The sequence below is a fragment of the Camellia sinensis genome, chromosome 7 (assembly GCF_055761805.1).
Source record: "Camellia sinensis isolate YWXY chromosome 7, ASM5576180v1, whole genome shotgun sequence".
Classification (NCBI taxonomy): domain Eukaryota; kingdom Viridiplantae; phylum Streptophyta; class Magnoliopsida; order Ericales; family Theaceae; genus Camellia; species Camellia sinensis.
This window is the reverse complement of record NC_138967.1, coordinates 199,204,158-199,276,246: the sequence shown is the minus strand read 5'-3', so window position 1 is coordinate 199,276,246 and position 72,089 is coordinate 199,204,158. Positions and strand designations below refer to the sequence as shown.

The following is a 72,089-nucleotide window of genomic DNA, read 5'->3' as shown; positions in this document are numbered from 1 at the left end:
TTTTAAGCCCACTAGATAGTGGCAAAATCATGTTTTCTAAGCCCACCTGAGGGTGGCAAATCCACGTCTTAGCCTACTTGCGGGTAGCACCATTAAACCATTTTCAAACAAACAAACATGAAATGTTTTGTTCCAATTCAGGCGATCCAGTCTATACTTGTATGTTGTACGCATCACATAGTAAATCTAGGCTAATAACCGGAATAAGAACACACAATGCTTTTCAAAAATAGATGTCATGGTTAGTAGAGGCCGATCTTTGATCGGGCGAGCGGGGGTGCTCACGAAGTGACCTTCCCCAATCGTACCCAAGTTCCCGAGCCGAGGCAACTTTGGTGATGATGGACACGTGGCCTTAGGCAACGAGTCAGGGTTTCCTAAATTTCCTCTAAAATAAAATATTTAGGTGGCGATTCTGTATCTGGCAAAGCAGTCCATGTTTGGCACTTCTTTCAAAAAAAATCTGTTTTCTCAAAACGATTTGCCGGATTTGGACTCTTTGGTTCAGATTACGAACCGTGACAATTTGAGAGTCCGAGCTGTAGTGTGCCCAATATCGAACGGAACGGGGGAGCTCGTTCCTCCCGGGGCGTTCGGGGACGTCTACATAGGTGAGTTCAAAATTTTGGTCTTTTCTTCTCTTTAGGCTGAGTGTATCTCACTCTTGTTAGGTCTCTCTCTCTCTCTAAAAACCTTTTCCTCCCCCTTCTCTCTACATTTCCCTACGCCAAATTGGATCAAAATCTTGATTTCTAAAGATCCATTAGAGTTATACCATAGTTTCTTCATCAAAGTTCGTTAACTTCTCGAGGGTTTCGTTGTGTGCGGTGAAGATCGAGTTTCGACACCATTGATTTTGGGGGTTTCATCTCATTTCTTCTTCAAAGTTTGAGGTAAGGATTTTTTTAGAGTTACATATATATTTTTGCAAGATCTATATGATTTTTGAAATCATCTTTCGATAGCTTTGAAAATTGATTGTTGATTCAAGAAGTTGAGCGATTTTGAAAGTGGGTTTGTCTCTTGTTCTTTTAAAATGATCTTATGGATTTTGATCTTCGTTGATTGAAGAAAAGATGATTTTGGAAAGTTTTCTTTCAGAAGATTTGAGTTGTATAATTTTGGTGAGAAAACCTAGAATTTGGAAATTTTTTTAAAAGAGACTGAAAATCCATGAATGATATTGTTATATTTATTTTGTGTGTCAAAATAAATGGATGTTTGGAAATTTTCTTATTTATATTTATATAAATGATGAATTTTAGGGAATATGAGAATTGTTGTTCATTTTAGAAATTATTGTTCAAAATGTTGAAATAGTCTTGAAATGACTAATTGTTAAGCATGCTTGAGAAGAGGGAATTATGTTATTCCTTGGATGATGAATTGGAATAAAAGTATTTATATTTATCTTGTGTTATTGGCATAATAATTCATTTGATTACATTAAATTTTGAAAGTTGATTTGAAAACTTGCATTGAGAAAAGAATGTTAAGAAACAAGTTTTCATGAAATGGTTTTGAGGTAAATACGTTGGTAAGTCTTGATAGGTGGTGTAGATGATATTGAATAAGTTAGCCTGAGAGTCCGAGGTGAAAGATCGAAAACCGCGCGGATAGGTGTCGAGCCTTCTGGTTAATACCGATAAAAATGACAATTTGGTAGTACTTGTATAGTCTACTTGCAGACAACGACCTAGGGATTACCAGAGTCGTATTTACCGCCCTTGAAATAAATTGTTAAGTTTTAAACAATTGAAATTGCATGGCATCATTGAGCATGATGGTTTTCAAAAGATGAAAATGTGATTTATCTTTAAAAATGGCATAACATGGCATGTGCATTTCATCTCTTGAGACTTGTATAAAATGTATATACTTTGTTAAGGATTTCCTACTGGTTTTATGCTCACCCTACGGGATTTTTGTGCAGGAAAAGATGTGGTGATGCAGCCTAACTAAAGGCAAGGAAATGTATGTTGAGAGTACGAGACTCTCATTTTGCTGTGACTCTGTGGGTAAGCCAAGGGTTGTATGTGTGTGAGTTTGAATAATCGTTTTGTGTAACCAAGCTCAAGCCTTGGAAACTTGTAAACCCTTGGGGATATTTATTTGTTTATTTACTTGTTGTTGGATTAATGTATTGTTGCATGAAGAACAATTGTATCATGTAATGTAAGTTTGGAGATTTATATTTGGTTTTCCTTGAAAGAGCCATGATTGTTGTATTATCATTTGGGCTAGAAATTTGGGGTGTTACAACTTGGTATCAGAGCTACCGGGTTTGAATACTTGGAGCTTGTGGGAAATGGTTGTTTAACCACAATGGGTTCATTTAGCATGCTTAGGAAGTGTTATGCATTTTGTGACTATGTGATAACATGCTTATGTGACTAAATGGGTATGAGATTGGACTTTTGGGATGTTGTTTGCGCCTGTTAAATTCCTTGAGGTCTTATTAGAAAGGTACTTGATCAATATTCATTCTACTAAGAATTCTTGATTTTTCGTGGGACGAATCTCATCATAAGAGTATAATCTGTACGTGTTTACATGACTAAATGCTTATGTGGGATGAAATTTAATTGTTATATGGCAGAGGAATATATAGAATTATTGTGATCAAACGTGTAAGGCAAGTTGCGGGCACGTGTGGGTTAGTGTGCTAAATTAATTCTATTGTCATTTATAGGATGTCAGGAAAAGGTCAAACCCGTGGTGGTAGAGGCGGGAGGCGTGGTAGGGCTCGTCGAGGTGTGCATGAGGTACCGGTCCATGAGGTTCTGATGCAAGAGGAAGAGTCCGGCCAAGCTAATGTGGCCGAATAAGTTGGGCAGGTGGGAATCCCGGGACAAGCGGGTCAAACTGCAATAGGGGCCCTAACTTGAGAAATGGCAGGGGCTTTAAGAGAGTCTATGAACTTTTTGAGGGCGAAGAATCAAGCCCGAGAAAACACCGCGGAGTCAAGGGCGAGTTTCCTTACTAGAGAGTTCTTGCGGGCCAAACCGGATGAGTTCCATGGTGGCCTCGAGCCCAAGAAAGTGGATGAGTGGCTCGAACAAACTATGAAAACATTTGAGATGCTTCACATCGAAGATAGTGAACTAAAAGTGACTCTAGCGAGTTACTACCTTAAGGGAGAAGCGGGTCAATGGTGGAAATATGCCAAGGGTAGAGTGGAGTCGACATAGGAAGCCTTTGCGGTTGCTTTCCAAGATAAGTACATACCTCCCACTGCTAGGGAGAGATTGAGGCAAGAGTTTAAAGACCTCAAACAACTTGACATGCCCATGGCCGAGTTTGAGACGGTCTTCTATAGTTTGTTCAGATTTGCACCAGAGTTGGTGGCAACGGAAGAGCGTTGTTGCATTGAATTTGAAAAGAAATTGAAAACAAAAATTATGTTCGAGCTTGTCAGAAATATGATTCGGGAATATGACCGTCTTGTGGAGACAACGACACAAGTAAAGATTTCCATACAAGCTGAGGAGGAGAGGCTTCGGAGTTCGAGGTCTAGGGGCCAAGAGTCTCAAGGAGACTATAGGTAGAACAAGAAGAGCAGGAAGGCCTATCCATCCCAGTCCCAACCACAGCAGTCTAGATCCACTTTTCCTTTGCCTAGTGCGGGTCTGGGAAAAAGTGCATCGGGTAACTTCTCGTGTTTCAAGTGTGGCCAACTGGGTCACAAAGCCTTCTCATGCCCACAGAAAGGAGGAGGGCAGTTAATATTACCACCACCTAACCGATCTCAAAGTCAGTCTCAGTCTCAGAATAAAGGTCAAGGGTTTAATTGTTATCAGTGTAGTCAGCCAAGGCATATGAAGAGAACTTGCTCACAGTTGGGAGGCACATCTGGCGTATCAGGGTCGAGGCAAACTCAGAGCCACCAGTAGGCTCAATTAGTCCAAGCTTCGCGAGTTAATCAGGGAGCCGCTTCGGCTCAGTCAGTACAACAGGCCTATGCTTCGAGAGGGGAGCAAGTTAATCAGGGGCCACAGAGGCACGTGTATGCTGTTACCGTGCCAGAGTAGTTGCCAGAATCCTCAATTGTGAGTGGTATTTTTGTTGTGTGTAATTCCTTGGCTAATGTATTGATAGACACGGGTGCGTCTCATTCATTTATATCTACTGCATTGGGGTTAGAGGTAGCACGGTTAGTGCCTTACTCAGAGTAGAGTCACCTGTTAGGGGTACAGTTGATTTAGAACGGGGTTGTCATGATTGTGAAATAGAAGTTATCGAGCGTCGACTTCCGTTTGCTTTTGTGTTGCTAAATATGTTAAGTTTTGATGTCATTTTAGGCATGGACTGGTTGTGTTCTTATCAAACTGTGATTGATTGTTACCGTCAGAGAGTTAAGGTGTGCACTTCGGGTGGTGATCGTTTTTATTTTCTGGGGAACCGAGTTGATAGAGCCTTGTCGCCAATTGTTGACCCTCATAATAGGAGCAAGCTTAGTGGCCTTCTTGCAACTCTCTTGGATAGTAAGAGTGACGGGGCTCGTGTTGAGTTACCAAGGGCAGTTTGTGAATACCCGAATGTCTTTCCAGAAGATCTTACTAGTTTACCACCTCACCGGGAGATCGAGTTCTCCATTGAATTAGTGCCTGGCATGGCACCGATTTCCTTGTCACCGTATAGATTTGCACCCGCCGAATTGCATGAGTTGAAGATTCAACTCCAAGAACTTTTAGGCAAGGGCTTCATTTGCCCTAGTACATCGCCTTGGGAAACGTCGGCTCTCTTTGCGAAGAAGAATGATGGGTCATTGCGGTTGTGTATTGATTACCGCAAGTTGAATAGAGTTACAGTTAAGAACAAGTATCATCTACCCAGAATAGATGATTGGTTTGACCAACTTAGAGGGTCTCGTTGCTTCTCAAAAATAGATTTGAGGTCGAGGTACCATCGGTTGAGAGTCCGGGAGGAGGACATTCAAAAGATGGCCTTTCATACTCGTTATGGCCAATATGAATTCCTTGCAATGCCTTTTGGGTTGACCAATGCACCGGCTTCCTTTATGGATTTGATGAACAAAATTTTTTAGGAATATTTGGACCATTTTGTGGTCGTCTTTGTGGACGACATCTTGATTTATTCAATCTCTGAAGAGGAACACGAGACTCACTTGCGGGTAGTGCTGGGTTTACTTAGCGAGCACCAATTGTATGCCAAAATTGAAAAATGCAAGTTTTGGTTAACAGATGTGAAGATTTTGTGCATGTAGTGTCTAGAGAGGGAGTAACTGTGGACTCCTCAAAGATACATGTCGTACAGGATTGGGAACAACCCAAGAATGTTTTTGAAATTCGGAATTTCTTGGGATTAGCGGGGTATTATCGATGTTTTGTAAGGGACTTCTCTAGACTAGCTGCACCTTTGGCTAGGTTGACTAGAAAGTGTATCAAATTTGTGTGGAATGATGCGTGTGAAAAGTCATTCCAAGAGCTTAAGATTAGATTGACTACCGCACCGGTTTTAATAATTCCGGAAAGGGATTTGAATTACACTGTCCATTGTGATGCGTCCGGGGATGGACTTGGTTGTGTCTTGGTGCAAGAGGAAAAAGTTGTGGCCTACAGTTCACGACAATTGAAAACTTATGAGAAAAATTACCCCACCCATGATCTAAAATTAGCAGCGGTGATTTTTACTTTGAAAATTTGGAGGCATTACTTGTACGATGAGAAGTTTGAAATTTTCTCTGATCATAAGAGTCTAAAGTATTTGTTTTCTCAAAAAGACTTGAATTTACGACAACGGAGGTGGATGGAATTTATAGAGGATTATGACTTTAAGTTACACTATCATCCGGGGAAGGCCAATGTGGTGGCCGATGCTTTGAGTCAAAAATCTATGAGTAGTTTGGCAAGTGTGGCCATTCGAGAATGGGATATGCTAGATGTTATTGGAAAGTTTGATTTGCACTTGGGTGAGTCCGGAGAGAATGCTACCTTGTTTACTTTAAATGCTCAACCTACCTTGGTTAGTAAGGTCATAGAGGCACAACGAGGAGACCGTGATGTGGAATCAATCCGTGTTAAGATTCCCAATGGAAAGGAAGAGAAAGGTTTGAAAGTTCATTCGGATCTGCGTGTACGTTACCTAGACCGTCTGTTTGTACCAGAATCTTGTAGAGAAGAAGTATTTCGGGAGTTTCATCACTCACGCCTTGCGGTACACTCGGGAGGCACTAAAATATATCATGATCTTAGTCGTCAGTTTTGGTGGAGGGGTATGGAACGGGATGTCGCTTTATTTGTATCAAAGTGCCTTACTTGTCAACAAGTGAAGGCCGAACACCAAAGACCAGCGGGTTTGTTACATCCCTTACCGATAGCTGAGTGGAAATGGGTGCTTGTTACCATGGATTTTGTAATTGGGCTCCCTAGAACACAACGAGGCAATGACGCTGTTTGGGTGATTGTTGATAGGTTGACTAAGTCTACCCATTTCATTTCGATGTGCACCAGCGACTCAGTTGAACGCTTGGTAAAGTTGTACATTAGAGAGATAGTTCGACTTTATGGAGCCCCCGTGACTATTGTGTCGGATAGGGATCCTCGTTTTACTGCCCGGTTATAGCAAAGCCTTCAAGAGGCATTGGGAACTAATTTGACTCTTAGCACCGTTTATCATCCTCAAACCGATGGACAGTCGGAACGTACCATTCGGATTTTGGAGGACATGCTTAGAACTTGTGTCCTTGATTTTAAGGGGCCTTGGGAAAGGCACTTACCATTGATTGAGTTTGCTTACAACAATAGTTACCAAGCTAGTATTGGAATGGCACCATTTGAGGCCTTGTATGGCCGCCCTTGTAGATCACCGGTTTGTTGGGCCAAAGTGGGTGATGCACCATTACTAGGTCCGGAAATTGTTAGAGAGACAACCAAAAAAGTTGTTCTCATTCGGAAGAGGTTAGCTATGGCCCAAAGCCGACAAAAGAGTTATGCCTATAAGAGGAGACAACCTTTGTCTTTTGAAGTTGGTAACTACGTGTTCTAAAAATCTCACCAAGGTGGGGTTTGATGAGATTTGGTAAGAGTGACAAATTATCTCCAAGGTTCATTGGGCCTTTTGAGATCTTAGAGAGTATTGGCAAAGTGGCATATCGGTTAGCTTTACCACTACAACTTTCGGGAGTTCACAACGTATTTCATGTAACTATGCTTAGAAAGTATGAACCCGACCCTTCTCACGTGTTTGATTGGGTTGACTTTGAGGTAGATGAGGATGCCTCTTATGAAGAACGATCGGTTCAAATATTAGATACCCGAGAGCAAGTGCTACGGGGCAAAACTATGCCGTTGGTAAAGATATTGTGGAGACACCATGGGGTTGAAGAAGCGACGTGGGAACGGGAGGCGGAAGTCCGCTCCAAATATCCAGATTTGTTTGAAAATGCTTAAGTTGCTTTCCTTTGTAATATTCCCTCGTGTTTGAGGGAAATGTGTTAAAATTGTTGACCACATGTTGTTATGTATGTTGTTATGTTAAGCATGAAGTAGTTACAGATTGTCATTTCTTTGATTTATGTTTAGGTTAATGTGGACGGTTATTGTTAATGAGATAACCATGGTGGAAATGGCAAAAAAAAATTAGTTGAGAGTTAATATTGTGATTTTAAAATGTAATAGCGTGGTTTTGGTCGCTAGAAACCCCCTTTGTTTGGGTAATTTGATTTGAAATCTCGAGGACGAAATTCTTTAAGGGGGGGAGGTTGTAGCGATCCCAATTTTGACCCGTCTCTTGTGGTGTTCCGGGCTCGGGTTGGTATGGTTTTGAACGGTGTTACGTATCTTAGTTCCCTATATTCCCCTTATTTTGGTTATCTGGTTGTAGCAGTGTGTTTGGAACAGGTAATGTCTCATGTTTGTATCGAGTTGTAGTGTATCTTTCATGTTTTGCCACTTCACTGACTATGTCGGAGATCGAGCTGCCCAGTCAGCTTACGGGGGTCTAGGGGGCAGCGCCCCTTGGCAGGTCCGAGGTTAGCGCCCTGGCGGGGTCGAGAGGCAGCGCCCCCCGAAGCAAAAATGAAAAATGCATTCGAAGTTGCTTGAGCCGCACATGCAGAAAACAGAGGAGGGCTTATTTGGCTACTGCAATAAATGCAAGTGCGAGAGTACAAGTGCGAGAAAAGCGCCGCACGTGCGGTGGTAGGTGAGTCCGAAATTTTGGTATTTTCTTCTCTTAAGGCTGAGTGTATCTTACTCTTGTTAGGTCTCTCTCTCTCTAAAAACCCTTTCCTCCTCATTTTCTCTACATTTTTCTACGCCAAATTGGATCAAAACCTTGATTTCTCAAGATCCATTAGAGTTCTGTCATAGTTTCTTCATCAAAGTTGGTTAATTTCTCGAGGGCTTCGTTGTGTGCGGTAAAGATTGAGTTTCGACACCGTTGATTTTGGGGGTTTCATCTCATTTCTTCTTCAAAACTTGAGGTAGAGATTTTCTTAGAGATATATATATATTTTTTTTTGCAAGATCTATATGATTTTTGAAATCATCTTTCGATAGTTTTGAAAATTGATTGTTGATTCAAGAACTTGAGCGATTTTGAAAGTGTGTTTGTCTCTTGTTCTTTTAAAATGATCTTATGAGTTTTGATCTTCGTTGATTGAAGAAAAGATGATTTTGGAAAGTTTTCTTTCAAAAGATTTGAGTTGTATAGTTTTGGTGAGAAAACCTAGAATTTGGAGATTTTTGTAAAAGAGACTGAAAATCCATGAATGATATTGTTATATTTATTTTGTGTGTCAAAATAAATAGATTTTTAGAAATTTTCTTATTTATATTTATATAAATGATGAATTTTAGGGAATATGAGAATTGTTGTTCATTTTAGAAATTATTGTTCAAAATATTGAAATAGTCTTGAAATGACTAATTGTTAAGGATGCTTGAGAAAAGGGAATTATGTTATTCCTTAGATGATGAATTAGAATAAAAGTATTTATATTTATCTTGTGTTATTGGCATAATAATTCATTTGATTACATTAAATTTTGAAAGTTGATTTGAAAACTTGCATTGAGAAAAGAATGTTGAGAAATAAGTTTTCATGAAATGGTTTTGGGATAAATATATTGGTAAGTCTTGATAGGTGGTGTAGATGATATTGAATAAGTTAGCCTGAGAGTCCGGGGTGAAAGATCGAAAACCGCGCTGATAGGTGTCGAGTCTTCCGGTTAATACTAGTAAAAATGACAATTTGGTAGTACTTGTATAGTCTACTTGCAGACAACGACCTAGGGATTACCAGAGTCGTATTTACCGCCCTTGAAATAAATTGTTAAGTTTTAAACAATTAAAATTGCATGACATCATTGAGCATGATGGTTTTCAAAAGATGAAAATGTGATTTATCTTCAAAAATGGCATAGCATGGCATGTGCATTTCATCTCTTGAGACTTGGATAAAATGTATATACTTTGTTAAGGATTTCCTACTGGGCTTTATGCTCACCCTACGGGATTTCTGTATAAGAAAAGATGTGGTGATGCAGCCTAACTAAAGGCCAGGAAATGTGTGTTGGAGTACGAGACTCTCATTTTGCTGTGACTCTGTGTATAAGCCAAGGGTTGTATGTGTGTGAGTTTGAATAACTATTTTGTGTAGCCAGGCTCAAGCCTTGGAAACTTGTAAACCCTTTGGGGGTATTTATTTGTTTATTTACTTGTTGTTGGATTAATGTATTGTTGCATGAAAAACTATTGTATCATATAATATAAGTTTGGAGATTTATATTTGGTTTTCCTTAAAAGAGTCATGATTGTTGTATTATCATTTGGGCTAGAAATTTGGGGCGTTACAAAAGAACTGAGACTTACTCTCTTTGAGAATCAGTTTCTTCCTTCCTATGAACCTCCAGCTTCCCCCACTATATTTGAGCGATATCAAGCTCAGCTTTTGCTTGCAGCATTTTCTCACTTGCCCTTCAATGTTCTTGGGAGTGATGTTCCTCTTAAGAACTTTCGATGGACTTGTGACATTATGACTCGGGGTTATGTCCTCAACCCCATTGCTCAAGTAGAACTTCAGATGTTTTTGGATCAACTCTCACTGCTTCTTCATTGGTACCAAACTTCTTTGGCTACCACTCAATCTTTGGACAAAATCTCAGCCCGTCGAATTCACACCCAGTATGAAGCAGAGAACCTTATCGACGAATATAATGACTTCAAGAATAAAGACTTTGCATACCGGGATGATTTAGATATGAATGAGATGGAACAAGGATTAAAGGAAACAGAGTTTGAAATAAAAGCTGAACAACTTTTTTTATCAAATAAGAGCATATCAGCTACAGCAACCTAGTTGGAGAGGATAAAAGACAGAATAAAAAAGGAATAAAAATTCATTGACCACTGTTGGAACAAATTCTATGACCTTGTTATTTTTTCTATTCCTTATTTTTATGAAATTTAATTTGTAACCAAAAAGGCTTTCTGATGTAATTACTTTCATCTTAATAAAGCTAAGTTTTCCTTTCTTTATTCGGCATGGTCTGATTTTATTCTATTTTCCCAAAACAAACAAAATCAGATATTCGAATTCACCAATTTTGTCCTTCGAAACCTGATTTGAACATTTCCAATGGAATACTGGAAACCTAATTTGAATTTCCCCAACATATGAAGTGTAATTGACAATCTTTGCCTTAGGTCTTTTTATTCCAATCATATGGTTAACACAATCAACAGTTTCGAATTAACTATTTTTGCTTCGAATAAACAGTCTATTTTTTTCGAAGTATGAAAACTTCCCTTAAGGATTGCACTGTTTTATTCTAAAAGAGTGAGTCCCTTTGTGTCCTTCACTGCTTAACCAAATATTTGTTTTATGTCACTTCGAAGTCTAGAACAAAAAAATTCTAACTGCAGAGTATTTCAAATTTTGCTTCGAAGGATTTTACTTTCAACAAGAAACCTAAATGCAGGTCTTTAACCCCCTTGAAGTAAACAAACACTTAAGCATTCTTGTACTCTTAAGTGTGAAATGTGCTTCGAAGTCAACTTCCTGCTTTCGAAGCCCTAGCTAGATGTTTGTCATCTGACTTTGGAGCCAAAGCTTGGCTTCGAAGCCAAATATTTGATTTCGAAGCCAATATAAGTGTTTAAGATATGTTTATCTCCCAAATTATCAATATTGAAAGAAACTTTTCGCATCCGTACCTTCAGTACTTCTTTATGAATTCTACCCATTTAAAATGATTGGGTATTTTTTGGACAGATAGGTTTAAAAACCCTTTCATTTCGTGCTTTTAATTTACTTGCTCGCCCAATACACAAACCCTTTATCTCTATTGACTTCTCATTTCCTTTACCCTCTTTCTCAACTTCGTCTTTTGAAAACTTTTGTCAATGGATTCTTCGTCCTCGAAGATACGATTTGTGGAGCGTCTGAGTCCATCCGTAGCCTTAAAAATGTTCATTGCTGAAGAGTGTAAGAAATACAAGGTTGGCGAGAAAAGTGCTATTGATGAGCGCATTTTCATTCTCTGTCGCCATGAACAACAGGAATATGTGCTTGGACCTATTTTTAAAGAGGTCCCTACTCAACTTCCAGCTCTGTACCCGCGTTTGGAGGATCATTGCCTCATTTATGAAGGCGGTCTTGATTGGGGAAACTAGAGAGTGAACCGACCCCATCGCTGTTGGCCCACAGTAAGACCAGAATGGTAGGAATAGTATGATCGGGTCGTCCCTGCTAGGACATTGGATCTTCAAGAACTTTGCCTCTTCGACGCCCTTCAACTGTCCAGGTTCACCATTTCGGAGGACCCATTTTTAATACCTGCTCTTTGTTTTTGGAATTCTGCTTTCAATTTCTTCCAATTTAGATGTGGGATGATGGCTCCTACTGTCCTTGACATCTGTCATCTGTTAGGAATATCCCCTATTGGTACTCCCTTTGGTCCAGCCTACCCCGACCTCGGCATTCTTTTTTCTCTTCCCCCTCTAAACTCATCCTATAGTGACTTTGTTAAGACTGAGAACAAAAAGGAAGTCCCTATGACTGATAAGGAATTCTTCTCCTTTTTATTGTATTGGCTTTACAAATTTCTCTTATGTACTTCTTCTCAGAGGATTATGCCCAAGTTTGCCCCTCTTGCCAAAGTATTTGTTTTGCATAAATAGGTGTCCTTAGTTTCGTATGTCTTGGGCCATGTCTACAGAGGTTGTTCCCTCTTTTGTGAAAAACCTATGGATGCCAATCAAGGAGGTCTATTTTGGATACTCCAACTCTGGCTTTTTGCATACTTCAGTGATTTGCGTTCTAAGTATCTAAAGTTTGTAATACCAAACCCTACCACTTATGGCATGAAGTTAGCCAATGTTTCTCTTTATTCTTCTAACTTTGCCTTCTACTTTTCTTTCTTTCACCGACTCCCAGCTTCCCATTCTTCTCACACGTTCTTCTGCCCCTTCGAAGCCAATATTGACCCAGCCTGGTTAAGGACCTTTTCAAATGATAAGTCTTGCTCTAGGCCTCAACACAAAAGTATGTGGGCTTCTATTTTGATCCCGAGGGAACTATTCATTAGCACTATGAACTCCAGAGCTTATAAGTGTATCTCTCAGCCCTATTGCCCTGCCTAATTTGCTAGGCAATTTGGACTCTCTCAAGGGATCCCTATCTCTCTCTGCAGTCAGTCCAATTCAAACCTTGCGAACAGAGAACTGAAAGTTCCAAGATCCAGATTAGAAGAGGCAACCTCCAAGTTTATCCAAGACTTGATTGATTTTGAGTACCTACCCTTCATTCCTCAAAACAACACACTGAAAAGGTATCAGAATTGGTGGATGGCCAATATAGAGGTGTACTTGGCCATTTCTCCTCAAAATCTATTAATGGTACTAGATGTACCTCAAGCCAAGTCTAAAAGGACTAGAGTTGTTACTTCCTCCACTACTCATGCTACCCCAACTCTTACTCCTACTACTACAAAGCCTGTTTCTGCTGCCTCATCTCTTTCTAGAGTTACTCGAGCTACTTCGAAGAAAAGTATGCACTGCTACTTCTTTTCTTTGCTCCTTCTTTATGATGCTTTTGCTTTTTACTTATAATTCCTTCTTTGGTGTACGTGGTGTAGATACCTCACAAGGAGACTCTCCTCAAAGTTCTCAAGCTTTAAAGCTCCTTAAGAGCAAGCAGCAACAACAAAGGAAAAGAAAGCTCTTGCTTGATCCTGAAGATGAGGTACCTAAGGCTCACGTACAAGAAGAGGAAGCATAAAAAGAGCAAGAGACACCATTAAAAAGAAAGAAAAAAATGACGGTCTCTCTCTCTGATTTCATTGGGGATCCCATTCATGAAGCATTTGCTAAAGCAGTGGAAACGGAACACTCCAAAGAAATCATTGTATTTCAGAGGGCTGAGAAGAGGAAACAACAACAAATGCTTAGGGATGAAGCTACTGCTACTAATGCACTCCAAAGAGAAACTGCAAGGAGATAACAAACTGCTGAACATTATACCCTTTGTAGTTCTCCAACCATTGCTACCACTTCTGAAACTAGTAATTTCCTTTTGTGTCTCTAATTTCCTTTCTCAAGTTTTGATACTGAAACTTAACATTGCTTCGTGTTTCTTCTTTTGCAGCAACAACTTCTCTACCTTCTCCTTTGATAAGGACTTCTTCAGTTTCATTTGAAGTTGAAATACTATCAGAAACATCCTCAAAAAGGAAAAAGAAGACTAGCACTAAAGTGCCTCGAAGTGTAGAGCCCATTCAAGCAATACTCCTACTCTCTAGTTTTACACTTTTCATACCTTTTTTGAGGCAAAGCATTCCTATATCCTTATCCTTCGGCTTAACTCCATACCTTCATCTTCTATCCTTTAACTCAGCCCAATTTATTCTCCCTACGGTCCTTGATGCTCTTTTCCCTCCTGAGGAAATCCCAGTTATTACTCCATCTCCAGTGATAGCTGATTCTCTCAGAGAAGATACTGGTAGCTCACCAATTCTTCGTTCACTATCCTTATCCAACTCCAGTCCCTCTTCTCTTGACCTACTGGTGGCCAGGACTATGGAAACTGCTAGGGACACTTCATCTTCCTCTCCTATCCCTATACAACTATCTCTTCCTTCTACTAGAGCCCTTTCTGCACCAACAATGTCAATGGAAGAGATGAACATTTTGGAAGCTAGACTAGCTAGCCTTTTTGACATGCATTCTACCATTCTAACAACCAGTAATGAAACTGAGCCATTGGTTCTGGCTGATTCTCTCTTAGAAATTTTTTAGAGCTCTTCCACCATCAGTAGGGCTTCCTCACCTTCACTAGATTTGGGTATCTGATTGGAGTTACTGACATTGTTCTTGAGGATCCTATTTGAAGCCTTGCAAAGACCTATTATCAAGAATGGTTTCCTCCAGTGCTGCAAGGTTATTGAGCAATCCAACATGGCCATTTCAAGTCATTTGTCTCAGGTAGCAACTACCATTGACTTTTATATCAACATCTGTCATGTTGCCAAAGCTGCAGAGGAGAAATTGTTGAGAGACCAGGAATTTGTTTCCCAGATACATGCTGAGGTGTCTGAATTAAAAGAACAACATTCATCTGTCTCCCAATTTTGAGCCCAACTTTTGGGGGAAAAGGCTCAATTAGAGGAAGAGTTATCAGCAGTTAACCTGGCTTTGGATCGAATTGCCACCAAGCTGTAAATCATCAACCAAGGACTGACTGATCGAAGGCAGGAGATGACTATAGCCATCCAGTTGTTCCCATCTCTTAAGAGTAAAGAATCAATTGTAAAGGAACAACTGAAACATTGTACTGACTTTTGGGCCAATCTATGGCTGCATGTATTTAACTCATTATGAAATGAATTTTTTATTTATTATTTGAGTGTTTTCATGCTTCTCTTGTTTAGCACTTACTATACTCCTCGTATTTCCCACACAGTTGGATAATAAGGTTTCCAGTACCTGCCATTAATTTTCTTAGGGTGTACATACCTATTCAAATTTCTCAAATGGTATGCCCCCCAAGGCAAGACCCTATGAACTTGATATAGTCCTTCTCAATTAGGTGACCATTTGCCAAACTTATGGCTTTTAATTCCTATTGGGAGTATTGTCTTCCATACCAAATCACCTTCATGAAAGCTAATGTGCTTGACTTTCTTATTATAGTTTTTGGCTGCTTTCTTCTTTTGGAAAAAAATACTGTTTAATGCCAAAATTCTAGCTTCATCCACATTTTCTAATTCCAAGAACATGCTCTGATGGTACTGCCCAGGAACTAACTGATCATGGCATCTCACCCTCAAGGACTTGATGTTAATTTCTACAGGTAACACTACATCATGCCCATATACTAAGGCATAAGGAGTAACTCATGTACTTGATCTTGGAGAAGTCCTATAAGCCCATAATACATCTAACAGTAAGTTATGTCAATCCCTAAGATTGTCTTCCACAACTCTCTGTATTTCTTTTTTCAAAGACTTATTGGATGATTCTGCCTGACCATTTGCTTGTGCATAATAGGGGGTAGAATTAACAAGGCTAATTCCAAACTCTGTCACAAAAGACTTTACCATCTTCCCATCAAACACAGTCCCATTATCCACAGTTATGGTCTGTGGGATGCCAAACCTATGAATCAGATCTTTAATAAATCCAATAACATCAGTTTGGTCTACAGCCTTATATGGTTTAGCTTCGACCCACTTAGTGAAGTAGTATGTGGCCACTAAGATGAAACAATGATGATTCGAAGAGGGTGGATGTATTTTACCTATCAAATCCATAGCTCATCCTCTAAATGGCCAAGGCTTCACAACTGCATACAAATCAGTTATTGGTACATGTCTTATCGTACCATGCTTTTGGCATGCTTGGCAACCTCTAGCATACTCTATACAATCTTTAAGGATGGTTGGCCAATAGTAGGAATGTCTTCGAAGTAGCCATCTCATCTTCACACTAGGCTGATGAGTTCCACAGATGCCTTCATGAACTTCAGTCATGGCTGTCAATGCCTTCTTTGGCCCTAAACATTCCAATAACAACCCATCTGCTCCCCTTTTGTAAAGAGCATTATCATACACTATGTATTGCATAGATTATAATTTGATTTTTTTGCTGGTTTTCGAAGATGGGCCAGTTAGGTACTGCATTATTGGATACCTCCAATCTTAGTCTTGTAAGTCATTATGATTGACTTCAAACACCACATTCCTTTTAGTTAAGGGTGGTATTACTTTTTGATATGTTGCTTAACTTATGTTCATTTGAGTGTCATCGCTTCTCCTGAAATTCAAAACTTTCTGAGCCACATCATTGGCTTTGTTATTCATGAATCTTGGGATATAAGTCACATTTACTATCTAAAACTGAGAAAGCAAATGTAATGCAACAACATAGTATGGCAACATGCTTGCACTTTAACATTTGAAAATTCCTTTCACTTGGTTTACCACCAATTGAGAATCCCCAAATATATCTACTGCATGAGCTTGTAATCCAATAAGTATTTCTAGTCCCATTATTAAAGCTTCATATTCAGTTTAATTATTAGAACAAGTAATTTCAACTCTGAAACCATGTGCGGTTTCTACCCCTTGTGGTGACTTAATCATCACACCAATTCTAGTTAGATCATTAGCTTTTGATTGCCATGGCTCAATATTAACCATATCAAAATCCATTATCTCTTGGCTTTCTATCTGACATGGATGATCTGCCAAGAAATTAGTTAAAACTTGTCCTTTTACTACTTTTTGGGGGACATATTCTAGATGAAATTTTGATAAAGCTAGTATCCATTTGCCAATTCTTCCTCTCAACATAGGTCTAGATAACATATACTTAACCAAATCTGTGGTTACAATTACCAAGACAGTTGTAGGTAAAAGATAGTATCTTAGTTTCATTGTAGCAAAATACAATACAAGGCACAGCTTTTCTATAGCTGAATATTTACATTTACAAGAATTTAAGAACCTACTACGGTAATAAACTGCTTGCTCTTTGTCTTCTTCATTATCCTGGGCTAAGAAAACTCCCAATGAATCTTCTGTTGCAGCAATGTACAACTTTAAGGGCTTATCACTCTTTGGTGGCATCAGCACTGGAGGCTTGGCCAAGTAGGCTTTAATTCCTTCGAAAACAGTTTGATGCTTTGCCGCCCACACAAACTCCTCTTCATCTTTCAACCTTAATAAGGAAGAAAATACTTTAGTTTTCCCTACAGTGTTAGAAATAAATCTTCGAAGAAAATTAACCTGTCCAAGGAATTTTTGTACTTCTTTCTTTCTTGATAGAGGCTTGGCTTCAATGATGGCTTTGGCTTTATTTTGATCAATCTGTATTCCCTTCTTGTGTACTACATAGCCCAAGAAGTTTCTAGCTGATACACCAAAAGCACATTTGAGAGGATTAAGCTTCAACTTGAACTTTCTCATTCTTTCGAAAGCTGCTTCCAAGTAAAACAAATGTTCCTCCATGGATTGGAATTTTAATATAATGTCATCAATGTAACACTCTAAATACCCTCCAATGAGATCATGAAAGATAGTGTTCATAGCCCTTTAATATGTAGCCCCAGCATTCTTTAGACCAAATGGCATTTTAACCCATTCGAAGGTGCCAATGTCCCTAGGACATCTGAATACTGTCTTATGGACATCCTTTTCTGGAATGCAGATTTGGTTATAACCAGAATGCCCATCCATCATTGATAAAATCTTGTACCCTGCTGAACTATCCACCAATAAATCTACTATGGGCATGGGGTACTCATCTTTTGGAGTTGCTAAATTCAGGTTTCTAAAATCGATACATACCCTTATTTTACCATTCTTTTTAACCACAGGCACAATATTGGATAGCCATTCAACATATCTAGTTGTTCTAATAAAGCTTGCCTTAAGGAGCCTAAGAATTTCCTCGTTGACCTTCTGAATCACTTCAGGACTCATCCTTCTTGGTTTCTGCTTGTATGGCTTGAAATTAGGCTTCATAGGGAGCCTAAGTTCCACTAATGACCTATCCAATCTTGACAATTCATTATAAGACCATGCAAAACAATCTTTATATCTCTTTAAGACCATCAACAACTGGTCCATGTCAAGAGCACTTAACCAAGCACTGATGTAAGTGGGTTGCTGTGTAGAACCTTCCCCTAAATTAACTTCTTCCAAGGAGTCTTGTATTTGAAAACTCACTAATGTTTCTTTTTTGATTTCTTGTCTTCGAAGCAATTTCTTTGCTTTGTTCTGTTCTCATTTTCTCTGATTCAACATCTTTGCCCTCATCCTCATAGACAAAGTCTGTCCATAAGGCTTCTTCCTCCTGTATATCCTAGACTTTTGTTTCAATATCCAATGCACAGTATTTATCAAAGGTCAAAAGTCTGACCTGTTGTTGTTTATGCTTACAGCCAACTACCATGGTTTCCTTTTCTTGTTCCTAAACCTTTTGGACTATTGCTTTTAAGTTCAATGTTGTGAACTTGACTAAAGCCAAAGGTCTGGCTTATTGGGTTTCATATTCTTGCCTACAATCAGGCATCATTATCATCTTTGACGACGAATTCTTCATCAGCACTCTCTTGTACCAAGTGCTTCAGGTGTGCTACTTCCTCATCAGCCGTCACTTCGGCTGAACCATTAGGTTTTCTCAATATACTGAGTGGTGTTACTCATTCAGTATACAACTTGGCCTCTGCAAAGTCAGCACAAGCGACAAAGGGTTAAGGGTCTGCACTGATCTCCCCTATCTCTCATTACACAAGGCCATCATTATCTTCTAATGTAAAGAGGAAGGCACACATTTGTTGGTATGAATCCAATCCCTGCCAAGTAAAGCATTATACTTAGCATTGCTGTCAATAACAAAGAATGCCGTCATGCAATCTCTGGTTCCTACACTCAGGTTGATGGGCAAAATACCCTGAGCCATCTGTTTATCTCCAGCAAAACCAGTAATAGTTATGCTGGTTGGAATTAATCTGGGGTTCCTTTTCTCTAGTTTCGTCAAAGAAGATTTCGGAAGCAGGTTCACCGCTACTCCATTATCCATTAATACTCTATTCATCTGTATCCTATCAAAAAAAGTCTTGATATACAAGGGCTTGACATGTTGTGTCGTGGATGTTGTAGGATACTCAAAAGGATATGAAAGATTAATACTCACTTCTTTTTCACTCTCGTCCTCAGTTTCCATCGGTGTGGCCACTTCATATTCATCTTGAACCATACCAACCTGTGAATCTTCACTAGAAACTGGAATAGGGTCAATCTCTTGACCTTCTTGGTTGCCATCTTCAGCTTGGAACTCCTGTGGTAATATATGCACCATATTCACTGATACTGGAGGAAATAAGCCAAATTGAACTACTGGCTGCACTTGCTTCTTTTCTAGGCTAACTTGTTCAGTTACTTCAGAAGCATCTTCCATGCTGCATTCTGGCACTTTAGTACTATTGACTTCCTTCGAATGGTCTGTTCTTGTTGGTTTTTCAACCAAAAATGTATGTTCAGCCATGAAGGCTTCAAACATCTCTTCCTCAACTATCTCTTTCCTTTGTCCTAGGTCAACTTCTCCTTCTGTCTCACTGTCGCTTTTCATCAAAGCCTTGTCAAGACCTGCTAAGTTGGATATTTCCTTGGCTTTCAATTCAGAGTAAACTTTAGCCAACTGTTCTTTGTTGAAACTCCTTCTGTTCTGAGAAGTCGATTTTAGACTATGGTCCAATTTTGAACTTTCTCTTTCCTCTGTCTGGCCTTTTGGCTGGGCCAATGAAGAACTCTTCCCACTTTCCTTCAAATCCTTTTGGTACTGAGTGTACCTTTGCTAGATTTTCCTCCTTTGGGACCTAGAAATTACTAGAACCATATTAAGTGAAGAATAATTACAACATTTCATTAAGTGAACCATATTAGTAAATGACAATTAAGTGAAGAATAATTGCAGTATTTAATTAAGTAAAAATGAAAAACGTACAATGATCTAACCCAGCCTCGTAGAGGTTTACAGCAACAAGCTATTTGAAACTGCTCCTATGAATGAAATGCAATACAAGAATTTGAAGTACAGAAATGTAAAGAACTATAAAAACTAGAAGGAAAAATAAAGTAGATAAAACTAATTTTTGATCTGAGTCTGGATCTCCTTTCTGGGGCCTTCTCTGCTATTTATACTTCTCAATGATAATCGTCGAAGCGGGCTCCTAACTGTTGAAATGTCCCTCCATGATCGCTGAACATGCTTTCTCACAGTCAGTCTCACTACGCCATGTTTGCAGTTAGACTTCCTTCTTGATTTTGAATTTGAACCTTGTGAGTAACCGTTAGGCCACATTACCTTATATTTCTTGATTATTCCAGTGCTACGCAGACCCATTATTACCAATATAGGTTGACAGTGCTTGACTATGATTGGCAATTTGTATTACCTCCCCAAATTGCTCTTTTTATGCCACGCGTTGAATTGTGATTGGCTTAAACAAATTATACAGCTAACACACCCATATGACTTATTGGAATATAAAAAAATAATGTGAATTAAATAGAATATAAGTAGGTGAAAATAAATTTATGAAAAAGTATCCTATTTTAAAAATATTATATAATTATATGTTCACTTAATATTAATAATAATAAAATGTATATAATCACATAATTGCACACTACTAATGGGTAGGGGTGAGCATGGTCCGGATTGGAATAAAACCAGAACCAATCCGTTATCTACGGATCTTGAAAAATTAGAACCAATCCAATCCGTTTAAATCGTGGAACCAATCTGAACCAATCCATTTAAATATGGATTGGATTGATTTAGGATCACGGATTTATATAATTAAATAACAAAATATATATAATACTTTATTTTCATAAAAATATAAATATAGCACCATATTAGTTTCACAATAGCAACATGTCTTTTCATAATACCGACAAACTGTTCTAGAATTTAAACAACTATAAAGAAACTAGTTCCACCATAAGTATTTAGATCATTACAAATTAACACTAAAAACTAGTAAACAAAAGTAATAAAAGAAGATACCATGCAAGTTTAAGTTTGGATTTAAGTTTTATATGAAATAAGAGAAAATACTATGCAGGAGAGTGTATAATAAAAATATAAACTATTTGTATACAATCCGGATCGATTCCAATCCGGAACAGTGAGATTCAATCCGGAACCAATCCGTGAACTACGGATTTTTAATTTTTCAATCCGGAACTGAACCACAGATTCAAAAAATCAATCCAAACCTACTGGATTAGACTGGACTGGATTGGATTACGGATTTCACGGATCCTTACTCAGCCCTACTAATGGGCACACGGACTAGAACCAAAAAAAAAATTGAGGGAAAAAAAATAGTATCCATAAATAAAGAAATTCCAAATCCATGATATTTTTTCCTCAGAACAAAGTAAAACTTTAGAAGAATTTTAAAAAAGAAAAAAAAAATTGGTACAACAATTTGCAACTATTGTAGGATAAACAGCGCACGAAGGTAAAGCTGCGACCACTATGAATCGGTGATTTTTTTTGGGAAGATATAAAACATTAAATTTTTAAATTTTTTTATATAAAAAAATAAAAAATAATATAATTTTATAAAATTAAAAAATTAATTTTGACTTTTTATTAATATTTTCAAATGCCCCTCAATCACATTCACATAGCATAGGAGAAAATATCCAATTTACATTAATAAAAAATAAAAAATTGATCGACCTTTGTGAAAACATATTTACATTTACACATTTATTGATTTGACATTATGGGTATAATTGAGTTTTTTTTTTTAAATATTCTAAAAAAAAACAATTTAGAAAAATGACTTACTTTTGAAATTATTTAAGAAATTAAATTATTTTTTGAAATCGCATTTTAAAAATGTAATTTTAAATTAAAATTACATTTGTAACACGCAATTTCATATTCACCACAAAAAAAAACATGTAATTTTATTTTAAAATCGCATATTAAAAATATAATTTATAATGACATGAATTTCACTTTTTAAAAATATAATTTTAATTTTAAAATCGTATTTTCAAAATACGATTTTAAAAAATTAATTAATTTTTTAAATAATTTGAGGAGTTTTTTTTTAAGTGTGGTTACACTTTTGAGTTGAATGCTATGAATGAAGAAGTCGTGAATGCTATGAAGCCACGCGCGAGTGTTTCAATTCTAAACTCGGTGCCGTGCTGCCTGCCTGCCTGCCTGCCTGCCTGTAAAGTAAAGCAAGGGAAAGAGAAATAATTATTGAATTGAGAAGAAAATGGAGTCGCCGTTCAAGGAAGATATACTGAAAGGGAAAGTAGCACTGTTGACAGGAGGTGGTTCTGGAATTGGCTTCGAGATCTCCAAGCAGTTTGGCAAACATGGTGCCTCCATCGCCATCATGGGCCGCCGCAACCAAGTTCTCGATTCTTCTGTTTCCACTCTCCTTTCCCTCTCTATTCCGGTACGCTACTCACTCTTTTTTTCTTTTATTATTATTATTGCATTCCATTCCATTCTAATTTTTATGCTACACCACTAGGGCTTGTTTTTTTCTTTTAATGAATTATCTGATTTCATGCTTCTCATTCCCTACTCTTCAATTCAATCCCCCTGAATTCCTCTGATTTCTTTTCTATTTATTTCATTTCATTTCATTCATATACTCATCTCATCTGGGCTTTAATTATTAATTTATCTTCTGGTTGATTTTATTTTTTGGATTTCCACCGTCAATTATCAGTCACTCTCTAATCTGTGTGGATATTTAAATCAGCTTTGTATGTTTGGAGTATTTTCAACCCAATGCAGTTGTGAGGTTATGCAATTTTTTTTTTTTTTTTTTTGTTTTGGATCTCATATGGTACCAAACTCCAAGTCTTTAGTTTTGGATCCGTGATGGATGGATATGGCTGCTGGCAAGGGCTCTGTTGCTATTGTTTCTTGCAACTTCTTTTGTAGCTTATTGCAACTTCAAAGTTGCTATCTTCCTCTAGTTTTTCAATAAGCTGCATCAAATAGGGCCACAGCCGCCAAGCTTCTGGAGAGAATTATACTTTTTACTTTTCGGGCCAATACTTTACAAAATACAACCAACTATTTATTCCCTTCATCGACAAATTAATATTTTGTGATTATCGGGGAATATGCACTTACCTGCCGGGTAAAGACTGCCTAGTTTGTGTGATCACAACAACAGATTGTTGGACTGCCTTGGTTTAAGGTTCAACAAACCTGGTGATGGTTATAAGACCACTTGCCCCATTTCAAAATATTTTACTGGATTCGTTCATTTGTTATTTACCAAATTTAGCATGGCACGTTGAATTCACTAATCCTATGTAATCTCATCATTTCCTTCCATTTTGCTATTTGTTTCTCAGGCTGTTGGCTTTGAGGGGGATGTTCGTAAACGGGAAGATGCAAAAAGAGTTGTGGAATCAACTGTTAAACATTTTGGCAGGCTTGACATTCTTGTTAATGCTGCAGCCGGGAATTTTCTTGCATCATCTGAGGATTTGTCCCCTAATGGGTTTCGAACAGGTGATGTTTTAAGACACTTCTCAAGATGCAATCAACATATGCCATGCATTTTAAGTCTTTTATATGGATGTGTTTATCAAAGTTCTATTTGATATCAGCATATGCATTTCAATAGTTGAGATCCATTTCTTCCCTAAAAAAAAAAAAAGAAAAAAAAAAAAACACTTACGGTGACAACTAAACCTCAAGTTAGTATTCAAATTGGTTATTTCTGCATGCTAGTTTGGTGAATTGGCTCTTAAACAGTATTGGAATCCTTAAAGTAAGCCTTAATATAGAATTTGAGAGGTTTAATCTTTGGTCATCTTGTTCAAGAAAAATCTAAAGAAGGTTTCAAAATTTATGGAATTTGGATAAATGATAATACATCTCTTAATGCCTATTATCATTGGAATATCTAGGGGAAAAGCTGATCACATTCTTCTTCTTTTTTCCTTTTTCTTTTTTTCGTTCTTTCCTGGAAAGAGAGGAAGGAATATGAGTGTGGTATATTTAGAGAAAGAAAGAGAGAGTGGCCATTTTTTAATAGGCAACTAATTAATTTCTTAAAGGGATTTAAATCAGGATAGATAAGGGTTTTACATGAGGGGCCAAAAGACCAAGAAAAATCCAGCTTTAGCTAATAGGATCAATACCCACTGATTATAGACTCTGAAAAAAGTATTGATTCAAGTGTATTTATGTTTAATAAATTTCTGCAGTTATGGATATTGATTCTGTTGGCACGTTCACAATGTGCCATGAAGCACTTGAATATCTTAAGAAAGGTGGTCCAGGAAGGTGCTCATCTAGCGGTGGAACAATACTGAATATCAGTGCTACTTTGCATTACACTGCAGCTTGGTATCAAATCCATGTCTCTGCAGCCAAGGTTTGTAACATGTGTTTGCTCACATTGTGATTTTTTACTTTCGAAAAAATATAAATTCATCACTAGTCTTCCTTCTCCACCAGGCAGCTGTTGATGCCATTACAAGAAACTTGGCACTGGAGTGGGGCACTGACTATGATATCAGAGTCAATGGAATCGCTCCAGGCCCCATAGGGGATACTGCTGGCATGAGTAAACTTGCTCCTGAGGAGATTAATAGCACAGCTAAAGATTACATGCCCCTGTATAAGCTTGGGGAGAAATGGGATATTGCGATGGCTGCTCTCTATCTTGCGTCAGATGCTGGTTGGTATACTTATGCTCTCTATATTTATCACATTCAACTTTTTCTATATTTAAATAAGATCATTCAATTGGAAGACCTGAATATTTATATTAAATAACTAAACCATACAATATTCAACTATTTGAAGTTGGCTAACCAATTCATTTTTCACTCTTCTTCTCCATGTAGGGCCATTGTTTAATCAATTGATAGGCACTTTGTTTCTTTATTGTGACATCCTTTGTTTTCAGATATTTTGCTCCACTCTGTTAAATCATGCATTGCTTCTTAATTATGATCTTTATGCTTGTCTAACCATTTCAATCAGCAGTCTTGCTCTCTTATATGTTATGTGATTGAGTATGAAACACATATCTCTTTGTGGGGTGCCTTGGGGTTAAGGGGTTATTCGATTCTTCCAGCTTTTCTTACCTGCTCAACCTTAACACCCATACCGTAACTGACTTTGCACATGAGTTCATAACTTTGTGTCGGCACAACATTCTGCTAAAGAAGAATGGTGGTGGTTGTTTCCTGTCTGTTCAATTTTGGAAATATGTTCATTGTCTTGCATTAACACGTAACTCCACAGATGCACCATATGCATTGCTGCTTAAGTTAGAAGTTTATCCAACATTTTTTTCAAATAAAGAAAATCGAGATGAAGAAAGACAATATTAAAATTTTAAGGGGGATAGTTTCATTTAGCTCTGGTTCAGTGGTCAAAACTCGGCTTACTAACCTTGAGGTTGTAAGTTTGAACCTAAGGGCAACCACTTTGTCCAAATTATGCCAAAAGTTAGGTCTATACTCTGTACCCAATCTACACCTGCCAGACCCCCATCAAATGGGTACTCAACTAGCCGTAGTTTTGTAGTTTCATACCAGCCACTATGTCCAAATTATGCCAAAAGTTAGGTTTATACTTGGTACCCAATCTACTCCTCCCAGACCCCCCAGCAAATGGGAACTTAATTAGGTGTAGTTTTGTAGTTTCATTTAACTCTACAGCCGAATTAAGTGGTATTTACGAATAAGCAGTGCTTTGGGATATGTGGTTGAAACAACTGCTAAAAGTGGATGTACTAAAAATCATAATGTTCTCTCTCAGTGTGGAGTACATAAAGATGTTCTGCTGTTGGTTTTTCAGTTTGCTTTTTGATGGTGTGTATAGATAGTGAAGCAATTTTTTTTATTTTTTTATTTTTTCTGTCTGAGGCTTACATGGCATTTAAAATCTTGAAGGGACTATTGTGCAATTTTTTATTTTTCTTTCTCATTGCAAGGTTTTGCTTCTTCTATGTACTTTTATTTTAAGGTAAATACATTAATGGGATGACCATGGCTGTTGATGGAGGACTTTGGCTGAGTCGGCCTCGCCATCTACCAAAAGAGGCAGTGAAGCAGCTTTCACGCACTGTGGAAAGGAGATCAAGGGATGTAGCTGTTGGGGTTCCAACCAGTAAATTGTAACCTGGCTCAGATGTACTCTGGTTGGGTTCCCAATAAGCAAATTTTATCCGAACTCACCACTAATATGATCATTTGTGAGCCCTAATATTCTTCTAGGAGGGGAATCAGTCACTTGTGTACAAATATTTCTAGGGGGAAATTTTTTTTACCTCTGGGACGAGTGAATAATTTTCGTTTAAATGCCTATGCTACAGTTTAAGCTGCGGCCAAATATATGGTGGTGAAATAATTGGCAACTTTAGTTGGTTATTCTGTTTGTACCCATTGATATTGATGTGTGAACTATAGAAAGGTGTATTTCTTTTTTTTCTAGGGCTTGAATTACCAAATTTTTACTTTGCATGCTAAGTTGCACTGCCCTAAAATGAGTAATGTAGATGGAAATTTGCATAACTGTCACTTGGGCAAGGAGATGGAACATATCAGAAATTCAAAATGAACAAATTTTGTTCATACATGGGTCTAGCACTTGAATTGAGAAGTTAAAAGAATCATCAACATTTCAAGAAGATTAAGATTCAATATTGTTACTTAACATTCATAGAGTAATTGTGCATGAGAAGATTGATCGTTGTAAATATAATGAACACAATATGCTGCTGCTTCAGCATGTTTACAGAGACATTGCCTAATCTCAGTCTACATTAGCTGCCCTGGTCCTGGAGTTCATTCGCTAATTGGCTTCAACTAGTATAAGTTGTATTTGGTTGTAAACAGAGTTACTCTGGTTGTTTGGCTTGTCAGCAGATAGCAATTGCATTCCCTCAAACCAGCAATGAAAGCAACCATTCCCTCACCGAGCAACCAAAGCAACCATCACAAATAGCCAATGCCATTGCCACCAACAGTGGATTCACATGGAAGAACACACACACACATTAGTGCTTTAACATCTGTGCAATGGTGCAGGATACGCGTCCAACAGTTGATAAAGCAAATGGGGAGACACACACTAGTGCTTTAACTTCTGTGCAGTGGTGCAGGATATATGTCCAACGGTTGATAACGCAAACGGTCATTGTGAGGCAACTGTCCCTCCTGAAAGAAATTCAAGAAAGAAGGTTACACTTCTGAATTAAAAACTGCGATTTGGTGATAAAATTAAGCTAAACAGAACTCTTCTCAAAAGAAAACTATGGTTCGTAGTGTTAATTGAAAGTGGCAAATCAAGTCTAGGCAAAAACCATTTGCAAGATATCAGCAAGCCACTAATTATGAAACTACCAGCAACTAACATTGGTCTAAAGATTAGGAAATGTGGTATGGCAAACCAATTGGGACTAGTTCAATTGGCATAATATCTTGGACCTCTCTAAGTCGAGAGTTCACATCTTGACATAGGCAAAACTCCCTCTCTCCAGGCTACAGCCTCCAGTGTACCCCCCAAAACAAAAAAATTCACTAACAGGTCAAGGGTTCAAGTTTTGCCACAAGCAAGACTCCCCCTCCCAGAGGCTACAACCTACAATGTATAAAAAAATAAAAAAATAAAAATACGGTATAGCAGGAATAACAACCTTAAATAAAGTATAGAAATTGAAGTATACATGCTAATCCCAAACAATTTCTTGCCTTTTTTTTGTTTATGATAAATAGAATAATCTTGTGCCACTATTAGACAGGATGATAGAAGCTGCAAGATACCATGAATATCTTTGTCGGTGATGCAGTACTACTCATTCAAAAATGAGAGTCGATTAATAGTTCTATGTTTCACATTTTAAAATATTTAATAGACCTGCATCTTTTTGTAGCCAACCTCGATTGATACACAAGACTTTGGTTTGATTTGGTTTGGTAAGGACTCAGCTTTCCTTATCATTGGTAAATTTCATCACATTATCAGTACAATTGAAACAAATGAGAAGAACAAGAAAATTACCTCTTCCAAGTTTATCTGGAAAGGTTTAACAAAATCTTCAAACATAATTGGAGAAAATCCTTTTATTTTCTCTTCAATTTCCTATGAAACGAAACAACAAACATGATTAGAAAGGTTTCATGTGCACACAACAAAAGATAATGACCACCATTTTTTGATGAATCATGAACAAACAATTTACTCACAATAAATGCCATATTGTCTAACACCTATAGCATTAGAGGCAGTAATGTTAGTCTTTCAATTAGAATGGCAACATTGGGAGGGGATATCTCTCTAGTTTAAGACTATTGAGGGTACAATATTCTCATTCTAAAATCCCCACCTGCTTCAAATTAGTTTTATAACACATTTTTGGGGACAAATATTTCCTATTCTCCCATATTTCTCCTCTATATTCAGCTTCTCTCTCTACTTGTTCACTCTGCATCATAACATACATGTAAGATAGAAGTATTTATAATTTCATTCCGCCCTTCCATTAAGTCCCTTAAATATTCTCCATAAATAATTTTTTTACAGTTTTTTAGTGTCCAAGTGACGCAGTTTCAAGTCACATAATCAACCTTTCCAAAATGTGGGTGGTTGTGTACATATTGCCCCCACGAGACCATGCTTTAGAGGGAGTTGAATCTGCTACGATGACCAAATCCCTGCACTGTGAGTTCAAGAGATTGTGCCACAGAAACAAAGGTGCACTTTAACCCGTAGCATTGACAGCGAATGCCATGGTACTGTTTCAAGTTATATTCAATTAATTAGTAAATTCCAGTACACATCATTTTAATATATAGATATCACTGAGCTAGATGCATACAATACGTCATAAAATCTTCAATCCCTGCATTGTGAGTTCAAGAGATTGTGCCACAGAAACAAATGTGCACTTTAACCCTTAGCATTGATGGCAAATGCCATGGTACCGTTTCAAGTGATATTCAATTAATTAGTAAATAACAATATGTACGCATCATTTTAATATATAGATATCACTAAGCTAGATGCATAAAATACATCATAAAATCTTCAATTAATCACACATGCTCCTAGAGGAAAAAAAATATAATAAAAAATAAATTAAAAAAAAGAAACAACTTAAGACAGATTAAGGAGACAAAAAGTCTGACAAATGGAATGCAATGAGTATGACTCAACTTGACAGGAAATTGATGAATTGTGGAAAACTACATGGTGACACAAATCTGAAGCAATTGAACTAAATTTACATCAAGATAAGAGGGAATGCAAAATAGATGATCATTCACATACCAATCCAGTTATCCTTGACTTTTCCAGTAGTTCCCTTGCAATCATATCCAGTATGTGCCTGTTATCCATCAAACCTTTTATTGCAAGTTCTTGTGTCTCTTCAATGTACTGCCACCAAAATCAAATCTCATTATTTTCTATTTAAAACAAAGAATAAAAGAAAGCATACAAGCAAAGATACTGCCTTGTAAAAACGGATGCATCCTCTATATGCATGTAGGTACTTTTATAGCTTGCTTACACTAAACGAAGATGTAATAAGAGCAAAAGATAATAGGTATATACAAGATGAGGAATATTTTCAATAGAACGGATATAATTGGTTGTGTTATTGAATGAAAAATGTAAAAATCATCCAACCAAACTTTCGTTTTTGAGTTGAATGATACATTTAATGTCCTTGTACAGACTGAACACAAACAAGTATTGAAAGCATGAAAGCAAAGTACACGTATAAACAAAGCCATAACTACATGTTGTTGATCATAATGTAAGAGAGCTTGTTTATATCTGAGTACGCCACCAATTAGTGTAAAACTATGTATTAAAGGGAAATTTGAGTTACCCTTGTCAATTCTCGAGTAAATAGCTCTGAAACTTCCATTGTCATATTGGCAGGAATCACATGAGGGTCGTCCCACTAAAATCATCATCAAGAACATGAAGGAATATTAGTTGATTAACAATATTAAGTGACAAAATATAATAATAAGATACGTCACCAAGGTAGAAAGAAGAATATACCTTGTATTTTATCAGCTCGCCGTCAGGATTATCTGGTCGATCCACCAGTCCAACTCTTTTTGTCAATGCAGTAAGCCCCAGCCTCACATTTCTAGGGCTTATTACCATTTCTCGAGCAATCTGGAGAGGCAAATTGAGTGAGTAGCTGGAGGGTTCAATACCCAAAACTGCCAACATTGCAACAGAAAGCATAACAATTAAGTTATATATATATACAGAGAGAGAGAGAGAGAGAGAGAGAAATTTTTAAGAGAGAAAATTAGGAATATTAATTGTGTAGCTATGGCCAAAAATGGTAATTGATGGCGTTAAGGGAGCAATAGAGCAAGAGAGATTTCAGTCAGAGGACAAGAAAAATATTTGACTTGATACTTCTATAAATAAAATATCCTAAATGTCTAAGGGCAAGTCTAAAAACACATGCTCCTTTGATGGACGCTAACAAATAGAAGCAATTTAGAAATTCTCAACATCCATTGACCTTTTGAGTACAAAATTAAAGCACAGAAAACATCAGCAAAAATAATCCTATTTATATATTATATGATAAGATGTACTTACCTTTGTAATTTTTTCTAGATCATCCCTTGCTCCATCAGTTATGTCATCACCAAAGACAACCCGTTCAGCACAATGCCCACCATGAGCTACAACCATTTGCATTTTCATATAGCCAAAGGTTGTATAACCTTGGTCAACCATATCTTCTCTAGGGTAAAATACAGATATTGCAGTTTCCTGCTCAAATTTGAAAGGAGCTGTGTTAAATAAGTCCTATTTCAGTTAATATCCAAAACTATCACCAGAAATCTATGTTGCATGGACTCGGGTGCGGGTACGTGTTTAAGTGTGGGATTCATCTAATTCTCGTGTCTCAGGACATGAGGGCATGACTAGCTTTCATATTCCTTCAATACCTATATTCAATACCTAACATAGAGCATTTTATGCATAAATTGAGAGTGTTATGCATAGTTATATAAAATCAACTACATAGACATACTTGATGGATGCAAGTCCAACTAAGCATGCTGGACAAATATCTCATACCCCGACAGACTCAAGTACCAAGCGTCCAACACAGGTACTTCACAAATTTAGAAGAGTCCATGCAACCCAGCCAGAAATTGTACCTTGCCACCTGGCAAGAGTTGAGAAAAAGCATGCCAATCGAATCGAGGAAACAAGTGTGCCAGCAATATATGGCCAGCTTCATGTACTGCCAGTAGTCTCTTCTTTTCAAAAGATACCTGTTAGATAAGCACGCCCACCCAATGATCACACTCACATCATATGCAAACCTGCACTTTTATAAGTAATGCTAACAAAGATAAACGTACGCTTTGTTCACATTTCTGTTGCTCTTCCTCCGTGAGAAGTACACCCATACCCTCAAGCAATTGTTTGTCTAACACATCAATGATATCTTGCTGGTAGATCTTAGAATGTCCTTTCCTCACCTACATATTGAACAAAGTTGTAAAACACCTCTACATTGCGTTGGCATACATTGCTAATATCATAAATGAACCAAGAGCAATGGACCTGCAACTGTACAAATATGAGCATATGCCAGTTTCATTTTGTTTCTAGTATATCAAACTAAATACATCTTTTTGAATACATTCCATTCTCACCAAAAAGTGAGTGCACATGCATGAGAAGCTCATTAAGGCATCCATTTTAATGTGTACTTAATTGAAAATACAAAATATATTTTTCAGGAAAAGTGTATAAAGAATTAACTTACAGACATTATTGCTGCTTCATTCACAAGATTTCTTATATCTGCTCCAGAATAACCAACAGTTCGGAAAACAAGCTGCAAGATTAGGTGGGAAACAAAAACATTTTAAAACAAACAAAAGTGTGCTGAAAATAGATGAAAAGTTTACATATACATAGAATTTAGAAATCACAATGGTAAGTGTGAAATGTAAAGAAATGAGCACCAATGCTGTTAACAACCATCTGAAAAGCACTCCAGAAACTTACATGTTAAATGCAAAACCTCAATGCAACTGCAATTACCTATAATACATTAATAGATAATAGAACAAACAGCCCAATGAACCTAGAAATGACAATCAAAGGACATTTACACAAGAAACCCTCTAATCAAACTAAGTTGTGGAGCTCAACTTTGAGTTCTGAAAGATCCAAGGTTCAGCGTGGAAAGCATTACTGAGGGGAATAACTTCGGCGGCCACTTCTGTAATGGGAACAATCATATATAAATCTCCACAATTTAAGAGAGAGTTGTTTTCTACTGTCCACTTATTAAGAGAGGCTGTCTTTGTTGACAGCCTGCCTTCATCGAAGACTGACTTCACGATGGATTCAAAATTATCTGCTAAGCCTGATTTTGTACAATGGTAGCATCCCCCTATCATGTTTTCTTAATAAACTTTACTTATCAAAAAAAAGTTATCTGCCAAACTGCAACCAATATTACATATTAGTTTCCATATCTCCACAAGCATATGGTAGGCAGTGGCGGAGGGAGGTAAGGCCCAGGGGGGCCACATGCCCCCCTGGATTTTGAGAATTTTTTTATTTTTAATTTTGCAAACATAAAGAAAATATTTTAAATAAAAAAAATTACAAAAATATTATTAGAGTGAAATGTTAATGACATTTTAAAAATTATGAGAACAATAATGATTGTTTTAATTGAAAATGAAGAGACTACTATATAAACCATATTATCTATGAAAAATTTTGAATATAACGGTGATGTCATTATTATTGACATGCAAGTATAAGTAATCTCACTACAAAGATAATAAATTTATTGGATTGATAGTTATATTTGACATGTGAAGTTCACTCTCTATGTGTTTATGTACTATTAGTTAGTGATATCACATATCATTGATGATGTGGTATTACCATTATATTAAATTTTTAATCAAATTTTGTATAAAAAAAAAATTATCATTATATAATTTATTTTAAGACTTATATCCATATGTTTTTTGTATAACATTATTTTTCTGATGTTTCTCGAAATCAATCGTAAAAACTTGCGTGAAAGATTTTTGTAAAAAATTTCGATATTGTAATTAATAAGTGCCCCCTCTAATTTAATTTTCTGACTTCGCCACTGATTGTAGGACTACGCGAGTTACTAGCCAATCCAAAACTGGAGAATTTTTCATTTAGTAATAATTGAAAGACAACAGATTCTAGTGATTATTATCTCATTAGCCACCTCTCCAGTTTAGAAGTAAATTTTTGAAGAGAAATTACCAAAGCAGTACAGCTGCTTTGGCAGGCTCTAATAAATAGAATAGCCTAGTACAACCATAGATTTTCTACATGCCATAACTTGAATTGGATTTTATCTTGAAAAATAAATAAATAAATAAAACAAAAGAAAGAAGGAAAGAAAAAGAAGAAGATAAAATAACATTTCATGCAAAGCCCTCATACCAAGTGTTGTTTGCACTCTCAAATCTCAACTTAGCTCTGAAAATATTCTCACTATAAAGAACAAATGCAACAACTCAAAGGACCAGCAATAACAAGATTTTAGTCACACATAATCCCCATATTTGGCTGAAAGATTGTTAAAATTCACCTACTACACACCTACCACTACCACCTACTACACACTCACCTACTTCACCTACTCTCCACCTACTCCTCACCTACTCCATACCTACTACACACTCACCTATTCTCTTCCCACATCCTCTCTTCTATATATAGGAATCATTGTAATATATCAAAATAATAAATCAATAATACATCAATTTTAACATGGTATCAGAGCAAGGTTAAGACCTTAGTATTTCTCGCTTTACCGGCGGGCGGCAACCTCGCCTTGGCCGCCCGCCGGACCTCAACCTAAGTCCGTTAGAATTGTCTACACATACCTTTACTCCTGAACAAAGATCAACACATTCTTTGCTATCTTTACTTCAGTTTGTTTTTACATCCGAATCAGGGTGGCCATCATGGTCCTTGAAGCCCAAACTAAGATCCAGAGTGATTTCGTTCTATCACCTGGGGCCTGACTTTCATCCATGGGCAAATCATTGATATCTCCTCCTCTGCCACCGGCACTAGCACCGCAGCAACCATATCTGCCATCGCGCCTCTGTTTTCTCCTTGTTTGTGTTCGGAAGCTGCGTCTCCTCCCAATTCTGCAGATCCATAGCCTTTCTGGAAAGAATTTAAGAAGAGATGAAGGTAGTAGCTGCATATTTGCTGGCCGTGTTGGGAGGCAACACCTGTCCTTCCGCCGATGATCTCAACAATATCCTCAACTCTATTGGAGCTGAGGCTGATGATGATAAGATTGAGCTCCTTTTGTCGGAGGTCTCGAGTCCTCATCCTGCGAAGAAGCCCCGCTTTCTGTTGCCGCCAACACCCGAAATCTCTCAAGCTCACTAGATTTACAAGCCCCACTCCAAATCACATTGACCATTACCCATAAAATATCACCATTCCACCATTTTGAAGTGAATAGTGCTGGTGGGCCCTACCACTAGCAACAGCAATTTATAATTCATAATTCCTCTCTCTCACTTTACTTTTTCAAACCCACTTGGGCATCACTTTACTTTTTCAAACCCACTTCGGATGCTTCTCTTCTTTTCTTTCTTTTCTTTTCTTATTTATTTATCATCACACCCAGACACCAACTTTTGTCCCCCTCTTTTCATTTCTTTATTTTTTTTTTTTTTCTTTTACTCACCCATGTGACCCACGATGTTCAGATTCTCCAACCTATACTTTTTCTTTTCATTACACTCTTGTTCCCCACTTTCTTTATTATATATATATATATATATATCTCTTTTTATTATATTATACTCAAAAAAAAAAAAAAAAAAAAAAAAAAAACATCATCATCTCTCCTCTGTTTGATTTCCAACTCCATTATTTTTATTTATTTTCTCCAAACCACTTTCCTTATTTCCCCCATCTTTCATTTTTGATTTTAAATATATTTTTATTATTTTTCTTTCACATTATTTTTAATCTTTTTCCAATTTCATTCATACCATATAGCTTTGCACACCAAACCATATTTTATTCATCTCAGGGATCCACCCCGATCACAATTTTACACACACACACACAAAAAAAAAAAAAAAAAAAAAAAAAAAACAACAGCTTTGTTTTCTTTTCTGCAGCCGGCCACCAACCGACCTCACTTCTTCGCCTATTCCGCCAGTCTTTTCTTCTTGCCTCCGTCCTGGGTGGCCCTTGACGGTGCTGCCTCCGTGTTTCCCACTCCACTAGGCACGATCACTCCACCTTGCTCATCCACTACAGCATATGGCGGACCTCCAAATCGGAACATAACGGTGGCCTTCCGCTTCAGCTCCTTATTTTCCGCCTTTAGCACACTTATCTCTGCTCGCGCATCCTTATACATGCGTTGGAGCAGAGCCAGTTGGGCGTTTAATTGCTGCACCTCATTTGTCCTACTCTGCAGCCAGTGCGACAGGTTTGTGACCGCTGTCATGGTCTCCACACATGACTTCAAAGTATACTGATTGGCCTCAATATCAGTTTGCACCGCCATTTTTTGCTCCACCGACCGCATCGGAAAGTTCAACGGAGCAAAACTAGAGGCGTTTGGTTGAGGTTCACTGGCCACCGCACCAGTTATCTCTCTTGTTGACTCGTTGAGGTCGGGAAAGAGAGTGAGCAGACCACGGGACGCAGAGGCCATATTCTGGGTAGCTGAACGGGAAGACGAGGCCATGTTATGGGTTGCTGAGTGTTTCAGAGAAGGGTTGGTTACAGAGTGTTTACAGAGTGTTTCAAGATTTGCAGCTCTTAGAGACAATCTCTCAGAAAACGAATATCTCTCTCAGAAAATGAAGAGTTTTTTCAGAAGTTTTTTCACAAAGTTTTTTTGTCTTCGCTTCTGTCTCAAGCACAGCCTCCGCCTCAGTTTATAAAGACCCTGACGAAGAGGCAGACACGCGCATCATGCGCCGCTCGGCGCTCGACGACAACATGGGCGCGCCTTTTGATGGCCCGTCTTTTGATGGCACGCCTTTTGATGGCACGCCTTTTTTGACAGATTGGGCACACCTTTTGAGGGTGCGACTTTTTAGGGGTCCGACAAGACTCTGTAAACTGTCCCGACATTGATTCCGGTTAGCTCCTTCATGGGTCCGACAAGACTCTGTAAACTGTCCCGACATTGATTCCGGTTAGTTTCTACAAGGGTCCAGCAAGACTCTGTAAACTGTCACAACATTGTCTGCTACAACGGTCCGACATGACCCCATAAACTGTCTTCTACATCGGTCTGACACCGCCATCCAGCGTCCTCTACACCGTTATGACACCACCATACAGTGTCCTCTACAACGTTATGACACCCCCATACAGTGTCCTCTACAACGTTATGACACCACCATACAGTGTCCTCTACAACGTTATGACACCACCATACAGTGTCTTCACCAATGGTCTGACACGACCATACAGTGTCTCCTATCCTCTTTTATTTTTATGTATTTTCTTGTTTTGTTACTCTCTCCAAACTCAAGTTGGTTAGTTCCTATCCCCCTTGAGTTTGCGGGGGGCTATTAAAATTCACCTACTACACACCTACCACTACCACCTACTACACACTCACCTACTTCACCTACTCTCCACCTACTCCTCACCTACTCCATACCTACTACACACTCACCTATTCTCTTCCCACATCCTCTCTTCTATATATAGGAATCATTGTAATATATCAAAATAATAAATCAATAATACATCAATTTTAACAAAGATAATAAAAATTAGTACAATAATAACTTGGCACAGATCAAAAGGGCCACTTGCCTCAAATGCCAAGGCACAAGGCCAATCAAATAGTATAACTAAACATTCAATGAAAATGGAATTTTGTCATTAGATTTAAGAATATAACTTAAAAGTTGTGACACTTACATATAACTAGATGGATATAATAAAGATGAAAAAGCAAACCACATACCATTCCGAACGGACATAACAAAAATGGAAAAACCACTAACATGTTCAAATTCAACATCTTCAGCAAGCTGCTTTCCTGCACTGTGCACACCAAACATTTGCACCCGCTGCTTTGCGTCAGGTAGACCAATGTATAAACGACGATCAATACGGCCAGGGCGAACAAATTCTAGGTCTAGTTCATCCGGCCTATTAGTAGCACAGAGGAATATCACAGCCTGTCTCAGTGAAAATCGATCAACACCAGTTTTTTCTTTCCTACATTTGACAAAGACTCATATATCAATAACCATTTTTAAAAAAGAAAAAAGAATAACCAAAAAAATTATAATAATAATAATAATAATTAAAAAAAAAAAAAAAAGAGGAGTTCATTAAAGAAGGCGGCACAAAAAAACAAGTAGCTTTGATTCAAAATCAGAAAAAGGAATCTTAGCACAAGATAAAACTTTTTATAGATCCAAAATGTTGTAATTGAAGCTAGTTAAACTAACATACAATCAGACAACAGCTAAAACATGAAAAAGATAGATAAATAGACATAAATCATTGTATCCTTGTAAAACTAAGGCTCTGCTTGTATCATGCACCCTTACCACTAGAAAAAGGGGGCATTAGAAACTACATATGATTCTTTCCCTTTCGTCCAGGTATTACTTTGCAGTCCCACTAAATGACACCTATAAATGTATAAATCCTTAAAGATCATGACTGGACTTGTGGAACATGTCTACAAATGTCAGATCCACCACTAGATATGCCAAATTAGAAGATAGTCAATTCAAAGTTGTCGTTGCATTAGATGACTTCAATTATCTAATTCATTTGCTTTCGGCACTTCTCAAATATAAGGTTGACTAAATAAATAACTTTGATCATATCAAGATGTCCAAATTTATAGGAATCACTCAATCCTTGAAACACACTATATGAGCTATATCGAAAAGTTGCAATTCAAGTCAAAATCCTCTAAAATGATGGGATAAAACCATAAGATCCAAAGCTATCACCACTAATAGTATGAGCTCCGGCCTTTGAGCATGGAGTAAACCTGGGCTAGTCAAGTTTGTAATGGAAAAGGACGCTGCATAGTGAATTATATTCACATTTCAGAATTATAATAGTCTTTTGAGAATGGGAGGTGGAGTCAGTGGAAGCCTTTTTGGAGTTGCAGTGCAATGTCAAGGTCTGGGGCAAGGTGGATGATGGTGTGAGGTCGAGTGCTTCCATGGATGGGAGGCACACAGAGAATTGTAGCACAACGAATCCATGGGAGTGAGAATTCTTTCTTTCGTTGAAGAACTTTTTGGTGCTAAGGGACCATTAAAGGTAGCCATTTTTACTTGGGACTGTCATATGGGATGCTATCTTGACATTTGATAACTTTAGGTGGAGGGTGAATATTAATGGAATGGTTGTTATATGTTCAAAGGACAGATGTGAGTGTTAATCATTTATGCTTTCAAAGACTTCAACTTTTTTTTTTCGAAAATCCAAGCATTCCTTTCTAACCACAAAACCCAAAGAATCACGCACACCACACAACTCCAAAGAGCCCGAGCCTTGATATTTGAACCAAAACCTCTAAAATCAACGCACAATAAATGTTCACAATATGGTGGAATAACCAAACCAGTCTCCGCTAAATAAAATATGTTCCACCATAAAGATAAAGCAATGGGGCAACACAATAATTAATGATCCGTACTTTCCTCTGCCCCCTTGGACATAACATGCCATTCCGGAACAAACTTACATTGTATTCTCTATGTTACTTATTTTGTTCAAACCTATAATGTGTTTTATGTGTGTTTAAGCGATGGACATGTATATCCCTGTTAATTTTAGAAGAGAAAAAGTTAGGGTATGAGTGGTTTATCATACCCTTTTATATTAAATCATAAACATAAGTTAAGGCCTAAATAAAGGCCCATTACAGTAAATAAAGAGACTGAATGAGAATAAAAATAGGAAATATCCTAACACATTCTAACACTCCCCCTCAAGCTGGTGCGAAGATATCTCTCATACCCAGCTTGTCGAGAATGTCACAGAATGGTTTAATCCCTAATCCTTTGGTAAGAACATCAGCCAATTGATCCCCAGACCGCACGAAAGGCGTACATATAATGTCACTAATAAGCTTTTCCTTGATAAAATGCCGATCAATCTCCACATGCTTGGTCCGATCATGCTGAACCGGATTGTGGGCTATATTAATGGCGGCCTTATTGTCACAGTATAGCCTCATAGAATCGGTCTGATGAATTCCCAAATCCCACAATAATAATCTAATCCATAAAAGCTCACACACACCTTGAGTCATAGCTCTAAATTTGGCCACTGCACTAGATCGCGCAACAACATTTTGTTTCTTACTTCTTCAAGTAACTAGATTTCCTCCAACGAAGGTACAATAGCCAGAGGTGAATCTTCTATCAGTTACTAAGCCAACCCAATCTGCATCTGTATATGCCTCCACACTGAGATAACCATGCTTTAAGAAATAAAGACCCTTTCCCGGAGAAGATTTCAAGTATCTTAAAATCTGCATAACCGCCTCTAAGTGAGTTGCGTGTGGAGCATGCATAAACTGACTAACCATACTCACTGCAATAGCAATATCAGGCCGCGAATGGGATAAGTAAATAAGCTTACCCACTAATCTTTGGTATCTCCCCCTGTCTACAGGCTTGCCTCCTTGATCCTCACTAAGCTTTAGTCCGGGCTCTAGTGGTGTATCACATGCTTTACTTCCAAGCATTCCCGTTTCTTTTAGCAAATCAAGCACATACTTTCGTTGACATATAAAGATACCATTTTTGGACCGAGCAACCTCAATGCCTAGAAAATACTTCAAGTTGCCTAAGTCTTTGATTTTAAACTCATTAGCCAAATACTCCTTTAACCGAGGAACCTCCTCAAAATCATCCCCTGTGAGTACAATATCATCCACATAAACAATGAGGGCTGTCGTTTTACCATGTGAGGAGTGTTTCACAAACAAAGTATGATCAGCTTGACTCAGTTTGAAACCATATCTCAGCATGGCCTGAGTAAACCTCTCAAACCAAGACCTAGGAAACTGCTTAAGGCCATAAAGTAACTTGCGTAACCGGCACACCTTTCCTATGGTTTTAACATCCTCAAAGCGTAGGGAAATGTCCATGTACACTTCTTCTGCCAGATCTCCGTGGAGGAAAGCATTTTTCACATCAAATTGGTGGAGAGGCCAGTCAAGATTAGAGGCAAGGGAGAGAAGGACTCTGACAAAATTCATCTTAACAATCGGTGTAAATGTCTCTTGGTAGTCTACTCCATAAGTCTGAATAAAACCCTTGGCCACCAATCTAGCCTTGTAACGTTCAATTGAACCATCGGCTTTGTGCTTTACAATATACACCCACTTACATCCAACAGGTCATTTGCCCTTAGGTAACACAGTCAATTCCCAAGTGCCATTTTTAGCAAGCGCTCTCATCTCCTCCATCATGGCATGCTTCCACTCAGGAGTAGAAAGAGCATCTTGAAAATTGGAAGGAAGACTCACAGAAAAAACTTTAGACAGAAAAACTTTATAGGAAGAAGACAGATTAGTGTAGGAGACAAAATGAGAAATAGGATGTTGAGTACACGACCTAACTCCCTTCCTTTTAGCAATGGGAACATCTAGATCAGAAAGAATTGAGTTGCCTGGAGGTTCACCAGAAGGAGAGGATTCTGGACACTCATCAGAAGAAGAAGATAGCAGTGGAGAATCCGAATTGGTCTCTTGTACCCAAGTAACTTTCTGTCTACCCTTGTCCCTAACATATACTTTGTCGTCTTTCACTGTAGATGGAAAGTCAGCATTCTCAATAGTTGGGTCATTAGTAATAATAGTATCAGGAGTCGCAATAACTGATGGTGATGGTAGTGATACAGGAGTCTCTTCACACCAAGGCTCCCCCTGAAGAGATGACGGGGACACCGAGGAGGAGAGAAAGTAGGACTGAGATTCAAAAAAAGACACATCCATAGAGACAAACCATTTGCGAGAGGGGGGATGATAACACTTGTAGCCCTTTTGAGTGGCGGAGTAACCCAGGAAGACACACCGAAGAGACCGAGGATCCAACTTACTACGGGTAAGAGAATGGTTATGAATAAAGCACACACACCCAAAGGTTTTGGAAGGAATGGAGAAGGTAGTAGAAGCTTGGAAGCTGAATAAAACCTGAAGAGGAATTTGTTTATGAAGAACCTGGGTAGGAAGCCGATTGATGAGGAAGGTAGCAGTAAGAACTGCTTCCCCCTAATAGGATAGAGGAACACGCATTTCAAAGGATAAACAACGCGCAATATCAAAAAGATGCCGGTTTTTACGCTCGGCAACACCATTCTGTTGAGGGGCATTGGTACAAGAAGTTTGATGAATAATACCATGAGTGGCAAAATAGCTGGCAAGTCCAGAATCAATGTATTTCCTCCCATTATTAGAATGCAGAATTTTGACAACTGCCCCAAATTGAGTGCAAAGCATTTTATGAAAATTTTGAAACACAGAAAACACCTCACATTTGTCTTTCATAAGATACACCCAGGTGGTCCTAGAACAATCATCAATAAAGGTGACAAACCATTTTTGACCCTTTAAAGACACAAAACGAGAGGGACCCCATACATCAGAATGAATCAAAGAAAAATGAACTAAATTTTTATTAATAGAAGGAGCAAAAGCAACTCTGTGTTGTTTGCCAAGTTGACACGACTCACATTGAAGCTCAGAAACATTATTTTTCAAAAAAACTGAGAGAAAAAGATGCTTAAGCAACAAAAAAGATGGATGCCCAAGACGGCGGTACCACAGCCAGATGTCTTCCGTGGTAGATGAAAACTGAATGGATGAGTGAGCCAGCTTGTCTGCTTGATCCAAGATATAGAGACCATTCTCATGTCTACCATTGCCAATCATCTTCCTCGTGATAAGGTCCTGAAACAGACAATGATTTGGGAAAAAGGTCACACTACAATTTAAGTCCCGAGTAATACGACTCAAAGACAAAAGATTAACACTAAAATTGGGAACATGTAGGACAAAAGATAAAGGAAGAGAAGCAGTGGCATGAATTAAACCTTTCTCAGACACAGAAGAGATGGTACCATCAGTAATTCGAACTTTATCCTACCCTGAAGAAGGGGTATATGCGGAGAACAAATCAAAAGAACCAGACATGTGGTCGGAAGCACCAGAAACGATAATCTAAGGTAACGTTTGATGAGAGAGGAAAGCACTTGTAGAAGAACCTAAGTTACCTGACTGAGCGATATTACCTGAAGATGAACTAGAGGCCCGACGGTCTAGCAAGTGGCGAAGTGCAACCACTAACTCAAAAGTAGAAAATCCCGAGATATCAACAGATGAATCAACTGGAGCTGTGGACTGTGGCTCAACTGCATCAGAATAATAGGCTCGGGCATTGGGCCCACGGCCTTGAGACTGTCCGGAGCGACTCCCTCGAGAACCAGAACGGTCTCCACGACCTCCAGATGGTTGCCCATGCAACTTCCAACAAGTCTTAGGGGTGTGGCGAGGGCAACGCCAAAAATCACAGAAGAGAGTATCCTTCTCAGAAGGAGGATGAGAACCACGATCCCCATCTCGAGAGGGGGCAGAAACTAGGACAGATCAATTAAAAGAGGCAGTCGGAAGCATAGCAAAACGACGACTCTCCTTATTTTGCACATAAGCAAACGCTTCTTGGAGAGAAGGAAGAGCATTCATACTAAGCACACGACTCCGAACAGGATCAAACTCCACATTCAAACCTTTCAAAAACTTGAAGACCCGCACTTGTTTAACAAATTTCCAGTAACTAGCAGAATCTGTGGGACAGACAGGCTTGTAGTCCTGAAAATGATCAAGTCGCTTCCACCCATTGCTCAGGAAAGTAAAATACTGGAGAATAGTCATCTCACCCTGAACGGACCGGTCAATAAAGCATCGCAACTCAAAAGTCTGTGAGAAATTACCTTTGCAGGAATACGTAGTGGCCACAGCCTCCCAAATATCCTGTGCTGTGTCCATAGACAAGTATCCCTCACCGATCTCTGGAAACATAGAGTGTATCAACCAACCCATGATAAGAGAATTGGTAATCTCCCACTGATCATAACCTGTATTGGTGATACTGGGAGCCTGAACACGCCCATCAACATATCCCATCTTCCCTTTGCTCTTCAAAAATATAGTCAAACTCTGTGACCACGCTAGATAGTTCTGACCATTAAAGAGAGAAGTTGTGATTTTTCTGGCCAGGGTGGAGAGAATCGGTCATCGAAGTAGTCAAAACAGGACTCGCGCCCTGTGTAGCAGGCTGCGAAGTAGTAGACTCACTAGTCAATTCGGCCATAAAGACGTCACAACGGAACCCTCACAAACACACCCAGAGTAAATCACAAACCCGAAAGATGGGAGAATATAATAATGAATTTAAAATAAATTTAAGAGAACATTATTTTTTTTTCCTTTTTTTTTGTTTTTTTTTTTGTTTTTTGTTTTTTGCTTTTTTTTTTAGAAGACCGTCAAAGAGAGATTAAGAAGAGGAGAATACAGACTGAGAGAGACTTACATATTACGAAGACACAGAGAGAGATGAAGACGAAAGAGTTACATGCAGAGACCGAGAGAGAGATGTCGACGAAAACAGACCACAGGGCTCCAAGCCAGCCAACGAGCCCTAGGGTGCTGGTGAAGCCCTAGGGGTTGCGTCTGTGCCTTCGATTGGAGCTGTGACTCCGACTGGGGCTGTCTAGGAATGGCAACGGGCCGGGGCGGGGCCGGAGATGACACTCCCCGTCCCCGATCCCCGAAGGTAGAAAAATCCCCGTCCCCGCCCCCGATCCCCGACGGGGAACCCCTCACCTCCCCCGCCCCCGTCCCCTAACGGGGATCGGGTTTCCCCGACTCCAAAACATCCCCGGCAGATCTGTTCAACACACAACCAAAAAAAAAAAATTCTGTAGAATGGAGGGTTCAACACACAACAATCATCAACACACAAAAAAAAAAATCTGTAAAAAAATTCTGTAAAATTCATGATCTGTTCTTCAACACACAACAATCATCAACAACAACAGCAAATATATATACCTTAAAAAAAAAAAATTTGTTCTTCAACAACAGATATATATATAGAAAGAGAGAGAGAGAGAAAGAGAGAGAGAAAGAGAGAGAGAGAGAGAGAAAGAGGGCAACCGAGGCTTCATGGTTCATGAACTGTTTGGATCGGCGGCAACGGAGTGCTTTACGGACAGAGGGTTCTTCATTTCTTCAGATCTGTTCAGATCGGTGGCGGTGGCAACTGTTCTGAGTCTGCGTAAGTGAGTAAATGAGTGAAGGAGATGGAGAAATCTGCGTGAGTGAGTGAGGGAGAGGGAGAAATCTGCGCGAGTGAGGGAGGGGGAGGGAGAGGAAGAGGGAGAGGGATGAAGGAGGGATCTGAATTAGTGAGGGAGGAAGAGAGGGAGGGAGAAGTGAGAGAGTGAGAGAAGTGAAATTGAGAGTGTCAATGAGGTTTGATGTATATATATACAGAGGGCTAAAATAGTAATTTCAGTTCGGGGATAAACCGGGGACGGGGCCGGGGAGGGGCCGGGGCCGGGCCGGGCCGAGTACGGAGCTGGGACACTTATCCCCGCCCCCGGCCCGAAACTGGTCGGGTATTAATTTTTGAATACCATCCCCGCCCCGTTGGGGATATTTTTCGGAGAAAAACCGCTTAAATCGGGGTCGGGGGGTCGGGTCCCCGTCGGGCCGAGTTCGAATTGCCATCTCTAGGGCTGTCGGAACCCTAGGTGCCTTCAACTGGGGCTGTCGGAACCCTAGGTACCTTCGCTTGGGGCTTGCGGGCTGAGGTGGTGGTGCTGTGGCTTCGCCTAGGGCTTTCGGGCTGAGGTGGTGGTGCTGTGTTGATGCTGTGGTGGTACGGCTAGTTTCTTTTCTTTTTTTTCTTCTTCTTCTTCTTCTAGTTCTGCTATGATACCATGTTAATTTTAGAAGAGAAAAAGTTAGGGTATGAGTGGTTTATCATACCCTTTTATATTAAATCATAAACATAAGTTAAGGCCTAAATAAAGGCCCATTACAGCAAATAAAGAGACTGAATGAGAATAAAAATAGGAAATATCCTAACACATTCTAACAATCCCAACTGTCTGAAGCATGTCCATGTCTAACAATTTTTTTTCATTTTTTTTTTTTAGAACAAAAAAACTGAATGAGAATAAAAATAGGAAATATCCTAACACATTCTAACAAATCCCAACTGTCTGAAGCATGTCCATGTCTAACAATTTTTTTTTTTTTTTTTTTTTTAGAACAAAAAAAAAAAAGTAATATGAAACATTTGAACATGTGTCCAACACAAGTTGAGAAGTGTCTAATGAGCGTCGGTGCCTGACACGTGTTCAACACGGACACAACACGAACATGAACATGTCACCATCTTAGAAATGCTTGTGCTTCTCAGATGGAGAGGAATTACATGTATTTTGATATGGTGGATCCTCCCAGTTTGTAAGCTGAAATAAGTATTTTGACTATGTGAGACGTCTTCCCCTTCTTGATATTCTTCCGTAGAGTGATTGGTTGATTTATTTATTCCAGTAGATAGTTAGGCAGTCACATCTGTATATATTGCATACAAAACAGGAGTGCCCCTTGTTGGTCTCTTCAATGAAATCTACTGCTTATCGAGAGAGAGAGAGAGAGAGAGGAAAACTAGGGAAGGAGGGGAGAAGAAAAGTGTCATGCATGTAGTTATCTATCTATCTATCTATATATATATTTTATTTTTTTTTGAGCGAGTAGTTATCTATACATTTAGCCACAATTTTCTAGTAATCAACCAGTAGAGTGGGAAGTGCCTTAAGATATAACAACCTAAACTCAAGTTTTTGTGATATTAGAGCCATAATGTAAAGCAACACAAGCAGTGCAAAAATAGGATAAGAAAGATACTAACTCTCCATCAAGCTGTGCTACCAGAGCCTCAAATGTTGCTCTTCTTCGTGGATCCTTTCGTGCATGTCTACCAGCAATAGCGTCAATTTCGTCCACAAATACAAAACAAGGGGCCTGCATGAAAATATGTGCATTATTGCATTTAGTCCCTAATTTTAATATTTTAATGTTAAAGGTTCAATTTCTTTTTCGAAGTTATACTTCAAGTGCTTGCCTTGTCCGTTCATAAATCATTATGGAATTCTAAGAACAAAAAAAAACATTGGAGAAAAGATAATGGTTTGAATTATTCAAACAGTCCATGTGTATTCATTCAGACATTCAATTATTTTAAATGTTAATTCAAAATTTAACTAACAAAAGGATTCTTCCAACTGAACATTCAAAAGTATTTCAAGTAGGGAAAATACTATACAAGTTCTCATATTTTGCATAAGAAACTGATTAAGGTATCACATCATTTTTCAGGTCTACAAATTAGCATAAGAACTAGCTTTCTTTAACAAGAAATAGCCCATACATACAACCAAACAATTAGTAAAAGATGCTTCACTAGTATATCAAAAGACAGGAAAGGTCCTTACATTCCTCCTAGCAATAGAAAACATTTCATTAATTCGTGCAGCACCACTTTTTTCGCTATCTGTAAACTCTGCACCAGAAGCAAAAACGAAAGGCATCCCACTTTCCTTTGCCAGCGTCCGTGCAAAAAGTGTTTTACCTGTTCCCGGAGGTCCAGACAGAAGAACACCCTGTCATGCACATAAACATAAAACAGTTTAAATTGCAAATTGGACTGTAATAAACACGGCTCAAACTACTTCACTCTTCCAAATTTTAAAACAACTTACCCGAACAAACTTTACGCCTCTTTCATAATATTGCATAGGATTTCCCATATAAATCATTATCTCATCCAAAAGATCCCAGACATCACCACCTAATACCACTTCTTTGTACATGGATTTTGTTTCATCAACTTCTTCAACTGGCTGAATGGATAGTGAACATGGTGAGACAAAGAATAACAAAGAGAGAAAAAAAAAAAAAAGAAGAAGAAGAAGAAGAAGAAGAAGAAGAAAATTGAGTATAAAAAAATTACCATGATAAAGTTTTCTGCGTAAGCCATATCAAATAGTTGATTATACTTTTTATATAGAAATCGCTTGGAGGTAATATGCAGAAGCATCAGAGATTCCCTTATTAACCACAAAATCAGTATCCCAGGTAGTAGTGCAATTACAACTTTTAGAAAGTAATGTATCTGCCGCTTCTGAAGAAGATCAACTTCAACTCCAGAATTTGAGATAGTCTCAAACAAATAAGGATCAAGTGGAATATCAACCTACAAAATAAAGTTCACATCAAGCAGTTTTAAGGCAAGGAGACTTCCACTTCAGTTATGGCACAAACAAAATCAAGATATCAAAGATAGGTTGTAGCTTGTGCACAAGGCTTCCCCTAATAGGTAGGCAGCCTTCCCCCACTTTTTTCTGGAGAAGTTGGTTTCCATGACTCGAACCCATGCCACAACGCCGGGGGCGGATAGCAGTTGTCATCGTGCAAGGTCACGACCTCCAATATATAAGGTATCAGAGAGTGGAAAAAAATTTAAAATATCAGACTTACGACATATTCTAATGGGAAGCCTTCTTTCATCGTTACATACAATCGTTTTAGGTCCTCTGTAAAGACTACAGCAGCAACCTGCCCATAAATGCATGTAATTAGAAACTGCCTCTGGAATTCTTCATATAATTGAGGATTGTATCAACATTACTTTATATAATGACTCCACTATAAAGAGTGTCATGAGGCCTTTAAATTTACAGGGAAATAAATCTATTTTACAACCAATGCACCTTCTTCTTAAAGATTGCATAAGTAAGCGTGCAAGATATGCATTCATGTAACTCACATGAACACCAAGTTCGGTCATAAAAGGAACAAAAATTAGAGTGTCTATAAATAACTAATAATACTGATTATGGAGAAAAGTCGCACAAGAAAACGACAAAGAAAAATAAAATCTTCACCTCAGAGGAATCGAGTTTTTGAAGAAAGTATGTGTAAGGAAGTTTTGGACGGTAGCGCCACCATCTTTTAGAAATCCACAATGCCCGGGTTCCTTGAGTGTTTGTGACCTTTTCCACCACATCTTTGCGAAGACTGTTTTCCACCTCTTTCATGTCAAATTCAACAACGTACTTAGCATTTAATGAATCTAATTGCTCAGCTAATATCTCTTTTCTAAGAATTTCCTTCCATGTTTGAAGCCTCTCACGCCATGTTCCCCTACTTTCTTGATTTTCAACTGCCAAAGCAAAATGATAAGGAAGGTTCTAAGAAACAAACAGAACAGACCATTAAAGTTGGCATAGTATTTACATAACAGCTAAGAGTGATGAACAATAACTAATCTGTCAAAGGCAACCCATCAAAAACCAAGAATAAGTCAACCTATGGTACTATCACAAAACAGAATATTTAAAAGCAGCACATTTGATGTCAGAAATACATAGGGATACACATATACATCTATGCATGCATACTGATACATTTTTCTTCACTCTTTCACTTAGCAAGCAATACTGACTGCCAGGAATTCCCTCTTTCCCAGATTTACAAAAAAAAAATATCATGTAGTAGGATGGTAAACTTGTTCGTAAGCTCAAAGAGAAACAAAAGGAATATTTGTGCATTTTTCCCTAAAATATTTGTACATTTTTTCTTTCCCCATAATAATTGCCATATGCTTGATTTGATAAGAAAATTAAAAAAAGAAAAAGAAGCAGCACAGAAAACGAAGACATGATTGTGTAGTATCTCTGAACACAGAAGAAAACCAACTTGCATAAAAATTTAGGAAAAAAAATATATATATACATAACCTCGCACACACAATGAATGCAAACACTCCATTGCACACATGCAAAGGAAAAAAAAAAGAACCTTCATATAGCAGCTTTAAACAAAGCAACCAACCACACACATACCAACTAACCTGAAATTCTCAAGTCTTTGCTTAGCACCTTTTTTTCTTCTGTGTCCAATTTTACATCTTTTTCTATGATTCCTCTCAAATTGTCCTGAGGGGACTCAGGATCATCATCCCATGCATCTTCCCCAGCATAAGAACTATCATGAATAAGTGTTCCATGAGGGCCTTCAATGAACTTCTTCAGTTTTAGACCTTTGGGGGTTGTTTTCCTCCACATACCTTTTTTAAACCTATAAAAAAGAAAGAAAATCGTAAACATTGATCTATTTACAGTCCATTTCAAGCACCCAATTAGCAATGCTCAAAGCTCAAACCTAATTCTTCATATTGCACAACTCACACTAGAACTCGATGTCTACTACATGAATCCAGTGCCATTCTAGCAAGAGATGCTTCTGTCCTAAATTTTGTCTATTGTGTTCCAACCATTTATTGTCATAACCCTCTGGAATTAACTTTTCACACAATAACAATGATACAAGAGATGAATTTCAAGGTTAGGAGAGTAGTACAATCAGCATTTGCTGTTCTTCATTATTTTACTGTTCTTTCTCTTCTACTAATCCTGTTTCAACACCTCATAAAAAACCATAATAGCATTCTGGTTTACATAGTAGAAACTTGAGAGTGCCTTTCTGCCCAACTAACTGGATCTGATAAAGTGCCATTGATCACAATCCTGGCTAACAGTCAGATAAGCTAGTATTAGACTATGTATCCAGAGAAGGACGAATATTATCTCTTGATGATCGCCACTGCAATTTGCACTTGGCAATGAGCACCCATGATTATAGCTGTAAAAACTATTAGCACAACATTTTCAATAAGGCTACATTAGCATCTCTGATTATTTTTATGGCATTTTAGGCCATAATGATTGATGATAAACCATAGATAATCCAATAAAGTTGAGCATTTGGTACACACAGCAAACCAAATACCAAGGTATGCATACTATGCAGAGATGCCAATGAATTGGTATATAATCAACCTTTCAACGGCTCATCACGTAATTTGTATCTAAAGCTGTAGGTGAGGATTGGATGTAGAAGTGTGTGGAGTTGATCCAACCATGATATCTAGCTTGTGCTTGATCATAGCTCAATCAATCATCTAAAAGCTTAAGCTAGTTTCAGGTTTGACTCACATTACAGATATACAGGTTTCATCATAGCCTGTATAATATCAGAAAAAGCTGATGTTCCAGATTTACCACAAAGATAAGTATGAACTGAGCTTATTGCAGGATGGTAACAAACATTATAAGGATTTAAAGTTTGAAAGGGAGGATGGGAAGCTGAAAGGTGTTGGAGGTGGAAGAAATCTAAAAGCTCCAGCAAATTTACAAAGCAACCAAACAAATGATTAACAACCGCCAAACACCAATTAGTGAAAGCTTTACAATAGAAACCTCAGAGCAACTATTTATCCAAAACACACATAGAGAGACTTAGAACAACAGATGAGATTAAAAAAATACTAATCTTCAAATTCCCTTCAATTAAATAGTGGTCAGTGATAAATAGTAGGCACCCAATTTATTTATCCAAAACACACATAGAGAGACTTAGAACAACAGATGAGATTAAAAAAATACTAATCTTCAAATTCCCTTCAATTAAATAGTGGTCAATGATAAATAGTAGGCACCTAATTTATTTATCAAAACGAAAACAAAAACAAAAAAAATAGTAGGCACCTAATTTCAGATGTCATAAATTTATATCTTTGTGCCATCATTTTGCTTGATCAGCGCCAACATATTATACCACTGTCATGCTCACCAAAAAATAAAAATAAAAAAAGTAATATACCAATGTCACAATATTTAGAAAACTGATTTGGGTTTCTAAATTATGAAGATACATGGTAAATAATTTTTGGTTTTGCAATACACACAAGCACAAGATTAAAAGCTAAATTAGATACACTGCACACAAGACATGAGTGAGATACAAAATGCACTTACTTCCTAACATTAGTGGGAGTTGGGTCAGGAATCAATGCCTCCATATATGCATCAGTCAATTCTTTTCTTTGACGGGCTATGGATGGAGCTCGAAATGCCATATACACTCTTTGGCAAGAAAATAACACAACAAAAATATAGAGCACCAAAGCACCAATTCTTTTAGGATCCCAATTCTTGACATCCTGAGAAGAACAAAACAACTATGTTGTCATGAAAATGGACCCATCCCATAATCCCATTATGTTTGAACCTAAGTTTAAATCCCATTTTGTTTAAAACAAAGTCTAATTTTGAGTTTCTTAATACTATTATGAGATTATCAATCAATGCACAAATAGCAATGTAGAAGGCTATAAGACCAAATCATAATTGAATAATTAGGAGAAACTACCTTCCACCGGTCCCACTTATTCCAATGGATGAACTCAGGAACCAACTCAGACCTGAACCGGTTAAACTGAGTGTCACCATTCTTTGCCATTTCCTGAATCTGATCCACGATCCCAGAGACCCTGACATTAACATCTTCCAAATCAAACCCAGTTTCTTTCTTCACCGAATCGCCAAATTTCGACAAGAAACGCTCGGAAGCGCGGCGAATTGACTGGGACAAGCTCAGCCACGAGAAACCTCCTGGCCCATTTGGATTTGAGGAGGCAAAAGCTCGGGGAAAGAGCTGTTTTTGGCGAGAAAGCTTTGGTCTGTAGTTTGAAGGCAGTGGTGAGAAAGGTCTGGAGAAAAGAAGATTTTGACGGATTTGGTTGAGCAGCAGTATTCTTCTTGAAGAAGAGAAGAAAAATGGGTGTGGGTTTGGGTTTGGACTGCATTGAATTACTACTCTAGCGTCCATTGCTTTTGATTTTTTAATTTTTCAATTTGTTCCCAGAATTATAGATAGATAGATTGAGATTTTGGAAGAGAAGTAGCATGAAATCTGCTGGTGCTACTGCAGCTGTATGAGCAGCCCCCCGGCATTGGTTTTTGTGACGGAGGGGGGTTAAGGAGGGTTTTATTCTTTATCCTTTACCCCAATCCAAATCCAAATTAATATACGCCCGCTTTGGCAACTGGTTTTTTTTGCTATTTTTTGGACTAAAATTTACAAAAAATATTAAAATAATTAATAAGATAAAATGTCATATTAAATTCATAATTATTTTATATTTTCTCTCATAAAAATCAAATATAACTATAAAAAAATTAACTATCTTTTCAAACACAAAAATTTTAAAATACTAAAACAACTAAAAATTAAAATAAAACTTTCCAAACATCCACATAATATACTATCCACACCGTACCATTCAACTTATTTGTTTTGAGATTTCAATATTCACTTTTCAGGAAATTAAAATTTCTTATTTTTTTATATTTTTTTATTGAATTTTTTTAATATTCTAAACAATTTTTAAAATTTTTAGATACACTTAACATAAAATATACTTAAAAATTATAGTATTTGTAAAAAACATCTTTAGAAAATTCACTAAATACAAAATATATATTTAAAAAAGGAGAGACAGAGAATTTAATAAATTTTTTGTATTCTTGTGTATTTATTATTTTTTAAAATATTTTTTTACAAAAAAAAATAGTTTTTAAATACATCTAAATAAGGTGCATATAAAAAGTAAAAAAATATACTTAAAATTTTTAAAATATTCACTAAAAATAAAAAATATAGAAAACAAAATTCTCAATTTATAAAAAATTGAAACCAACCACGCTGATTAGTTTTGCCATTCTCTTCTTATCATCAATTTTTTTCTTTATTTATGACAATATTTTAGTTATAATTTATGAAATTTTTGATTATATCATATGATGAATTTTTTATTATTATTTGGTAAATGGTTAATTACATATTTTATTTCTGAAGTATTACTTTTTTTTCTCTTTCTAAACCATCAATTTAATTTAATTTAGAACATCTCTAATTTTTCATATTTTAATTCAAAAATCATTTCCAATCCTTTTATCAAATGTTCGTCGAATCAATAAACGTCTTCTTTTTTTCCCCACCAAATCGAGAACTCATCAAATCCTTCCTCAAATTTGAATTTGATAAAAATTTTAAAAATATTGGAGATTATTTTTTTCATCAAATTTATGAAAAGATAAATTTAGGCCAAGATGAGAATTTTTAAAAAATATTTTGATGAAAATTTGATAAAAAAAAAAATTAGAATAGTTCATAACAAATGAGGCTTTTAGCTCAATTTTAAATTCAAATTTGATGAAAAATTGGTGAAAGATTGGAGATTCTGGTGCATTTTTTATTTTAGTACAATTATGGGTGATTTAGGATGATCTAAATAAGTGTACTTTTTTATTTTTAATGAAATATGGGTTGGATATAGGTTGAGTTTGAAGTGATCTGGTAGAGAGGTGATATGACTTAAATAAGATAATGTGACTTAAATAAGATAATGTGACTTAAATAGGATAGTGACTTTTTAACTTTTTTAGGTTATGACAAATAAGGCCTTAGTACTCATTCAAACATAATTTGAGAGTCAAAACCTCATTTTAAATTTTGAGTAATTTAACTATACACTTTCCCCCCCCCCCTCTCCCCAATTGATAGAAGATACTTATTATAAATATAAGAAATATGCATCAAAATAGGCCCAACAACTACTAGCTACATACAACCTTATAATTGAGGAGAGATAAACACCACTACCATAGCGGGTATCAAGTTGCTCTCCATAAGAGTTGAATATGAAATTTCATACTACAAAATGGTGCTACACAATCGTGAAGCCAAATCCCTTAATTTAGCTCGTCTTCATTCTTTTGGATGACCTCGTGTTGAGGGGGATATAATTGATTGTCTCAAACTAATATGATAGGAATTGAAGCCCCAACTTTACATGTTGCACAATTTTTACCTTTATTGAGCCTACTTATTCGTCACCAATCAAGATAGTAATTGTATGTGTCGATTTCTGACCACACTACCAAATAGGTACTCAACTGGAGAACATCGGCGGAATAGATTGTGCCCGAACGACCTGTTACAAAAAGATAAGATTCCGGCAGTGGTTCGTTCACCCGGGGGCACTCCGACGATTAAGTCAGTTATCTCTCACAGATGGCCAATTGTACTTAACTCACAAGCCGGAATACAAAAAACATACCTTATACCTATAAGAGTGCCTTACTTTTATAACCAATACTAACCTGATCCTTGTAGAAGCCTTGCTTCTCTCGAACTCTGTCCCAATACTCATCATGAACTCTCCAATAGATAAAAATAAACTCCCTAAGAGCTTTATCCTTATCCAGTCAGAGGTGCTTCCGCTTTCTAGGACTCTCGTCCCTTATCCGCTCATTCCGAATTCCGGTATCTTCGCAGATAACCTCGGCCTAGCCGAGATTACCTCAGCGTCATGACCTGGACACGTGGCACCTCGGCTGGCACTTCGGTGCCACCTTGGCCACGTGTGTCATTCAAAAAATATGTTCCCACAACTGCCCCCTAGATTCTATTACCTCGGCATCTTGAGGTGATGAAACCTATATCATTTCTTTCATTTAGCACATCGGCTAAACTTCGCTTTATCCTTCATCACCGAGATCATCATTCGTCGGCTTAATATGACCAAGACTTATAGTCTGCACTCATCAATGCTTTAGAACCAATAACCAAGTTTGTTCAAGTTTCTCAGCCGAGATCGTCCTCATAGCCTAGGTCTTTGCTTCATTAAATCAAGAACTCCAAGAGTTTCAACACGCATATGAGCTGTCACGCACAGTAATTCACCCGTTTTTGCCACGCGGCGCTTCCCCACTAAACCGTACCTGACACATGCCATTAAGTCGCATCGCACTTGCGTGCACCGTCTGACAAGCACGTCGTTCTAGGCATACTAATTGCGATTTGCCGCATTTTCGTGTTTTGACAAAATCACTTCCCTCTCTCTTCGTCTTTTCACTTCACGTTTTCTGATTTCTCTCTGTGCTTCAAGTTTTCTCTCTTTGGAAATTTCTCAAACCGCCATTTTCGTTCATTCGAAGCTCTCTACAATTACTCTGTTTGTCTCTTCCGGCGAAGCTCTTTCCGCTCTTCTCTACCTATTTACACCCTCAGACTCCGGTGAATCTCATATCGACATCATTTTTTGTAATAAGTCATTGTTTCCTCCTCCTCTTTTAGTTTCAAACTCCGTTGTTTTTGTCTATTGCCATGGTGAATGTCTTCATGTTCTCCAATCTTTATATGTGCTTCAAACTTTATCATTCGTATATTTTGAGCATATCCTGTCTTGCAATTTTTTGCGCTTTGTCCAATCTGTTCTTGAGTCATGACATTTTTATACAATTTGTACATACACTTGTTTATTTCGCCACTAATCCTGACCTCGCACACCTGCACAAACTTATTCAGTGTTCTTTGATTTCTTGTCTGTCTTCTTGAGTCTGAATCATATTCTTATCTCTGTTTTCTGTGTCTTTTTCTAAATTCTTGCCCTCAATTCTTGTTTCCATAGTCTTAGGCTTAGGATTTGTTCTAGAAACTTGATCTTTAGGAAAACCGAACCTAAAACCCTTTTGATCTTCAGAAAAATTTGTCTTAGCACACGTTTAGGTTTTAGCCAAGGTCCTTTAAACCCTAACAAACCACTTCTTTCTAAAATCCAACACCTCCCCCACTTAGCTAACGTTATGGGTATGTTCAGGTGGAGGGTAGACACCCTAACTAAGCTAGCATACTTTAGGCAGGAGTTTTCCATCCCTGTTGACGTTCATCTCAGGTTGGCTGGGGAAGAGGACTCCATCATGCCCAAAGACGACTCCATGCCATTTCCAGTAGTAGCCTTCATAGAGTGTAGACTTAGGCTCCCTCTCGACATCCTTTTCCGAGAAGTCTTTCACTATTATAAACTCAATCCAATGCAATTAGCCATTAACTCTTACAGAGTCATCAACGATATCATTGTCTTAGCTAGCCGAGAGAATGCTAGGGTAACTCTAGCTGACATCCAGTACTGTTACACCATGTGTGGCCTTAAGTCAGAAAAAGGTTACATTTACTACCTTAAGCCGAGGTCGACAGAATATAAACTCTTCGCCGACCTCCCTGATTCCAACAAGGGCACCGGGGACGATTATTGCATCGTCTCGGGCAACTGGGAGTTCCTTCCAGATGATGACCTTCACCTCTACCCTTTAAGCAGTACATTGTTCAGAGAGAGAGATGATAAGAGCCAAGTGTTACTTTTACTTGCTTTTCAAGTCTTTAATACTTTGTCCTTTCTAAATATTCTAATGTCTGTTTTTTACTTGTAGCTCTTCCTCAACCTCCGAAGGATTTCCGCAAAAACTTTTATCCCAACAAGGATTTTAAGAAGCTGTTGGGTCTGCCAGTTGACCAGCGCAAAGCCCCTTTGCTGCTCAACTACATCTCGACTTACAAGTCTGTTCTTTTTGACGTTCCAAGAAAAAGCAAGTCTCCTCATTCAGCAACAACTCTTTAAGTTGAATCATCAAGGCCAGACCAAGGATCAACATCTGGTCCTGTGGAGCAACCATCAACCTCTGCTCCACAATTGATCCCACATTCTCAATGCTGACATCGAACTCCACTTTTTGCACCAGCAGGCAGGACCCGTAGCCGAAGACGCCTAAGTGCCGAGGCGTCCTCTTACGATCCAGCTAACCCATCAACAGCTCTACCAGCAATCCGCCTTGGCACTAAAGTTACCGTTGCCATCTCCTCCGATGAAATGGAGCGACAAAAGGCCGTTAGCGAAGACCTTCTTGCCGACATCCCCAATGTCACCACAGTTCAATCTTCCTAGTCTCAACCCAAGCCGAAACCAAAGAGGCTAAAGAAAGCCCAAGCTAAGGCAATGGTGACTCAGATCGACTCTAAGGACACCTTGCCAATCTCAAAAATGGTTGAGGCAGAAAAAAGTTCCTCTACTGTTGAAAAGAGGCCCGCAAAGGCTGCTCTCTCTGAATCCACCCGGTCAAAAAGCCGAGGTCAAAGTTTGCTGCAACCTCGGGGTCCCTGAAGTTCGATGCCCCCTGGGCCCCTCCAATTACCATCGAGGACAAGTCAGTCAGAGTCGGCGACAGTACGACTGGCATCGAAGTCGGCGTTGCCCTCTCTACTGCCTTGCTCCTTCCAAAAGACCTCGAACGCAACGTCGAGGTCAGCGAATACGAAAATTTCGCTCTGCAGTTGCAACACTCTGTACAAGTAAGCCCCTAATACTTGGTACTTTCTGTTTCTTCCATACTTAGAGTTTTACTAACTTTGTTTTTTCCCTTTCTTCTAGGTAATTCGGCACGCCCATTCCTTTGCGATGCAGGCCTTCGATATTAAGAAGGAGTTGACCCGCAAGACGAATGAGGCTACTGGCTTGCTCCAGACCATAAATAAGGCCGAGACCAAGATGAAGACTTTAATAGATCAAGCCAAGGCAGCAAAACAAGCCCAAGACGAGGTTGAGGAGAGGGCAGGCACTGTTGAGGCCATTGCTAAAGTCCTTGAAGCTAAGAAAAAAGAGGCCGAAGCAAAGACCGCCGAGGCCCAAGCCGAGCTCATTGCTGCCTTGGCCACAAAGGACGCCGAGATAAAAGCAGCGGATGAGAAAGCATACGTCGAGGGGGAAGCCGACGTTAGCGAGGACTATAAGAAGCAAGTGAAACAGGCATGCAACAAGGTTTTCGCCCTTGGTTGGATGGCTGCTTTAAAGGAGTTGGTTGTCCTCGAGGACTCGCCTTTCTGAGAAGATAGTCGTATCGTCCTGCCATTCCTACCCACTCCAAACCAATTCGAGAACGAAGCTGAGTCTGAGGAGGAAGTTGAGGCCAAAGAGACCGAGGAGACCGAAGCTGCTGGGGCCAAGTCCCCAACTCTGAATGAGAAAGTTTTAGACTTGACTCAGAATGAGGAGGACGAGGTCCAAAAAACCACCTCTGAGGCCGAGGTCGAGACTTCTAACAAGAGCCTAGATGATACACTGCGTGAAATCGACACCGAGGTCCAAGCTGAAAAATCTGCCCAGCTGTCTGTCGAGGCTAACACAACGCCAATTGTCAAGGCAGGACAGACTGTGAAAAACGCGTAAACTTTAGTTTTTCCTCCTTTTAGTACTTGCTCTCTTTTGGACAGTTGTAAATCTCTTTGTTTTGAACAATGTTAACTTTGTATTTAGCCGATGTGCCACTTTTGTAATCTGAAGAAGTAGTCTCTTTGTAGGCTGAAGTGCCTTTTTTTTTCCCTTTGAATGCAAGTCTTCTTTTTTGACTAAGTGTTTGAATGCTTGTCTTTCCTTTACTGTCTTATATGATTCCATACTTAGAATATTTTGCATGTCTTTAAAGTACACCTTAGCTGTGTAATCTCCTCGGGGTAAAAATCCTTCGGATATATCTTCTAGATGTTTATCTCGGCCTTGGCATAACACTTGAAAACATTTGTGAAAATATTTTCACAAGTGGTTGTTTAAAACCTTTCCATTTATCAAGACTTCTGTCTCCCATTATCTTCCAAGTCTTGGCAACATGGTGATCTCGGCAAGTACGTAGACACTTCTATCAACATAACCTCGACTTAACTTCAACTTGTAAATTTGCTAAAAATTTCAACAAGTGTTAAACCAACTTTAGCATGTAAATTCCAACTTCCAAGCATTATTCTCCAACTCTTTGCCCCCTAATGTGAACTTAAGTTTCACTTATGTTCACATTAAGTGTGTTCCTATGATCTTATCGCCGAGATCAAATTCAAACAGAGACTGGCCGAGGTTATCAACCTCGGTCTCTATTAATCTAACTGATGTGTATTTAAAGTTTTCATTCTGTTGACATAGCAAATCTAGGTTAATTCAACTTAGTTCAACTCTATTATATGCAAGTATAATTCAACTCTGCCATATAATAAGTCTAAGTTATTCGTCAAGTTTCAATCAGAAACATCACCAACTTAGCTCAACTCCATTATATGCAAGTATAATTCAACTCTGCCATATAATAAGTCTAAGTTATTCGTCATCACTACAAGAAAAAACACTTTCCGTGACCAACATTTTGGTCGCGAAAAGTACCATATTTGGTCGCTAAAACCTTTTCGCGACCAAAATATGTTGGTCGCGAGTTGGTCGCTAAAGTCTCGTCACAGATAGTTTTCTGCGACCAAAAAAGCCTTTGGTCGCTAAAAGTGACCATTCGCGACCAACTTTTTTGGTCGCGGAAAGTCCAATTCATATTAGCCAAAAGTAAACTTTTAGTGACCAAAGATAAGTTGGTCGCCAAAAGTCAACGCCTTGACCCAAAAAAAATAATTCTTTTGTGCTACCTGGGACTTGAACTCGTGACCAAGGAGTCACCATGCACCCAATCCCCTCTGCCATCACCATGCTTCTTGTTCATATTCCGCAAAAAATATTTATAAAACTTTTAATGCCTAAACAGAAAAATAGCATGTAATTATAGTAGTATCATTTTTTTAAAAAATTTATCCCGCCATAACTTTCCGCGACCAATTTTTTTTTTGGTCGCCAAAGGGTAATCTTCCGCGACCAAAAAAGCCTTTGGTCGCCAATAGTATACTTTCCGTGACCAACTTTTTTTTTTGGTCGCCAAAAGGTGATCTTCTGCGACTAAAAAAGCCTTTGGTCGCCAATAGTATATACTTTCCGCGACCAACTTTTTTTTTTTGTCGCCAAAGGATAATCTTCCGCGACCAAAAAAAGCCTTTGGTCGCCAATAGTATACTTTTCGTGACCAACTCTTTTTTTGGTCGCCAAAGGGTATACTTTCTGTGACCAACTTTTTTTTTTGGTCGCCAAAATGTGATCTTCCGCGACCAAAAAAGCCTTTGGTCGCCAATGGGTATACTTTTCGCTACCAACTTTTTTTTTGCTCGCCAAAAAGTGATTTTCCGCGACCAAAAAATTGTGGTCGCCAAAAGTTAAATTTTGGTCGCAGAAAGTGGACTATTTGCGACCAAAAAAAAAAAGGTGGTCGCCAAAAGTGTTTTTTCTTGTAGTGCATGTTTCAATCAGAAATATCGTCAACTTAGTTCAACTCTATTATATGCAAGTATAATTCAACTCTACCATATAATAAGTCTAAGTTATTCGCCATGTTTCAATCAGAAACATTGTCAACTTAGTTCAACTCTATTATATACAAGTATAATTCAACTCTGCCATATAATAAGTCTAAGTTATTCGTCATGTTTCAATCAGAAACATCGCTAAGTGACTGGTCAATCGTTTTACACAAGTTTGAAATCAAAAACCGAGCTAAAATTTTATTAATTACTTCGGCTAATAACAAAAGATTTTTAAAGAAAGAAACAAAATGAAATCTTAATGATAGAAGAACTTCAGGTTGCAAGTATTCCAAGGTCTTGGCAATTCTTTGCCTTCACTGTCTTCAAATCGATATGCCCCATTGCACAGGACCGAGATGATTCTATAAAGTCCCTCCCAGTTTGGGCCAAGCTTGCCCTCTCTGGGATCCTTCTTGTTACCGATGACCTTTCTCAGGATGAGGTCCCCGACTTGAAACTCTCATGGGTTGACCTTTTTGTTGTAAGCCTTGGCAAACTGTTGTTGGTATGCTCCCAGCTGAATTGTTGCTTTCTCCCTCCTTTCTTCCAACAGATCCAGATCTCGGGCCAAGAATGCCTCACTGGTACCATTTTCTACTCCCTGGGTTCTGATCCCAGGGATACCAACCTCCAGTGGGATTACTGCCTCTGTGCTAAAGCCATGGCAAATGGGGATTCCCCAGTTGATCTTCTCGGCGTAGTCCGATATGCCCAAAGTACACTGGGCAACTCATCTACCCACTTTCCCTTTGCTGCTTCCAGCCTCTTTTTGATTCTATCCAAGATAACCTTATTGGATGCTTCTGCTTGACCATTACTCTGAGGGAATCTTGGAGTGGAATAATAGTTCTTGATTTTGTACTTTGCACAGAAGCTTTTGATCAGCTTGCTATCAAACTGTGTTCCATTGTCTGCTACTATTGCCCTTGAAATCCCAAACCTAGTGATGATATTCTTCCATATGAAGTTCTTTACATCAATGTCCCGAATCTTTGCAAGGGGTTCAGCTTCAACCCACTTGGTGAAGTAATCCGTTGCCACAAGCAGGAACTTTCTTTGTCCAGTTGCTATTGTTAAACAAGATCCATGCCCCATTGGGCAAATGGCCAAAGGCTGGACACTGGGTTCAAATCTGCTGCTGGTTGGTGTATCAAGAGTGCAAATCTCTGACACTTCTCACACTTTCTAACATGAGCTTCAGCATCTTTCTGCATATAAGGCCACCAGTACCCCTTGGTAATGGCCTTATGAACAAGTGACCTACCCCCAGTGTGGCTTCCACACACTCCTTCATGTATTTCATACAAGAAGTCTTCAACTTGTGAAGGGTGCACACACCTCAAAAGGGGACCAGTAAAAGATCTTCTGTAGAGATGTCCTTCTGTTATCAAGATGAATCTTGCCGACTTTAGTATGATCTTGTGTGTTTCTTTGTGATCGTTTGGTAGTTTTCCATCTCTAAGGAATACTATTATTACATCCATCCAGTTTGGTCTCATCTCCACACACATTGCCTCATGCTCTATGTTCAGTGGTTATACACTTGGACCTGTCAAGTAGTCAACCATTATAGTCCTTGCCTCTCCTGGTCTTACTGCACTAGCCAGGTTGGCCAAGGCATCAGTATGGTTATTGTCATCTCGACTAACTTGCTGTAGTCGACAATTTTGGAACAATGCTATCAGTCTGCCGACCTCTTTTACATAGGCCACCATCATTTCATCTCGGGCTGCATATTCGCCTGTTTCCTGGTTGATTATAAGCTGGGAGTCACATAAGACCATTACCTCGTCGGCGTCCATTACTACTGCCAATTTTAATCCTGCGATCAGTGCTTCATTCTCTGCTTCGTTGTTTAAGACTTTAAACCCCAAATGAATGGATTGTTCAAGCATCTGTCCATCCGGCGATATTAGCACTACTCCTGCCCCCGCTCCTTGTCGGTTTGAACTTCCGTCAACGAACAGGCGAAAGGAGTCGCCGACGTAAATACTACAGGGCCTGAGTTTCTCTTCTTTCCTCTGTTTGGCTATCCCCAACTGGGTTTCTCATTGTTCACCTGGACATCGTATACCTCGGCTCGATAGAGCCCGATGTATAATGGCGCCTAGTGTGAACTCGGCCACGAAATCGGCCAAAACTTGGCCTTTGATTGCTGTTCTGGGTCTGAATTCCAGGTCATATTGGCCCCAACACCACTGCCCATCTGGCTATACTACCTATCAGATCTCTTTGCTGCAATAGGGACTTCAAAGGATGCTCAGTTAATACCACAATCTTGTGGGCTTGAAAGTAATGATTCAGCTTCTTGGAGGCCATTACCAAAGCTGGTGTTAGCTTTTTCAAAGGTAGATACCTGATCTCTACATCTGCTAAGGTTTTACTCACGTAGTAAATTGCCATTTGTTCTCATTTTTCTTCTCTGACTACCACTACACTTATTGCATGCTCTGAAACTGCCAAGTATAAGAACAACTCCTCTCTAGGTACTGGATTTGAGAGAACTGGAGTTGTGGTCAATGTAACAGCGCCCCGCGAGGGGGACCTCGCTACTACAGTTCGGACTCGCGGTTTTTGTTGTCGCGGTTCTTAATCTGAACCAAAGAGTCCAAATCTGGCAAATCGTTTTGAGAAACAGATTTTTGAAAAAGTAGTGCCAAACATGGACTGCTTTGCCAGATACAGAGTCGCCACCTAAATATTTTTAAAATGGGAAAATTTAGGAAACCCTGACTCGGTGCCGAAGGCCACATGTCCGTCATCACCTGAGTTGTCTCGGCTCGGGAGCTTGGGTACGATCGGGGAAGGTCAGCTATGAGCACCCCCTTTCGCCCGGTCCGAAGACCGGCCTCTACTAACCATGATATCCGATTTTGAAAACTTTACGTGTTCTTATTCCAATTGTTAGCCTAGAATTACTATGTTATGCGCGCAGCAAACAAGTATAGACTAGATTGTCTAATTTGGAAATAAGCATTGCATATCCGTTTGTTTTGAAAAGCGCTTTGGAATTTGCTACTCGCAAGTAGGCTAAAATACGGATTTCAACGAGTTTTTCCAACTCAAACAATCCAACCTCCACCCACAGGCATTCAAAACAGTTTATCTCATATAAGCACTTAGCCGCATGGCAGGCATACTGTCATGGCAACACTCACATACATGCGGGATGCTAAAGCATAAATACTTACATCGTACTCCGTGCCAAAACAGTAAACTAGTTAGCAAACATGCGTGTCCTAGTTCATGTTAAATTGCCTAATGCAACACATACAGGATGCAATTAGATAGGCTCGGCTAACCTAAGCATGGCATATGAAATGCGATCAACTATCACATATTCAATTTTGAAATTAAAGTACAAATGCAGTTAGCATGATGTGCCGAGCCTGATGCATGTCAACAAATGCATGAATGCACGCATGCATAGCATAAGGTATGCTAAAATAAATGTGCCCTAATCTACCATCATAAGCAGGTAAATAAAAGGGAAGAAAGAAGTGGGGTTGGAAGACATACACACCACCCACACACACTTATTACAGATTTGCCCTCACTCAGAGGGACCGAATAAATATTACAAATTAATTAACTACGCAAGCTAATTAATATTACAAATTGCCTAATCGACTAAGCAACTAACTAAGGCTAGAAAAAAAACAGTAAACCGCCTCGGGAGGAGGGCTCAATGCAATGCATGCCCGGTCCCGCTCGGAAATGCACCACCATGCATAAGCTGCCTCTGTTTTCCTTCTTTTACTCCTCTGGAGGCTGCCAAAACTTCAGGACTACTTCCTTGGGTTCTGGGAGACATCACCGGCTGAATGGAATTTCCACCGGCAGTATGGTGGTGGCCACCGGCACAAAATGAAGCTATCGGCAGATAAAGTATTGCCGGTCGGCACTTTACCATGCCGGTCGGCAAATAAAGCCTGCAGAACTTGCAACTCACAGCAACAGAGGGCAAGGCAAAGCATGGCAGCACAATTCAAAGCATGTATGCACCACTCATGCCCCTTATCATGTTTGTGACTCAAACGGACATGTGCCTCGATTCTCGGACCACCAATCACGCATTTCCATGCATGATGGCCCAAGGAATCAAGTATGCAATTTTCATGTCAAATGCATGCAAACCAATCAACCAAACAAAGCCCAATTCCTATCATTAAGTCAAGGAACAAGGCATGCATGCAAAATGCAATGCAACCTAGGCATGCAAGCTAAGGATGCAACATGGCATGGCGATACACTTATGCAAGCATACAAGCAAACATGAGGTAATGCTAACCAATGAAAGGGTGGTCTTAAGCATGGTTTAGGCAGCTCTAATAAGGCCTAAAACAAGGGCCAAAGTGCTACAATGAGGGACCAAATACACATGCACACATACATATGTTGAAAGGCCAACACTTAGGCACAAATTGAACAACTCTCAAGCACACTTGCAAAGGGGAATCATGGACAATTAACATGCATAGTAAGCATTGAAAATCATGTCATAAAATGATGCCAAATCATGTTAAACAAGACAAGCAAATGCATGCAAGCATGGTCCAAGTACTTGAGGCAAGTTATGAAGCTTGGAAGCACATTTATCACAACAATCATGGCATGCATTAAACCACTAAAAACAGGTTTTTAGCATGTTAAAACAAGGCCAAAGGACTACTTAGATGGCATCTAAGTGGCTCAAATTTAGAGGCATGCACAAGTGCCAAAACAAGGAGCATTGCTACACAAGCTTATGAGGCATTAAAGATGCATTCAAGGCAAACACATAGGCATGAAAATGGGACTGAAATAACATGTAGGGTGACCCCAAATCACCAAATCAATGCAAAGATGTCATACTATACATGCACATACTTAAGGCCAACAAGCCAAAATGCAAAGAGGCTATATGATGCATGCCAAGATCAAACCAAACGACTATGGACAGACCTAAAACATGTCAAAATAGGCACAAATGCTTCACAAGACTAAGCCTAAAACATGCTCTAACAAGGGCTAACAACCTAAGGCACATTGAGGCAATAATATAGCATTACATGGCAACTATGCTAAACATGCATGGAGTACCAAAACCAAGTAAAAACAGAGGCATAACATGACATATTAAGCATAAAAAGCAGTTAAGTCATGGTCAATACACCCTCAAACATAATGCTCTCTCAAGAGGCCAAAACATGCCCTTTTCAAGGACAACAAGGAGAGGGGGTGGCCCTCTCCTTCTTGGGACTTCAAGGCATCATCTTCACCACTGAAATCCCTCAAGATTTCAGTGGTGAAGAGACCCCAACACCAAAATCCCGGAGCTAGCACAAAAGGGCACAAAATGAGGCCTTTTAAGGCCTAAGGGTGTTCAAACTTACCCAAACCACAAGACACTCTTAATAAACAATCAAGAGGACTAAAAAACAGAACTTTTTTATGTTATACAATAAGCACAAAAACAGCTCTAAGATAGGTAGAAAATCAATGCAAAAATGGAGAAAAATGAGACTAGGTTCTCACCCTTGAAGACCCCTTCACAAATGGTGCTCCAATGGCCTCCTTTAGCTTGAATCCAACACCAAAAATTCAAAATCAATCCCTTAGAACCTCAGTTCCAAGAAGAAGGTGAAACACTAGGTGTTTGTGTGTAATAGTAAGACACAAAACACCTAGAGCACAAAAGAGAGGGAAAGAGATATAGGAAGTGTATCTAACTCAAACCCTAAAACCAGAGCTTAACAATGGCTGTCTAGCTCTCAAAATATCCTAAGTCTCTCCTCCTCCTAAGCCAAGAGACCAACCTCTCTCTATATGGCACTTCTTGTCTTGTAAAGCTTACAAGACAAGCTTCATAAGAGGGAGATCCCTCCATACACGTGTATGGAGGGGAGCAAAAGCAAGACAGCTGTCTTAAAATATCTGCAAAAGCAGATGCACAGTAATCAGCCGGCCAAAAATGCCATCTTGGCCAAAAGAGTGCCGGCCGGCACTAAATAGTGCTGACCGACAACAAATAGTGCCGGCCGGCAATATACATTGCCGGTGGCAGCAAAAACCAGCCGGTGGCCTCTAGCCACTGCCGGTGATGGGTGGGGATGGTCCACAAGCCCTACCCTGCCATTCCAAGGCAAAACACAAGTGTTTGGTGTGAAACCAGACACTAAACAGTCAAGTTCGGAGATCCTGAGGCAAGGCGCGCGAGCCGAGACCTCCGGGAACTCCAAACGAACACAAACATGGATAATCACCGAGTGTTCAAACGGTGACGTCCAAGTCTTGAGGACGGTCAAAAATGGGGTGTCTACAGTCAAGTATTTCTTCAAGTCGGCCAAGGCGACTTTGCACTCCTCTGTCCACAGGAAGTTTGTGGCTTTCTTTACTAAACTGAAGAAAGGTTTGCATTTATCAGAACTTCTGCTTATGAATCTGTTTAGGGCTGCGTAGACACCCCATTTTTGACCGTCCTCAAGACTTGAACGTCACCGTTTGAACACCCGGTGATCATTCATGTTTGTGTTCGTTTGGAGTTCCCGGAGGTCTCGGCTGCGCGCCTTGCCTCAGGATCTCCGAACTCGACTCTTTAGTGTCTGGTTTTGCACCAAACACTTGTGTTTTGCCTTGGAGGGGCAGGGAATGCCTTGTGAGGCATCCCCACACATCACCAGCCATGGCCAGAGGCCACCGGCTGGTGTTTTGTTGCCATCGGCAATGTATATTGCCGGTCGGCATTCTTTGTTGCCGGTCGGCAGTCAATTTTATCAAAATGGCATTTTTGAGCAGCCGACTACTATTCATCTGCTTTTGCAGATATTTTAATACAGCTGTATGGCATTTTGTTCCCCTCCATACACGTGTATGGAGGGATGGCCTTCTTGTTAGCTTCTTGAGTAAGCTTTACAAGATTGGCTCCTCTATAAGAGGAGCCCTCCTCTCCCTTACTTAAGGTTAGAGATTTTAGAGACAAAAAATACAGAGGAGAGCTCTGGTTCTAGGGTTAGTATAGTTATAGCTATTCTATCTCTCTTTTTCTCTCTTGAGTGTTCTAGGTGCATTTGTTCTTAGTATTGCACACAAACACCTACCATTACACCTTCCCTTGGCTATTGAGGTTCTAAGGGATTGTTTTCAAAGTTTTGGAGCTGTTTTGAGCTCAAAGAAGCTGCTGGAGCTTCATTTGTAAAAGAGGTCTTCAAGGGTAACAATCTTGCCCTTTTATTCCTCATTTTTGCATACTATTTTTGCCTATCTTAGAACTGTTTTTGAGCTTAGTGTATAATATAAAAAAGTTCTGTTTTTAGGCCCTCTAAATAGTTTGTTTAGAGAGTTTTGTGGTTTGGAGGTGTTTGACCCCTCTTAGGCCTTGAGAGGCCCCATTTTGTGCTTTTTTGAGTGAGCTCCGGGACCTTGGTGTTTGGGCCTCCTCACCACTGAAATCTTGAGGGATTTCAGAGGTGAGGATGGTGCCTTGAGGTCCTAGGGAGGAGAGGGCCACCCCCTCTCCTTGTTGTCCTTGAAAAGGGTCATTTTTGCCTCTTGAGGGAGCACCTAGCTAAGCTTCATGTTGACCATGCCTTAGCTGATTTTTGTGCTTATTATGTCATGATATGCCTCTATTTTTAATTGGTTTTGGTACACCTTACATGCTTAGCATACCTACCTTGTAATGCCATGTTTAGGCCTTAACATGCCTTAGGTTGTGAACCATTGTTCAAGCATGTTTTAGGTCGAGCTTTGTGAAGCTTTTGTGCTTATTTTGCCATGCTAAAGGTCTGTCCTTAGTCATTTTGGTCGGCCATGATGTGTTTGGCATAGCCCCTTTGCATTTCGGCTTGTTGGCCTTAAGTGTGCGAGTGTGTAGCATGCATTACTTGCTTCGTTTTAATGATTTGGCACCGTTTATAGCATCATTTCAGTCCTCTTTGCATGCTTGTATACTTGCCTTGGATGCCTCTTTGAAGCTTTGAAAGCTTGTCTTGCATGCTCCATGTTTTGGTCATTGTGCATGCTTTTGGATTTTAGCCGCTTAGATGCCATCTAGGTGTCCCTTGAGTGTTGTCTAGGCCTGCCTTAGACTTGTTTTAAGTCCTCTTGGCCTTGTGAGGTTTGGTTGATTCAGTTTTGGTTTAAGCCTCTTGGCTCGTCTTGGGTTTTAGACCATTGTTGCATGCTATGTTTGTCTTGTTTAAGTTGGTCTGGCACCTCCTATAGCATGATTTTCAAGACTTAATTTGCATGCTATATATCCATGTTTGCATCCTCTTAAGTGTGCTTGAGAAGTGCTTTTTAATGTTTGAAGTGTTGGAGATCATTCGCATGCATGTTTGCATGCCATTATTCCTTCATTTTGGGCACTTTGGCCACTGTTTTGGACCTAACTTAGAGCCGTCCAATTAGTGTAAGTCCATCCTTTGTATGCCATTCAAGTGTTGCGACATTATCCCATGTTTGCATGCTTTGGTTGCATGTGTTGCATGCTTGAAATCATTTGCATTTGGCATGCATTCCCTTGGTCAAATTACTAGCATGTTGCATGATTAGATCACAACTTGCATGCTCTAAGTAGTTTGCATAGTTGTGGCATGCTTGTATGCTTGTTTGCCTAGTCTATGTACCTAGTGTGCATCACTTGCTTGTATGCTCATGTTGCATGCTAGCTCACATGATTAAAGTTGCATTGCATTAGCATGCATGCTCTACCATTTGACCAAGTCATGATGGAGGTAGAAGCCTCTTGGTTTGATTGTGTGCATTGCATTTCATTTGACATCAAAATGTGCACACTTGGTCCCTTGGGCCATCACGCATGGAAATGCGCGATTATGGTCCGAGAACCAAGGAGCATGTCCCTTTGACTCACTCACATGATAAGGAACATGATTGGTGCATATATGGCTTGAATTGTATTGCCATGCAAAGTTCTGTCCTCTGTTGCTGTCAAACAGGTTCTGCAGGAACTTCTTGCCGATCGACTGCATAGAGTGCCGACCGGCAATAAATCGGCAGCCGATGGATTCATTATGTTCCGATAGACACCAAACCACTGCTGGTGACCATTCTACTCAACCGGTGGTGTCTCCCAATGTCCAGAGAAGCAATTCTGAGACTTTGACAGTCTTCAGAGGAGCAGAGCAGGGAAAACAGAGGCAGATTACGCATGGCAGTGAATTCCCGAGCAAGACCGAGCATGCATTGCATTGAGCTCTCTTCCCGAGGCGGTTTACTGTTTTTCTTAGCTTAGTTAGCTCGTTAGCTAAGTAGGTAATTTGTAATAATTAATTAGCTAGGATAGTTAATTCATTATTCGATTTGTATTATTCTTTCGGTCCCTCCGGGCGAAGGCGAATTTGTAATAAGTGTGGGTGAGTGTGTGCATGTCTTCCAACCCCCACTTCTTTCTCCCTTTTACTTACCTGCTTTGATGGTTAGTAATAGGTCATGTTTAATTAGCATACCTTATGCTATGCATGCGTGTATCATTCATCAGTATTGCATGCACCGGGCTCGGCGCATCATGCTAACTGAACTTGTACTTCAATTCCAAATTGAATACGTGCATCAATTGACTGCATTTCACATGCCATGTTTAGGTTAGCCGAGCCTACTCTAATTGCATCCTGTATGCGTTGCATTAGTCAATTTGACATGAACTAGGACCATGCATGTTTGCTAACTAGTTTATTGTTTTGGCACGGAGTACGATGTAAGTATTTTCATGCTTTAGCATATTGCATCCGTGTGAATGCTATCATGACAGCATGCTCACTATGTGGCTAGATGCTTATGTGATAAACTGTTTGGTTGCCTGTGGGTGAAGGTTGGATTGTCTGAGTTGGAAAAACTCGTTGAAATCCGTATTTTAGCCTACTTGCGAGTAGCAAATTCCAAAGTGTTTTTCAAGACAAACGGATATGCAATGCTTATTTCCAAATTAGGCAATCTAGTCTATACTTGTTTGCTGTGCGCATAACATAGTAATTCTAGGCTAATAACTGGAATAAGAACACATAACGTTTTCAAAACTGGATATCACGGTTAGTAGAGGCCGGTCTTCGGACCGGGCGAGAGGGGGTGCTCATAGCTGACCTTCCCCGATCGTACCTAAGTTCCCGAGCCGAGGCAACTTTGGTGATGACGGACACGTGGCCTTCGGTACCGAGTCAGAGTTTCCTAAATTCTCCCATTTTAAAATATTTAGGTGGCGACTCTGTATCTGGCAAAGCAGTCCATGTTTGGCACTTCTTTTCAAAAAATCTGTTTCTCAAAACGATTTGCCGGATTTGGACTCTTTGGTTCAGATTAAGAATCGTGACACAAACAAAATTGAGTCCGAACTGTAGCGAGGGCCCCCCGCGCGGGCGCGTCTACAGGCTGCAGCCCTTCCAGTCAGCATCTGTACTTGTTTTGCCGATGTTGGGCTCTCTAACTCCAGAATGGCCTTGATTTGATCTGGGCTTGCCTCAGTGCCCTTTTTGGTGACCGGGTATCCTAGGAACTTCCTGACCCAACTCCAAATGCACATTTTGATGCATTGAGTTGGAGCCGAAATGTCTTTAGGATATCAAAGACTGTTTCCAGGTCGGCCAGACGATCTTCAGGTTCCTTGGTTTTCACGACCATGTCATCGATGTATACCTCCACTATTTTGCCTATTAGATGTCTGAACATCTTAGTCACCAGTCTCTAGTAAGTTGCTCCTGTATTTTTCAACCCAAAAGGCATCACTCTATAGCAATACAGCCCTTTTGGGGTGATAAATGCAGTATTCTCCTCATCTGGGGGGTACATGGCTATCCGATGGTACCCCTTGTAGGCATCTAAGAAGCTCATCCTTCCATGCCCTGAAGTGGCATCCACCAATTGGTCAATCTTGGGTAGTGGGAAACTGTCTTTGGGACAAGCCTTGTTCAGGTTGGTAAGTCCACGCAGACCCTCCACTTCCCATTCTTTTTCTTCACAACAACCGTGTTTGATAACCATGTTGGGTAGTTTACCTCTCGTATGGCTCTGGCCTCCAGAAGTTTACCCACTTCCTCTTCTACTGCCTCAACACGCATCAACGTCGGCCTTGTTGTTCACTGGATGAGAGGTTTAGCCGACCTGTCCATATTCAACTTATGGCAAGTGACCTCGGGGTCAATGCTGGACATCTCGTACGGTGTCCAAGAAAACACTTCAAGGTTTGCTCTCAAGAATGCTTCTAATTCCTTTTCATCTTCCTCGCCAATCCTGAGCCGAGAAGGAAGAAGCGTTCTTCATTCCCTTGCTGGACTAAAATCTTCTTTAGGGCTTCCTCACTTTTCTCGGCTGGTTTTTTGCCAATCCTCAAGGACTTCCATGTCCTCATCCTCAATCTCCACTGTTTCTGCTTCTCGTATGTTGCAGGTGGATTTCATTGCTACCATGGAGCAATTCTTTGCCTGCACTTGATCCCCTCTGACCTCCTCAATTCCATACTCTGTTGGGAATCGCAATAGCTGATGCAATGTTGAGGGGACAGCCCCTATTGCATACAGCCATGGCCTTCTCAGGATAGCATTGTAAGGGGAGGGAGTGTCAATTATTGTGAACTCAGTTTTTATCTTCTTGGTGCCAGCCTGCACCTCCAAACTTACTGCTCCTAGGGGCCACACTGGCGTTCCATTGAACCCGACCATTGAACCATTGGATTATTCCAGATCATCTTGGTGAAGGCCAAGCTCCTTGTAACACCTGACATACATGATGTCACAAGAGCTGCCCTGGTCGATTAGAATTCATTTTACTTGGCATTCTCTAATCTGGAGGGATATTACCAAGGCATCGTTGTGTGGATGTTGCACCATCTCTAAGTCATCTTTAGTAAAGGACACCACTGGTCCCTGGCACTCGTCTACCCTAGGTCTCTTCTGCCGGACCTGATACACATGTTGCAAGTGTTTTACCTTCTAAGTTTCCCCACATATCTTGTTCTCATTGACTTTTGAGTGAATCACATTGATCACTCGAGGTCCGCCTGCTTGCGATTG

The 72,089-nt window shown here is 39.1% G+C and overlaps 2 protein-coding genes across 2 annotated transcripts; one reads left to right on the top strand and one right to left on the bottom strand.

Moving 5' to 3' along the window:
• Nucleotides 1-22,110: 22,110 nt before the first annotated feature.
• LOC114278254 (peroxisomal 2,4-dienoyl-CoA reductase [(3E)-enoyl-CoA-producing]) lies at nucleotides 22,111-26,422 on the top strand. Its single transcript, XM_028220264.2, has 5 exons — nucleotides 22,111-22,464; nucleotides 23,384-23,543; nucleotides 24,245-24,414; nucleotides 24,498-24,720; nucleotides 26,019-26,422. The coding sequence occupies exons 1-5, from the start codon at nucleotides 22,279-22,281 to the stop codon at nucleotides 26,171-26,173; spliced, it is 894 nt and encodes a 297-aa protein (XP_028076065.2). The 5' UTR covers nucleotides 22,111-22,278; the 3' UTR covers nucleotides 26,174-26,422.
• Nucleotides 26,423-26,647: 225 nt separating this feature from the next.
• On the bottom strand, nucleotides 26,648-52,068 carry FTSH12 (FTSH protease 12). The gene is made up of 19 exons (XM_028220263.2): nucleotides 51,403-52,068; nucleotides 51,009-51,193; nucleotides 49,043-49,269; nucleotides 48,075-48,352; nucleotides 47,668-47,745; nucleotides 47,141-47,383; nucleotides 46,890-47,030; nucleotides 46,623-46,790; nucleotides 46,040-46,152; nucleotides 37,076-37,292; nucleotides 31,819-31,890; nucleotides 31,409-31,528; nucleotides 31,202-31,318; nucleotides 30,630-30,806; nucleotides 30,069-30,188; nucleotides 29,890-29,964; nucleotides 29,325-29,432; nucleotides 28,056-28,136; nucleotides 26,648-27,211 (listed from the first exon to the last, which is right to left on the bottom strand). Exons 1-19 carry the CDS (start codon nucleotides 51,859-51,861, stop codon nucleotides 27,134-27,136), a joined length of 3,057 nt encoding a protein of 1,018 aa, XP_028076064.2. The 5' UTR covers nucleotides 51,862-52,068; the 3' UTR covers nucleotides 26,648-27,133.
• Nucleotides 52,069-72,089: the final 20,021 nt, after the last annotated feature.

What these genes read in the sequence shown, in the direction of transcription:
- LOC114278254 (XM_028220264.2), top strand. Translation starts at nt 22,279, where the DNA reads ATGGAGTCGCCGTTCAAGGAAGATATACTGAAAGGGAAAGTAGCACTG. An exon ending in TCCTTTCCCTCTCTATTCCG is followed by an intron (nt 22,465 to 23,383) that starts GTACGCTACTCA and finishes TTTGTTTCTCAG; the next exon opens with GCTGTTGGCTTTGAGGGGGA. An exon ending in TCCATGTCTCTGCAGCCAAG is followed by an intron (nt 24,415 to 24,497) that starts GTTTGTAACATG and finishes CTTCTCCACCAG; the next exon opens with GCAGCTGTTGATGCCATTAC.
- FTSH12 (XM_028220263.2), bottom strand. Translation starts at nt 51,861, where the DNA reads ATGGACGCTAGAGTAGTAATTCAATGCAGTCCAAACCCAAACCCACAC. An exon ending in GAGGCGTAAAGTTTGTTCGG is followed by an intron (nt 46,791 to 46,889) that starts GTAAGTTGTTTT and finishes TGTGCATGACAG; the next exon opens with GGTGTTCTTCTGTCTGGACC. An exon ending in AACTCTTGCCAGGTGGCAAG is followed by an intron (nt 30,807 to 31,201) that starts GTACAATTTCTG and finishes AAATTTGAGCAG; the next exon opens with GAAACTGCAATATCTGTATT.